The 71,938-nt window shown below is 47.4% G+C and overlaps 1 protein-coding gene across 1 annotated transcript; it reads right to left on the bottom strand.

The window, feature by feature from the left end:
• Positions 1–32,905: 32,905 nt before the first annotated feature.
• Positions 32,906–70,686, bottom strand: SEC16B (SEC16 homolog B, endoplasmic reticulum export factor; the record flags this gene model as incomplete). The annotated part of the gene is made up of 25 exons (XM_080698774.1): positions 32,906–32,977; positions 33,558–33,656; positions 34,789–34,868; positions 34,999–35,077; positions 35,450–35,554; positions 35,688–35,783; positions 37,690–37,757; positions 38,752–39,039; positions 40,603–40,678; positions 41,430–41,543; positions 42,690–42,830; positions 45,463–45,568; positions 46,981–47,092; positions 48,234–48,351; positions 53,350–53,431; positions 55,259–55,356; positions 61,179–61,409; positions 62,125–62,260; positions 63,923–63,984; positions 64,339–64,490; positions 65,144–65,288; positions 67,184–67,253; positions 67,894–68,014; positions 68,932–69,044; positions 70,391–70,686. 25 exons carry the CDS (start codon positions 70,684–70,686, stop codon positions 32,906–32,908), a joined length of 3,060 nt encoding a protein of 1,019 aa, XP_080554900.1.
• Between the last annotated feature and the right edge of the window lie 1,252 nt (positions 70,687–71,938).

The following is a 71,938-nucleotide window of genomic DNA, read 5'->3' as shown; positions in this document are numbered from 1 at the left end:
AAACAATCATCCCTGAGCCCTGGGGTTCTGAGATGCTGAGTTGGACCAAGACATCCATCTCAGGATCCCAGCATCACTCCAACCTGACTCGGCCAGACCTGGAGCACCTGATCGCCAACATGGATGAGAACGTCCCTTCTGGTAAAGAGGAACCCCTGCTCCAGGTGCAGTGGGTCCTGGTGCATCTGTCAGGCTCTGTGTCCAGAGGAAATGAGGAAGTGAAGCCAGATGTGGTGGCGCACACTTGTCATCCCAGCACTTGGGAGGCTGAGACAGGAGGATCACGGTTTGCAGACATCTCAGCTACTTAGTGAGGCCCCTTGCAACTCGGTGAGACCCTGTTTCAAAGTAAAGAATATAAAATAGGAATGGGGGTGTAACTCAGAGGTAAAATTCCTCTGGTTTCCATCCCCAGTACCAGAAGAAAAAGAAGAAGAAGAAGAAGAAGAAGAAGAAGAAGGAGGAGGAGGAGGAGGAGGAGGAGGAGGAGGAGGAGGAGGAGGAGGAGGAGGGTGATCTTGCTGCAGGTGGAGGAGAGCACGTTCCTCTCTCGGCCCTGCTGGAGCACTGAAGTTCACAGCCCTGGGTAGAGCTCTGCCTAAGCTGAGTTTATGAATGCTTGATTATTGCTCTGCTGAGCAGTTACCCTCATGCCAAGCAAGTCAGAACGAGCCTTCTAAGCCACAGTGATGGATGTTTGCAGGGAACCCGCGGGAGTTATTAATATTCATGTTCCCGTCACACTTTTGCAAGTAATGGAAGACTGTTTTCTGCAACACTTCATTAGGTGAGGAAGACAAGTGACCTCCTGGAGTTTTGAAGCACAGAGGATGGTCACCCATAATTTGGAAGGGACTGAGAGTGGAGGAGACAAGGTGAGAGGGTGGTAGGTATTAAACTTCCTCCATCTGAAGACTCTCAAAACAGCCTTTCAGTAAATGCAGAGCTTTGTGGGCTTCTACAAAGTGAGCCCTTGCAGAATCTGGTCTCTTCCCTCACATAGAGGGACAGCGGGATCCAAAGCCCTGTCTGAGATCACAGCTTTGAGAGCGCGGGGTCGGGAATTCAGAAATCTGGGCTGAGCCACCCACCCCACCCCACCCCAGGCTATAGAATGCCAGAGGGGTCTGCAGACCCCAGATCAAAATAGCAGGAGGCCTGGTTATAATAACTATCATCAAGCCAGGCATAGTGGCACACACCTGTAATCCCAGTACTTGGGAAGCTAAGACAGGAGGATTGCAGGTTTGAGGCCAGATCAGAAACTTAGTGAGGCCCTCAGCAACTTAGTGGTACCCTGTTTCAAAATAAAAATAATATAGGGTTTGGGGTGTAGCTCAGAGGTAGAATGCCCCTGGGCTTCAATCCCCGATGCCTACCCAAAAATAATGGCTATCATCAAAACTACAAAAAATAATAAATGCCAAAACAGATGTGGAGAAAGAACTCTCACACACAATTAGTGGGGATGCAAATTAGTGCCGCCATTAAGACAAAACAGTATGGAAGCTTCTCAAACCATTAAAAATAGAACTACCATATGATCTAGCAATCTCACAACTGGGAATATGTCCAAAGGAAATGCAGTCAACATCAAAGTACATCAGTATCAAAGATATATCTCCACTCCCCTGTTTATTCACAAGAGCCAAGACATGGAAACAATCAAGGTGCCTATCGACAGATGAATGGATGAGGAAGAAGTAATGCATGCACACAGTGGAATACTACTCATCCATAAAAAAGAAGGAAATCCCATCATTTATGGCAATGTGGACGGAAGTGGAGGACAGCGTGTTAAGGGAAATAAGCCAGGCACAGAGAGACAAGTACTGCAAGATGTCACTCCTATGTGGAGGTTGACAAAATCCATCTCGTAGTAGGAGAGCAAAGAGCAGAGGTCATCGAAGGCGCGAAGAGGCTGGGAGGAGATGGGGACTGAGAGAGGCGAGGTACTGAGTACCACAACACCGCCAGCCAGGAGGAATAAGTTCTCGTGTATTTCAGCACAGTAGGGTGACAACAGTTAGCAATCAACTGTTTTATTTCAAAATAGCTAGAAGAGAGAATTTTGAATGTTCCCAGCACAAAGAAATGATAAGTGCATGAGGTGATAGAGATGCTAATTATTCTAATTTGATCATTACACATTGTATACGTGTATCAAAATATCACACGGTCCCTGTAAATCTCTATAATTACTAGGCGTCGATTCAGAATGCGGGAGCATTTGCTGAGCTCAGGAGGGGCCAGGACAGGGCAGAAGGACTAGAGGGAGGGTTAGAAGAGGCGCACAGCACCCAGAGGAAGGCTCAGTAGGGCCGAGCAGGAGAGAGGCGCTATTCCAAACCAGGCTCGCTCCCTCTCTCTCGCCCCCCACCTGCAGAATAAAGCACCCAGCTGAAGCCCAAGCTGCCCTCACACTCCCAGAACCGGCCTCACACCAACTGTAATTAGATACGTGTCCTCTCTGGACCTCTGGGCCTATTTCTGGCCTGCAAAACAGGCATACGAGAAATCCGTCGTTTGCTCATACGAGCTGAAAGACTTAACATATATAAACATGCTTTGAACAGCTCCCAGCATACAGTACAAGCCCCGTAAATGCAAGCTATCGGCACTATTAGTAGTAGTACTGATGTCTCATGTTCCTCTGTAGACTGAGTTCTCTGAGAGCAGGAACTGTATGTATTTGTTTCCCCAGAGCGCCAGATCAGGACCACTTAGCTGCACAGTAAACATATGATGAATGAAGAGATCCAGGAGGGAGCAGTATATTCTCTGCCCCCGCCGTGGTGGGAAGGTCTCTCGCCATCCTCAGGCTACACAGAGTTGTGTCTTTGGGTGGGGGTGGAGCGGAGTTTAATTGGGGATCGAACCCAGGGGCTTTCTGCCTCTGAGCCACACCCCCAGCCCTGGGTTACTTTTTGTTTTGAAACAGGATCTCAGTTGCCCACGTGAGGCCACCCCCACATGGTACCTGGTGGTCGGCAATAAGTTGCTGAGGCTGGACTTGAACCTGTGAACCTCCTGCCTCAGCCTCCTAAGAACTGGGATCACAGGCATAATCTATTTTTAAATTATTAATTCATCACGTCTGGAGAGGTGTTTCGTATTAATAGCATCAAGTCATTAATTCGTTTGACAAATACTGGTCACCTGCTCTGAGATAGGAACCGTGTCTGAAAGATGAAGATACATCAGGGACAGAAATGACAAAAGTCTTGGCCTTGGGAATCTTACCTTTCACAGGGGTTAGGAAGAAGAGACAAACAAAAGCAAAATGAAATAAATAGAAGTGAAATGCTTTATCTTAGATAATGACCCATGCCAAGGAGAAAACGTGATCTGGCCAGGATGGTGAGTGGATGGGATGTTCAGTCCTCGTGAGCTGGGGAAGACCTGCCTGGGGAGAGATATCTGCAGGAAGCAGCCATGCAGCTGTAGGGCAAGGGCCTTCCACAGAAGCAGGAAGTACAAAGATCTGCTTATTTTCTTTTTAGTGTGACCAGTGACATCTGTCATGGCCTTGCTAAAATAGAGAGGGTTTCCTTCAGCCTTCGGGTGGTCAAGCTCAGCTTGTCAGCTTGTATGTGTTCTCCCATGAAGTCAAAGCTTATTTGTGAGTGTGTGTGTGTGTGTGTGTGTGTGTGTGTGTGTGTGTGTGTTACTGGGGTTCCTGAGAGCCCTTCTACCCCTCCGGGCTATATCCCAGTCCTATTTTTTTATATTTTTATTTGGAAACAGAGTTCCTTAAGCCATCGCAGCTGGCTTCAAACCTGAGCAATCCTCCTGTCTCCGCCTCCCAAGTGCGGGGATTACAAGCGTGCGCCACCACGCCCGGCTGAAGTCAAAGCCTAAACAGCAACAGCCTTTAATTGACGGGAGTGTATGGAGAGTGGAACTGGTTGTAGTCTGGTCAGGAAGGGTACCCCAAAAACTCCAGATATGGGTATACCTATGTGCCACAGGCCTCTCTTCCTCCTAGATACACTGCTCTCATGAGATATTATATGCAAAACACCTAGGCACGCAGTACGGGGCACTGTGTAACTGCCTTAAGTGGTTATTTCTGTCATTCCAGTCTTGGCCCCTCACTGCGTGAGTCAGCCTTTCATTGCTGTGGCCAAAATGCCTAGAAAACACAACTTAAAGGAAGAAGGAGTTCTCTTGGCTCACAGTTACAGAGGTCAGTCCATGGATGGCTGGCTCCATTGCTCTGGGCCTGAGGAGACAGAACCGTCATGGCAGAGGAGAGCTGCTCAGCTCACAGAACCCAGGAAGCAAAGAGAGAGAGGAAAAGTCTGAGCACAAACAATACTCCTCCAAGCACGCCCCCAACTTCCTCTAACAAGGCCCTGTGTCCTCCAGTTTCCACTACCTCCCAATAATCTATTTTTAAATTATTAATTCATCAAATGGATTAGTCTAGTGCTGAGGTTAAGGCCCTCAGTATCCGATCATTTCCTAAAAGCCCCACCTCTGGCCCCTGTTACACTGGGGACCAAGTCTTCAACACATGAGGCTTTGGGGGACACTTTATATCTAAGCCCTAATATTCACTCACCCTCCCCAACTCCTAACTTTTCAAAATGCTACAGAGAAAGAAAGCCACTGGAAGGGGATGCTGCCCTGTTGCTATTTGGGGAGGCTGGGCAGGGGAGGGAGGAAAAACAATTTACTATTAATGTCTTCTTTCTGTACCAACTGTGAGCAGTAGGACTCTTGAGATCTCCAGCCTTGTGACTGCCCACAGCCCAGCAATGCACCTGGCATGTAGTAGCTATTCAATAAATGCTGGATAGAAAACTAAATTAATGGAGTGCAGTGTGTTCGCTGGGGCCTGTTGCTATCACGTGCTAATTTCCAGGGGTCCTGCCGTGCTTCACAGCAGGCAGGTTCTGCGGACGCCCACAGAGCCAGGCTTGACAGAGACCTAACATCTCAGGAACATAACCCTCCTCCTGTCTCCAGCGCACACCCAGCATCCCTGGGCTCCGGTGAGTGGCAGCCCACTAAGGGGGTCTTGGTGATTTTTCTGCAGGTTCGTTTTGTTGCCATTTAGATCAATCATCCTTTTTTTTATCATGTTAAACTTGGGCTCAGAGTTCTTGGAGAAGATGTAAATTATTAAACAAAGGAAAGCAACTCTGGCTTCAGATTAGATGGCAATTAGCACCACCTAGCACAGAGTGAGGTCCCTTCCTGTGGCCCACCTGTCAGCATCAGGAGCTTAGGACTTGGCACGGACGCTCAAGGTCCAGCTGACTTGAATCTCAGATGTGCCCATTGTCCACAGGACTAATGGAAACAGTTCTGATGTTTATCTACTATGAGAGGAGAGAGGGGGAGAAAGCAAACGTTGGTATAAGAACAGAGGAAACTTGCGCTGACCGCACCTCTTCTGTGTACCACGGGTAGCGCATTGGTGATCTTGTGTGAATTGTATATTGTGAGGTGGGTTCCATCCTCGCTCTTCTACAGAGGATGAAACCGAAGCACAAAAAAATTCAGTAAGCACCCAAAAGCACCCAACAAGCAGGGGAGCTGGAACTGGAGCCTGGGTCTGTGTTGTACTACTGCCCCCTATGTGAAGGCGGCCGGGCGGCCAAGGAGGCCACCCCCCCACACACGATGCATGGCATTACACAGTGGCACCCTGGGAAGAACACAGCAGTGGGCTAACCCCTTAACAATGCCTGGAGAGGGAAGATGGGTCTGCGTACAATCCATCAGCATCAGGATTATTTCCTCCCTTGTGGGGAGAGGAAAGAATCTTTATGACAACTGAGCAAAACCCTTGAGGTTCTAGAGCAGAGTTCCTCAACACTTCCCTCCCAAGGGCCCCCTAAAGCAGCCTTTTTAGATATTTAGTTCCCTAATCACCATGAAATTTTAATACTACAGATACATAGAAATATATATGTATATGCATGCTTTATATATTCTTTAAATAATTCATTTTTTTGCACCCACACCCCAAGCCAGTTTCACTCACAGTGAGAATGTACACCCTAGAGCACAGCAGGGCCAGCTGCTCTTCCATTCATCAGTGACGCTTATTGTGGGCCCTGTGAATGAGCCCCAGGCCAGGACATATCCCACTCATTTTCCCTCTTGAAAAGTGGGAAGGGCTTCCTCTACATTGACACATCAAAGAGGAAATGCTTGATGAAGCTGCCAACTACAGTATGCCAGAAGGGAGGCAGAATGGGAGAGAGAGGGTCTGCCAGATGGATAGGATCCCGTGGGTCAGAGCCCACACAAAGCAGTAGGACCCCTGGTGCCACATGGGTGTCCATAAGGCCCCCACCCTGCCTCACAAGACCCCAGGAGGGCTGGCCACCATGCATGAGCTCATGTGGATGCACCCGTGCTCACAACAAAGGACCCCAGAATATCATACAGGGAAAGTCTTCGATCTCGTCTAACTAACCTGATCTTACAAAAGGGCAGCTGAGACGTAGAGGGCAGTGGCTCACCAAGGTCACCGGTGCCCCATTAGAGACAGAGAAACAAAGACCAAGTGTCCTGAGACCTTGTCCAAGATCTGAAGTCAAATCTAACCCTGAATTATGTCAGCAGAAGATGTGGATGGAGATGAAATCCGAGACTGGTGCCCTGCTCTCCAACTGCCGAAGTCAACTGGTAACACCAGAATCTGCACACCCGTGGCAGTGACCACGGGTGAACAGGGTGGACAGCAACTGCAGGTATGCAGACTGTGGCTCGGAGAAGTGGTGCCCAAGATGCTTGGGCCCAAAGAGAGCCAGACAGAGACCCAACTATGCAAATAAACACCACAGTCCTATTCTGTTCCAAAAACCTGTAGCCAGCATTGCTTACAAGAAAACAAGAAAAAGCACCTATAGGAGTTGAGCTGTTACTTGGGGAATGTCAATATATGATGCACTTTGTTTGGATTAAAGGGAAAAAAATATGCCTGATAAGCTGCAAGAAAACTTTTCCTCTAGTCCCAAATGAAATGCCACCTCCCTGGTACATGAAGGTGAAACAGGAGGATCACAAGTTCAAGGTCAGCCTCCACAACTTAGCCAGGCCCTCAGCAACTTAGTGAGACCCTGGTTCAAAAAAAAAATTAGCCGTGGGCATGGTGGCACACACTTATAATCCCAGTATTTGGGAGGCTGAAACAGGAAGATTGTTGTTTGCAGACAGCCTCAGCTACTTAGTGAGGCTCTCTGCAACTCAGTGAAACCTTGTTTCCAAATAAAGAATAAACAAACAGTAGAGCTGAGGGTATAGCTTGGAGGTAGAATGCCCCTGGGTTAGATTCCCAGTACTGCAAAAAATAAAAATAAATTATAATAAAATAGGCTGGGGGTACAGATCAGAGGTAGAATGTCCCTGGGTTCAATTTCTAGTACCATGAAAGAAAAAAAGAGAAGAGAAGAAGAAAATTAGAAAGAGAAAGAAGGAGGGAAGGAAGGAAGGAAGAGGCACCTCTTCCAGGAAGCTCTCACCAACAACCCCCCCCATTCAGCTGGATGTGATGCTCCCTCCTCTCAAAGCATCCCAGCCGTGTCATTTCTGTGGCTCTTTATTACCTGATGTCATCATCACCTTACTTTCACTTTACATAAGTCTAATCTTCCTTATTAGATTATTTTGTGTCAATAGAGCTGGAGAGATAAATTTTGTATTCCCCTTCAGTGCCTAGAACTAGGCCTTGTCCTCAGTACATACTTGGTAAATATTTGTTGAATGAATATCCTTATGTAAAATCCATCATGGGAAATAAAAGATTATAACAGATCCAATGAAATAGAGTTCAAAGAAGGGGAGGCTCTAAGCATTGATTTGCTTTTCTAATTCCAAAATAAATCCCCCTCTTGGAATTCAGAAAGCAGCAGGAGTTGTTGATGCTAGAATGTGGGAGAAGAGGAATTAATCAGATATTAAAAGGAGAATCTTTATTTACTGGAGAGTCCCTCAGCCTCTGCTAGATGCCTATCAGGATGAATCTCTTTCACTTCTCAGGGATGATCACCAGAGAAATAAGGGGAAATTCAGTGGGAAATCTAAATACGAGAGTTAGAAATATAAATACAATAGTCAGAAGGGCATGCAGGACTCCTGGGTCCAAGTTCTAACTGGTCAGGCATTACAGGATTGAGAAAAGACCAGAAGACTGCATTGCAAACACCCCCGAAGTGCTAATCCCCAAACCAAAATCCCAAACAAGGAAAACCAGGCAAATTGGGAAGGAAATGCTGCTTCAAAAATTCCCAGGGGGCCGGGCATGGTAACACACACCTGTAATCCCAACACTGGAGAGACTGAAACCGGAAGATCACGGTTCACGGTCAACATCAGCAAATCAGTGAGCCCCTTAGAAATGTAGGAAGGCGGACTTCCGGGAAGATGGCGACCGAGAAAAGCGGGGCTTAAGAGTCCCGCTAACAACCAATCTCCATTACCACAAAAAGAGCGCCTTTCATAGCCAGAAAACACCATCACCAGAAAAACAAAAAAACCACCAGGCTCCAGAGAGAAAGCGGACTGAGAACAGAGCTCAGGGCCACAGAGGAGACACACGCGCCCGAGGACGCGGCAGCAGCGCCATACTGCCGGCGGCAGCGGCGAACTCAACGGACGACTACAGCAAGCCAGGTGAGCCGCTGCGGAACAGCCAGGCGGGATCTTTCGGCGCAGACAGCATTTAAAGCTCCCAGTGGCTGAGCTCAGCACACGCTGCAGGGATTCAGAGTGGAAATCAAAACCAGAGAAGAAAAAATACGCCAGCCTCATGGCCGAGGGCGTGGCAGAGGCGCCATATTGCCACCGGCGGCGGCAGCAGCAGTGAATTCACCGAGTCCAGTACAGCTACATCTGCGTACTCAAGAACAGTGAGTCAAATTGCGGGCCACAGAGGAGAAATCCCAGTATTGTGCCTCCTGGGACTTGACCCAGTGAGGGAGTGGTGGTGGCAGAGATATCACACCATAGGAGAGCGTGCAACCTGGCACCCCCCATAGTTTAAAGCAGCCTCTATCGACTCCCTGGGTCGGAGACTCTGTGATACAACCCAGTAAAGGAGTAGTAGGGTCTGAGATAATACAGACTCGAGATCCATAGCACCCTAAGTGAAGCCATAGTGACCCAAGGGAAGAACCCAGAGAAGGCACAAACCTCCGAAATCATGGGAAAGAGGAATAACACTGAAGTAATGAATGTGCACAACCCCGCAACATCAGAACCTGATAAAACAGAAAATCAGAGATTTCTAGAAGATCAAATCAGGAAAATAACTGTAGAAATAATAGAGGTGCTTCGAAAAGAACTCAGAGAGAGCCAAAAAGAGATAAAGGATGCAATTAATGAAGTAAAGGCCTCAATTCAAAGCACAAACAACCGATTAGACCACATGGAGAACAGAATCTCGCTCTTAGAAGATGAGCAATCCAAAAATGAATGCATAGTTTCTAATCTAGAAAAAGATATCCAACAGCAGGAATCTGACATTGAAGAAATATGGGCCCATCTTAAGAGAGCTAACCTAAGAATAATTGGAATAGAGGAGGGAAAAGAAAGTGATACCAAAGGGATCAACAATCTCTTCAAGGAAGTAATAGCAGAAAATTTTCCAAATATAGAGCAAGAGGTTGATACACAGATCCAGGAAACTTATAGAACTCCCTTTAGACAGGATCGGAGAAGAGGATCCCCACGCCACATAATTGTCAAAATGACCAATGTGGAAGCCAAGCAGAGAATCTTAAAGGCAACAAAAACAAAGGGCCAAGTGACATTCAGAGGCAAACCAATTAGAATCACTCCAGACTTCCCAAACCAAGTCATGAGAGCCAGAAGGGCTTGGAGTAACATATTCCAAACTCTGAAAGAAAACAACTTCCAGCCAAAAATTTCCTATCCAGCAAAACTTTCTATCAAATTAGATGGAGAAATAAGAAGCTTCCATGACAAACAGAAACTGAAGGAATTTATGTCTTCAAAACCAGCGCTAGAGAAAATACTCAAAGAGATTAACTACAAAGAAGAAATAGGTAACACTCACCAGAACCAGAGAAACAAGAGTTTCCACCCAACAGACAACTAAGATTGGTTATCTGTGGAGATTCATTATTTATGTTAGTCTTTTACCTATCTCTAAATGGTATTGTTTGCCTTTATTGTTGTTAATTTTTAGGATTTGTAGTTGGAATATTAATATACCTTCAGATATAGCATTTGGAAATATTTTATCCAATTCTATTAGTAACTTTTAACTCTGTTTACATTGTCTTTGGATATACAATATTTTCTTTTATTTTTTAGGGAGTTTGTATATTCTTCTGTTGCCTGTGCCATTGAAATCATATCCAAAAAATCACTGCCAATTTCAATGTTGTGAGGTTTTATGACCCAGATTTTCTCCTAAAAGTTTATAGTCTTAAGATTTATATTTAGGTCTTTTATCTAGTTTGAGTTAATACTTGTATGTGGGATTAGGTAAGGGTCCAATTTTATTCTTTTCCATGTAATTATTATTTTTCAACAATATTTAGTTAAAAGATTATTATTTCCACCACCAAATCTTCGTGGAAACCTTGTCAAAAATAACTTGACAATATAGGGAAGAAGTTAGCTCTAGGCTTGTATTTAACTCCAATAGTCTATATATCTGCCTTTAGAACAGTACTACACTGTTTCAATTATTATAGCTTTATATGGTTTGAAATCAGAAAATATACATCTTCTAGCTTTGTTTTTGCTTCGAGATTGTTTTGGGTATCTAGAGTCCATATTCCATATCAGGATAGATTTTTTTCTGAAAAATAAATATATGATAGTTTCACCTAAAAAAAAGAAAAAAATATTCCCTGGTAAGAAAGAAAGCAAAAAGAAATATTGAAATGTTATCTTTAAGTCATCAAAAGCTTGGTATCAGACAAATGAAACTGTTATGTGAGATTATCATTTTTAATTTTGGATAAATTGCTATAATACTAGATGTCAACCACTAAGCCAAGCATGGGAGGGAGGGATGGGGAGAGAATGGGGTGGGGATCGGGTGGGGGCTGACTGGGTGATGTGTGCATGTATGTCTACAAAAGTTTGTATCCCACTATGATGTATGAATACAGTGCACCAATAAAATAAAATTAAAAAAAAAAAAAAGAAATGTAGGAAGGCCCTGTTTCAAAAATATAAATAAATAAATAAATAAATAAATAAATAAATAAATTTTTTTAAAAAAGGGGGGGACGGTGTTCTAGCTTTGAATGCCCCTGGGTTCGATCTCCAGTGACCAAAAAAAATTTAAAAAGATTCCCAATAAGACTTATCTTTACCCATCTGGAAAGAGCACACACACACACAACTGATGAGAATGTTCTTGGGCCTTGGTAACCTTCCAACAACCACTGTTGCCAACTATTGTGACCTTTGGTCCCAAACCACCTGCTTGGTGTGAGGCAGGCCAGAAATTCCAGCTGAGCATCTCAGAACCATGAAAGTTCACACTCACCAGGTGACCTCTGAGCCCGAGAAATGAGCCAGCTCAAACATTTCACTTGGGATCACGCCAAAAAGCAGCTGCCTAAATAACAAGCCCATAACCAGTTCCCATAAGATTTCCCCTCTGGATGAGATGGGTCATTTACGGTGCCAGGACCCCGTCTGTAAGGCAGAAAGCAAGACTGTGGTAAAAGAAGCTGAGAATGCTATAGATTTCTTTCTTAGGAATTTCAAACCTTCTTGGGTATACAGAGGCTGAAAGGTGTTCCCTGACAGCTTCTCTGTGACTTCAACGCTTTCTCACCTTTATAAAATACCTAGAATTTATCCAACATTCACTATTCACTCGGCACTGTTATAGGCATTTACAAGTATTAACTCATTTAATCAATACTAAAAAATACCATCAGGTAAGAAACATTACTACTTCATGGATAAAGAAATGGGGGCCTCTGGATTTAACTCATTCAAGGTCACGCAGCTTACACAGTATACTATACCATGTGTTTTACTAGGATTCCAGGGAAAACCTCTTAGTTTTAATCTTACTTGTCATTGATACAAAGTAAACTCTGATACTCTTCATTGGGAATGTATGTGTGGGCCTGAGACTTTATCCAGTTCAGTAAATCAAATGAACCCTCATTTGGCATCCCTCAGGCACAAAGCAGCACTAGATACAGGGCAGGCTCTGGCAGGTGGTGGAGGTCAGGGCTTTCCCCACTGTGTTTACCCCCAAGGAGGAGGCACGTGGATGCAGAACATGGCTTGAGCTGCTACTGGGTCAGAATTCTGGGTGGGACATTCTGTGCAAAGAGCAAGAAGTCAGGTCCTCTTGCATCCCCAACCTGCTCTCTACTTGCCTTATTTAATCCCTGGCTTTACTTCCAGATTGTGTTCCCTTGTTTGGTTAGGATGGTAAACGAAGCCCCTGGCTTCCTACGAATGCTACCTCAAACGCCTCGGGAGTATGACTTAGGCTAGCTGGGCTCTCGGCTCTGCTTTCCTCCCGGTTAGCTCCAGCTGTCCTTATACCTTTGTCTCGGTCAACATTCTCACTGCATAATACAAAAAGACTGACCACACAACTTAGAAAAAGAAAGGTTTATTTGCTCAGATATTTTGGATATTTCAGGGTTCAGTCCATATGAAGCTGGGTCTGCAGAGCTCAGATCATGCCAGTTGGAAGCAGAGACAGAAAGGGAAAGGGCTCTGCTCTCACATCATGGGCACCAGAGGCAAGAAAGAGATCAAACAAGCAAAGGGCTTCAAAGACAAAAGCACAGTCCCTAAGGCTACACCCTCAGGAGCCCAACTTCTCCAGCCACATTCCACCTGCCTAGGTGACCGCCCAGTAAACCCATCAGGATGGATTTACACACTGACAGAATTACAGTCCTCTGCTTGATTGCATCAACACTGAACATTAATACATGAGCTCTTGAGGGGACATGTATTACCATCTGAGTCATCAATGCCTAGGTACCAGCCTCAGAACAAAAAGACCAGGGAAGGCAGTGTCTAGTCCAGTCCTTGAGCTCTTGAGGATGCATGATTGGGGTTGCTGTGACCCACATGGTGAAGCCAGCTCACCCAGGCCATGGGTTCCACGTGGTAAGAAACAGTGTACTGTAATCTGGCCTCATCCTCAGGCATCTCCGCCTCAAAAGCAGGAGTAGCAAACAAATTGAGTGGGGATGCTGGGTTTTAGTATCTCACCTAGTCTCTTCTTCCCTTACAGATCAATGAACTGTGGCCTTTTGCTTGCTTTCAGGAACTTACAGTCTAGAGAATATTGACTTATATGCATACTTATATATGGTACTTATTTATGTCAGGTATAAGGTAGTCTGTGATCTAGGAACACAGTGTAGGTTGTATTGGATTTCAGCTAGAGAAATTGAAAGAGGTTTCACAGGTCTTGATGTAGCAGGATTTTGAAGGCAAAGTAGGAGATGCATCCCAGCTCAAGAGAACATGAACAGAGATTGTTGGTGGATTATAGATTAGGACAACCACTATAGAAATTAGTATGGAGTCTCCTCAAAAGTCTATCCAGCTATGCCACTTCATAATATTTATCCAAAAGATTTAAAATCAGCATACTATAGTAATGCATTCATTTTTTCCTTGTGTATCTAATCAGTTTTATAGAATTTTATTAGTATAATATAATTATATATCATAGTGAGGTTCAAAGTGATACATATATATGCACACATCTTTTGGTATGGTTTCCTACTAACCTTATCCTGCTACCCTTGTCCTCAGACATATTAGCAAGGTTGTTAGTAATGCCTTTATTTATGGACATAATATGATTTGGTCTTTTTCCTTCCTTGAGCTCACTTTCTTCCTCTCCTCCCTCCTCACATCCCCTTCCACCATTCTACTAGTCCTACTCATTATCTTGAAGTCCCTTATTTTTTTCTATTTTCTCTTTAGCTTCCACATATGAAAGAAAACATATGACCCTTTACTCTCCAAGACTAGCTGACTTCACTTGTTATAATATTCCCTACTTTCATTCATTTTCCTGCAAATGGCATAATTTATTCTTCTTACCCATATTTATAACAGCACAACTCACAATAGCGAAGTTATGGAACCATCCTAGGTGTCCAGCAACACATGAATGAACAAAGAAAATGTGGTCAAAATGCACAGTGGAATTTTACTCAGCCATAAGAAAAGAATTATGTCATTTGCACGAAAGTGGGTGGAATTGGAGAGCATCATGCTAAGTGAGACCAGCCAGTGTCGGAAAGTCCAGGGTCACATATTTTCTCCCAAATGTGAAGTTAGAGAGAAAAAAGAAAAATATATAATGAATAATAGGAGAATGACTGGTAGACAAGAGGAAGGGGATCAGGGAAGGTAGGAGGGAAGAAAAGCAGGGGTGTGAGAGAATGGAATAGAACAAATTATATACTGTGCATATGTGAATAAATCACTATGAATCCCACTATCATGTATAATTACAATTTACTGATAAAAACTAATGAAAGGAAAACAATATCAACTGAAGTATTAGGTATAGGAGAGACTCAATGAGAAATTAGGCAGAAGCCATCTTACAGACAACCTTAAATATATGAAGTGGCTTGGCCTTTGTCCTCCAACAAGTAAGAAGACAGGTTTTCTGAAGGCTTTCCCTTAATTTCTCTTAAATTAGGATAGCAAATTCAGCTGCATGGCTTGGCATATCTCCACTTGTTACTGCCACACACATTTGAAGCCTAATTGTGATTTGCTCCCCATCTGCTCCTCCTGCAGACTTCCCCGTTTTTCTGCCATGCTCCTAACCAGGTCCGGGCAAGAGCAATGAAAGAGTTATGATAACCCCAGATTCCCTCCAGGCCTGAGAAGAACCACTGTCCCCCAAAACCAGGGCCTTGGGACATCAGTACAAAATCAGGCTTCTGCTAGCAAGGAAAAGGGGGGAAAGGGCTGTTGCATATTTTGACAGGTTGAAAAAATTCCCTGAGAGGTACCCAGTTCCCTAATCCCTGGGACCTATGAGTGTTACTTTAAATGGCAAAAGCGACCTCACAGATGTAATTAAATTATGGATCTGGAGATAGGAAGATTATCCTGAATTATCCAGTGGATCTGCTGTAATTAGAAAGTTCTTTGTAAAAAGGAGATTTGATGGAGAAGTGAAAAAGGCATGTGGCAACAAAAGCAGAAGTCAGAATGGTGAGTGCAAAAGCCACCAGAAGCTGGAGCACAGGATGGATTCTCCTCGGGGCCCTCCAGGAGGAACCAGCCCAAACAATACCTTGATGTTAGCCCCCACCCCAAGACCGCTTTCAGATCGCTGGCCTCCAGAATAAGAGAATATGTGTGTGCTCCGTGGACGTCACTAAGTTTGAAGTAATTTGTTACAGCAGCAACCAGAAACTAATATAGCTACAGAAGAACAGTAACTAGCCCAAGTAGAAAAAAGGCAAGTAGACAAGGAGTATCAGATCTTCCAGAATCCTTGTACTCTTAAAATTTCAACCAAAAAAAAAAAAAAGTTGGAAGCCAGGCATGGTAGCCCATGCTTGTAAAATCCCAGTACTTGGGAGGCTGAGAGAGGAGGATCACAAGTTTGCGGCCAGCTTCATCAACTTGTGAAGCCATCCGCAAGTTAGTGAGACCCTGTTTCATAATTAAACAAAAGAATAAAATAGGGCTGGGAGTATAGCTCAGAGGTATAATACCCCTGGGTTCAGTCCTCATTACTGCAAAAAAAAATAGAACATTAATAAAAACAATCACTATAGGTTCCCCCAGTTTCTGGCTTCTCCCATGGCAAGGTGTCAGAAACTGAGACTAGCCCTGTGCTAGTCCTCTTCGAATGCAATGTGACCTCTTTTGTAGCAATAGCTTTAGGAAATATTATTTTCAGACTGACATATAGAGATCTTCTCATTTCTTAAGAGCATTAACTTCCCTAGCTTTTTCTTTTCTTTTTTCCCCCAGTGGAAGGAGGAGAAAGAGAAGACTTCATGCCCTGGAGTAGAAATAATTACCTTCAGGACTTTCAGACCGCGCTCCCAACACTTATGCCAGTCTGATCAAAGTCAGTCACGAATTAGGAACAAACCATAGCCCTCTATTCACTCTTTCTTTAAATAATCTTTCTGCCTCTCCTCTCAGAGGAAAAAAAATCTTAAGCCGAAGACTAGTATTAACCATAATGATAATGTTTCACATTAAATTCTCAAAGAGCATTAGCATCATTAGACGGTTAATGCACATGCACAAGTCAGTCGTCTCCAGGAGGAGGTCAACACCGGTGCTCCTCTCTCCAACAGGGATCCCAGCGCTGTGAGCTCGGCCCTCACCCCTCAACTTGTCATCCATCCATCAGTCGCACAGCCAAAGCTGGAAATGAGGTGCCTCAGATCTTTCCCACATATGTAGAATCAATATGGGCCAATGGCCTCCGGAAAAGATGGAGTATACAAAAAAATTATCAATTAATAACAAGACTCGAATGGAGTTCTCCCATTCTTTAAGGGAGATCAGATTTGTGAATAATAAGCAGAACAGAAGACAAGGTAAAAGCCAACGCTGTGTGACATAGACGACATGCTGCGAAAATTAAGAAAGAGGCATGTTTGGGGAGGTGTGGGGATGTGAAGTCCCTTCCTCCCTGTCCCACACCCCATTCCATACCAACTCCAATTCTCACGGTTCAGAGAAGCCCTTTGTAGTACACTGTCAGAGCACATGTGTGTTCTGCCTAATGCCAAAATAGCTACTTCGCAGTCAGGTACAGTGGTGTACACCTGCAATCCCAGAACTTGGGGGGCTGAGACAGAAGGATCACGGGTTAGCAGCCAGCCTTGGCAACTTAGTGAGGCCTTCTGCAACTTAGTGGGACTCTGTTTCAAAAATAAAAAGGGTTGATTGCCAGGCATGGTGGCGCACGCTTGTAATCCCCACACTTGGGAAGCAGAGACAGGAGGATCGCGCAGGTTCCGAGCCTGCCGCGCTGGCTTAAGAGACCCTGTTTCCAAATTTAAAAAGTATAAAGTAGGTCTGGGAGTATAGCCCGGAGGCAGAAGAGTTTCCAGGAACCCCAGTACCACCAAAAATAAATAAATAAATAAATAAATAAATAAATAAATAGGGTTAGGCATGTACTCAGAGGTAGAACACCCCTGGGTTCAATCCCCAGTACCACAAAGAAAAAAGAAAAACAGAAGAGAGAGGAAAAAATAGCTACTACACAATCACTGGAGAAGAACTCATTAAACTCCGGTGAATCGGGCCTCCAGGCTCCTCTGTTACTGTGACTGACCTGTAACTAAGACTCCCCTGTGTCTTAGTTAAGGTATTACTACAAGCCTGGGACTCAGCTTGCACTGGGTCAACGCAACAACACACATGAGCCTGTAAGACTCAAATTACAAATACTGCAATTAGCTCATTCTTTTCAGCAGCCCAGTATCCCACTTAAGGCCAACAGGTGATTTCCACACAACTTTTCCAGAAGGACAGACCTGAGTTTAAATCAGTGGCTCCAGACTTTGGGGTTTCATAGACCCAGAAAACATTACCTGCTTTCCCCACCCCCGAGATGTGGGAGACTCCGGAAGCAATACAATTTTAGGGATTCGTTGTATTGCCAAGGAAAGCCATTGGAGGGAGAAAAAAAGAATCTATCATCTACTATTACCATCACTTTATTAAAGAAAGTGCATTCTAATACCAAATAAAGTGAAAGATATAAACTTGAAATTCTGGCAGAAAATACATTTAGCTCTGTGAAAATCTCTCTACATTCTCTCTCTCTCTCTCTCTCTCTTCCATCATTGAAAAATAGTGAAAATTTTTTGCCGGGCGTGGTGGCGCACGCTTGTAATCCCCGCGCTTGGGAGGCGGAGACAGGAGGATCGCGCAGGTTCGAAGCCAGCCACGCTGGCGTAAGAGACCCTGTTTCAAAAATATAAAATACGTCTGGGAGTGTATCCCGGAGGTAGAAGGGCTTCCAGGAACCCCAGTACCACCAAATAAAGAAAAGAAAAATAGTGAAAATTTTGCAACATTCTGGCACCAACTGCAGGCCTGCCTTTGGAAACCAGGCTAGAGGCTTCTCACAGCCTCTAGTGCTCCTAATCCCACCTGCCACGCTAACTTTACATGCAAATGCAAGAAAAGCACCCCCCACCTCGCACACCTGTTTTTTCCTTGAAGCCACAGTGACAGGTAGACCCTGCCTACGGAGGACAGACACACTCTGAGGGCACTTCAACCCACCGACCTATCTCCCCGCTCACTGACACCGCATTTAAGACTTACTGAATGCTCTGGACTGTATTGGAAAATGGGAGCAGAAAGGAGTTTCCAAGCCGTACGGACACACAAATCACAAAACGAGTAAGACGGCAACTGGCAGCCCAGGCCCCATCCGGGTAGGACCCAAAACTGAAAAAGTCTGGGGCACAAGGAAGCCGGGCAGTGTGCACGTGTCGCACCCACCCCAGTGTTCTTCCTTCGCTGTACGTCCCCTGGTGAGGGTGCTGGCAGCAGGCATGTCTGCGGATAAGGCAGACAATGATACATCCCACTGTTCTAATTCTGGAACTGCTATGCCACCTCATTAATATGGGGAAATGTGTTAAAAAGCTGCTGATAAACAGCTGCACAGAGGCAGAAATAGTGGCTCCCATCACATTTGCAGACTTTATTGACTCGCCGACGTGGCACGAGAAACGGAGCTCCGCCTGCCCGTATAAACGGGGTAATTTGCTGTAATGCTCCTCTTTATTGGCAGACATTTTGCCATATCATGTCTCCCCAACCACAGTTTAAGGACACTCCTGATTTACACAGCCCTGGAAACTGCCTCTTTCTTAGAAAGAACTGTCATGTCGGCTGGCTTCGCTGTTTCGGCATTCCAGCATATCAATAAAACAGAAGATTGACTAGATTCCGTGGGTTGTGCGATTTCTCATAATGGAATTTCGACTCGCTCAGAACGCATTTGATTAAGAAATTAGAGACCAGTTTTGTATAAATCAATGCCAGCCCTGAGTCGGCCGAGGCCGCGGGAGGCACGTTTCCTAGGGGAGAGGAGGGAGATTGTATCCTCATCCAAGACCAGACGTGAAATTAGGAAAAGAAGATTGTCTGAACCTTGCAGCCTGAGCAAATTTTCAAATCTCACAGGCACTACTTCTGAATGCCAGGAGCAAGTCCCAGTTTCCCTTACCTTGGGAATGGCTCTGCTCCTGATTCCTCCAGCTACACTTCCGGCTGGAGAACAAGTCCCAGGGAAGTTCAATTCCAATTACCTCTTTCTCCCCGCACCATACCCCTTTCTGCTGACAGATTGATGGTCTCCTCAGGTGCTTCCCAGTGCACCTGGCGACGGGAAAATGCAGCATTGAGTTCACCAAATTGATTTCCACCCTGTCCCCATGTAGACTGGACCCGGGGACCTGACTCCCATCGCTGACCGCCCCCTCGACGGACCCCCAACAGAGGAGTTGCGGCCTGTTGGGGAACCTTTTCTGCTAGATAAATATTAAACTGTTTTCTGTTTGGTACCAGGTAGCAGCTGCTCCCTTCCTTCTGCGTTGGGGATTATGTATTTGTGTAATTTTTATATTATGTTTGTTTTTTTAGCAGATGGCATACAGCTTCTTATTGGGGTGGCATGGCGGGGACTGGAGGGGTGTCACTCTAGGGGTATCTTCTGCTTGATAAAAGGCAGATAATAGAAAGGTATGTTGTTGTTGTTGTTGTTGTTGTTGTTGTTGTTGTTGTTTAACACAAGAAGAGCAAAACTATGCAATTTAGCTAAATTTGAAAAGCCCCAGATCTTATGATTATCCAAGCTTGGAACAGGGTAGCTTAGAGACAGGATTTTCTTTCTAAAAGCATTTAGATGATTCTCCTGGCACCTACATCTCCTTTGGCCCAGGTCTCTGGTCCCCACCCCACCGCCCCCTAGAAGAGTTCCCTAACAAGTTCTGGGTGAGCCTCCCCACCTCTAGAAGAAAATTGGAAGGTGTCCTGGTGATGCTCAGGGTAGGGGCCTTAGAATTGCAAATATGGCATTAAGTTAAAGCCCTCGGTATAAAATTTGACCTAATTAAGACACGGTGGGGCAAAGCATTCCAACAGCAATTACATAGGTTGTAAAGGGGTGAAGTACCTTTTAAAACCAAGGAAGGTTCTGCCAGAAATAAGCGCCCCGAGGGTCAAATGAGGAGTTGTAAATGCGGGACGTCATTTGCTTCGACCTTAAGCAGGGCACGTCCACTGCCTGCTGTGAAGGCTGCAGCCTGGGGAGCCGGTGGTCAGCACAAGGCACCCTCTTCTCAAGATCTTTCTCATCTCTCGTGGACAGTTTCTAGAAAATGCAACAATCCTATCCTCTGTCACCCTGGCTTCCTTCAAAGCTTTTGTCAGCGTTTACTATATTCCAAGACCCACAGTGGCTTCTAACGATGCAGAGAAGGATCAAATTATAACAGGGGATGGCCCCCACAGGACCATCTCTAGACCAAATATAATTTGTGGACACCAGCTACAAAATTCTCATCTGAGGCAATGATTCATTCATGTCTGTTTTGAATACCAAGCCTTTATTAGGCACAGGAACTGTGCAAGGTACTGGAAATAGAAGTCAGGTCACCCCTGTCCCTAAGAAGTCACGAGTCTGCTTGGGGAAGTGTATAGACTTGTAAATACTTGAGACGACGAGCAGTTTCCCTCAGTAGCAGAAGGAAATGGGGTAATAAGGGCAACCATAGCTGAGGCAGTGCAAGTCTGGAGCTGAGGGTCAGTGGTCCTGCCCAGGCCAGTGGAGCAGCTACACCTACTTGAAGTGGACGAGCTCTGAAGGCCAACCGCTGAGCTCAAAGACCACCACCTCCAATTCCTGTGTGATCTTGGGGAAAGTACTTAAAACCTCTGTGCATCCACTTCCTCAGCCATAAAGTGAGCCTTCAACTCTTCCAGTCGTTTGAGGAGTAAGGAACACAACATCTAGAACCCTCCCAGCATCCTGCTCCCCAGCTCCATCATCAGCTGTGTGATGCTGGGCACGTTATTTAAACTCTGGGCCTTAGCTTCTTCAAAAGACTTCCTTCACTGGGTCGTTTAGAGAACTTAATAAATAAACACGTGTCAACTCTGACAACAATACCTGGTACAAATTTTCAATTATTATTATTGATGTTTTTATTACCACACACACATACATCCTCAATATTTATAATTAAAAAGCTTTATATCTTAAATTAGGTTCTCATATTCAAAGGAAAAGACCATCATCCTGGAAATCAAAACTTTAATTAAGAGGATTTAGGGAAATTGATTGACCTCCTTAGACCAATGTATTTTTATTGACAAAGTTGCCTCATCCAGAACCTTCCAGATAGCCTCCCTCCCCAGTAAGCAGAGTTGGAGCCACAGCGATACATCAGTAGCACCTGAAGGACCTTGGGCTGATCTTGGTCACTTACCAATCTCCCATTTCATCTGTAAGCTCTTTGAGAGCTAAGACTTTGTTCTCACTTATCTGTCCCCCGGGAGGTCCTAAAATCATGTTTATTGAATGAGCGAATCCTGAGTATTTAGCTGAGAAGTTAAGGGGAGCTGATAAATTCAATTAACTTAGTTGAAGTCACCAGTCCTGCTACTGGGAGATGTGAGTCTAGAACCGGAGGTCTTCTCGTTCTTCCTCCATCTTCCCAAGACTACAAAGCCAGCTGCTACACCGTGGTACATCAAGAGTTCTGGTTTTCCGTGCCAACAATTCTTTATTGTAAGGATTTAACATCAGTTATCTTTAAATTGCAAGCGATTCAAATGCATTCCAAAATTAATTTGATTTAGCAAATCTGAGTGTATCTGCAACTTGTCAGTGATATATCTGTTGCACAAAGGGAACATGGCCGGGCTCTGACTCGAGGTTTTAAATGATGTGCATTGTAAGGATGACTAATGCCATCTGTAGGCTTGGGGTTGGTTTGTTGTTTTTGTTTGCAAAGAGATGCTGAAAAATTACACAGAGGCCATGACTGTAGGGCTCTGGTTTGTTTTCATTTTGTTTGTTGGGGTTTGGGGGGAGGTGTTTGTTTTGTTTTTCTGCAGTACTGGGGGTTGAACCCATGGGTGTTCTACCTCTAAGCTACACCCTTGGCCCTGTTTTTTATTTTGTATTTTGAAACGGGGTCTCACTAAATTGTGGGCCTAAGTTACTGAGGCTGGCCTCAAACCTGTGATCCTCCTGTCTCAGCTCCCAAGTACTGGGATTACAAGTGTGCACCACCATGTCTGGTTGATGATTCATTTTTAATTCATTCGTATTTATCCAAAACCCAAAGAAGAAAGAATGGAATCTTAAGGTCCAAAACTCAGATTATTTCTACTTTAAGACAGTTTTCCTCAGGATCGCAAACCATGACTGTAGAACACAAAAGCAATGGAGAGCAGCCAGCAGTTATCTCCGCCATTCCTCAAGGACTCTTCCAACTCAGGGGTGAGTTGGAAAATTCAAGGCCTGGAGAAAAGCGGGGCTTAAGAGCCCCGCTAACAACCAATCTCCATTACCACAAAATCAGCGCCTTTCATAGCCAGAAAACACCATCACCAGAGAAACAAAAAAATCACCAGGCTCCAGAGAGAAAGCGGACTGAGAACAGAGCTCAGAGCCACAGAGGAGATACACCGGCCTCACGCCCGAGGACATGGCAGCAGCGCCATACTGCCGGCGGCAGCGGCAAATTCACCAGACGGCTACAGCAAGACGAGGTGAGCCGCTGTGGAACAGCCAGGCGGGATTTCTCGCCGCAAGTAAAATCTAAAGCTCCCAGTGGCTGAGCTCAGCACACACTGCAGGGATTCAGAGTGGAAATCAAAACCAAGAAGAAATACGCCAGCCTCACGGCCGAGGGCGTGGCAGCAGCGCCATATTGCCACCGGCGGCAGCAGCAGAGAATTCACCGAATCCAGTACAGCTACATCTGCGAAGTCAAGAACAGTGAGTCAAATTGCGGGCCACAGAGGAGAAATCCCAGTACTGTACTCCCTGGGACTTGACCCAGTGAGGGAGTGGCAGTGGCAGAGATATCACACCATAGGAGAACATGCAACCTGGCACCCCCCCACAGTCTAAAGCAGCCTCTATCGACTCTCTGGGTCGGAGACTCTGTGATACAACCCAGTAAAGGAGTAGTGGGGTCTGAGATACTACTGACTCGAGATCCAGAACACCTTAAGTGAAGTCATAGTGACCCAAGGGAAGAACCCAGAGAAGGCACAAACTTCCGAAATCATGGGAAAGAGGAATAATACTGGAGCAATGAATGCCCACAACCCCACAACATCAGAACCCGATAAAACAGAAAATCAGAGATTTCTAGAAGATCAAATCAGGAAAATAACTGTAGAAGTAATAGAGGTGCTTCGAAAAGAACTCAGAGAGAGCCAAAAAGAGATAAAGGATGCAGTTAATGAAGTGAAGGCCTCAATTCAAAGCACAAACAACCGATTAGACCACATGGAGAACAGAATCTCGCTCTTAGAAGATGATCATTCCAAAAATGAACGCATAGTTTCTAATCTAGAAAAAAATATCCAACAGCAGGAATCTGATATTGAAGAAATATGGGCCCATTTTAAGAGAGCTAACCTAAGAATAATTGGAATAGAGGAGGGAAAAGAAAGTGAAACCAAAGGGATCAACAATCTCTTCAAAGAAGTAATAGCAGAAAATTTTCCAAACATAGAGCAAGAGGTCGATACAAAGGTCCAGGAAACTTATAGAACTCCCTTTAGACAGGATCAGAGAAGAGGAACCCCACGCCACATAATTGTCAAAATGACCAATGTGGAAGCCAAGCAGAGAATCTTAAAGGCAACAAAAACAAAGGGCCAAGTGACATTCAGAGGCAAACCGATTAGAATCACTCCAGACTTCCCAAACCAAGTCATGAGAGCCAGAAGGGCTTGGAGTAACATATTCCAAACTCTGAAAGAAAACAACTTCCAGCCAAAAATTTCCTACCCAGCAAAACTTTCTATCAAATTAGATGGAGAAATAAGAAGCTTCCATGACAAACAGAAACTGAAGGAATTTATGTCTTCAAAACCAGTGCTAGAGAAAATACTCAAAGAGATTAACTACAAAGAAGAAATAGGTAACACACATCAGAACCAGAGAAACAAGATTCTCCATCCAATAGACAACTAAGATTGGTTATCTGTGGAGATTCATTACTTCTGTTAGTCTTTTACCTATCTCTAAAGGGTATTGTTTGCCTTTATTGTTGTTAATTTTTAGGATTTCTAGTTGGAATATTAATATACCTTCAGATACAGCATTTGGAAATATTTTATCCCATTCTATTAGTAACTGTTAACTCTGTTTGCATTGTCTTTGGATATACAATTTTTTTTTTATTTTTTAGGGAGTTTGTATACTCTTCTGTTGCCTGTGCCATTGAAATCATATCCAAGAAATCACTGCCAATTTCAATGTTGTGAGGTTTTATGACCCAGATTTTCTCCTAAAAGTTTATAGTCTTAAGATTTATATTTAGGTCTTTTATCTATTTTGAGTTAATATTTGTATATGGGATTAGGTAAGGGTCCAACTTTATTCTTTTCCATGTAATTATTATGTTTCAACAATATTTAGTTAAAAGATTATTATTTCCACCACCAAATGTTCGTGGAAACCTTGTCAAAAATAACTTGACAATATAGGTAAGAATTTAACTCTAGGCTTTTATTTAACTCCAGTGGTTTATATATCTGCCTTTAGAATAGTACTACACTGTTTCAATTATTGTAGCTTTATATGGTTTGAAATCAGAAAATATATATCTTCTAGCTTTGTTCTTTTTCAAGATCGTTTTGGGTATCTAGAGTCCATATTCCATATTAGGATAGATTTTTTTTCTGAAAAATAAATATATAAATATATGATAGTTTCACCTAAAAAAAATAGAAAAAAATTCTCTGGTAAGAAAGAAAGTAAAAAGAAATATTGAAATGTTATCTTTAAGTCATCAAAAGCTTGGTATCAGACAAATGAAACTGTTATGTGAGATTATCATTTTTTTTTTAAATTTATTTATTTTTATTGGTGCACTGTATTCATACATCATAGTAGGATACATACTTTTGTAGACATACATGCACACTTTTCCCAGTCAGCCCCCACCCAATCCCCACCCCATTCTCTCCCTATCCCTCCCTCCCATGCTTGGCTTAGTAGTTGACATCTAGTATTACGGCAATTTATCTAAAATTAAAAATGATAATCTCACATAACAGTTTCATTTGTCTGATACCAAGCTTTTGATGACTTAAAGATAACATTTCAATATTTCTTTTTGCTTTCTTTCTTACCAGAGAATATTTTTTTTCTATTTTTAGGTGAAACTATCATATATTTATATATTTATTTTTCAGAAAAAAATCTATCCTAATATGGAATATGGACTCTAGGTACCCAAAACGATCTTGAAAAAGAACAAAGCTAGAAGATATATATTTTCTGATTTCAAACCATATAAAGCTACAATAATTGAAACAGTGTAGTACTATTCTAAAGGCAGACATATAAACCATTGGAGTTAAATAAAAGCCTAGAGCTAAATTCTTCCCTATATTGTCAAGTTATTTTTGACAAGGTTTCCACGAACATTTGGTGGTGGAAATATTAATCTTTTAATTAAATATTGTTAAAAATAATAATTACATGGAAAAGAATAAAATTGGACCCTTACCTAATCCCATATACAAATATTAACTCAAAATAGATAAAAGACCTAAATATAAATCTTAAGACTATAAACTTTTAGGAGAAAATCTGGGTCATTAAACCTCACAACATTGAAATTGGCAGTGATTTCTTGGTTATGATTTCAAAGGCACAGGCAACAGAGGAGTATACAAACTCCCTAAAAAAAAAATTGTATATCCAAAGACAATGTAAACAGAGTTAACAGTTACTAATAGAAAGGGATAAAATATTTCCAAATGCTATATCTGAGGGTGTATTAATATTCCAACTAGGAATCCTAGAAATTAACAACAATAAAGGCAAACAATACCCTTTACAGATAGGTAAAAGACTAACATAAATAATGAATCTCCACAGATAACCAATCTTAGTTGTTTGTTGGATGGAAAATCTTGTTTCTCTAGTTCTGGAGTGTGTTACCTATTTCTTCTTTGTAGTTAATCTCTTTGAGTATTTTCTCTAGTGCTGGTTTTGAAGACATAAATTCCTTCAGTTTCTGTTTGTCATGGAAGCTTCTTATTTCTCCTTCTAATTTGATAGAAAGTTTTGCTGGGTAGGAAATTTTTGGCTGGAAGTTGTTTTCTTTCAGAGTTTGGAATATGTTACTCCAAGCCCTTCTGGCTCTCATAACTTGGTTTGGGAAGTCTGGAGTGATTCTAATTGGTTTGTCTCTGAATGTCACTTGGCCCTTTGCTTTTGTTGCCTTTAAGATTCTCTGCTTGGCTTCCACATTGGTCATTTTGACAATTATGTGGCGTGGGGATCCTCTTCTCCAATCCTGTCTAAAGGGAGTTCTATAAGTTTCCTGAACCTGTGTATCGACCTCTTGCTCTATGTCTGGAAAATTTTCTGCTATTACTTCCTTGAAGAGATTGTTGATCCCTTTGGTTTCACTTTCTTTTCCCTCCTCTATTCCAATTATTCTTAGGTTAGCTCTCTTAAAATGGGCCCATATTTCTTCAATATCAGATTCCTGCTGTCGGATATTTTTTTCTAGATTAGAAACTATGCGTTCATTTTTGGAATGATCATCTTCTAAGAGCGAGATTCTGTTCTCCATGTGTTCTAATCGGTTGTTTGTGCTTTGAATTGAGGCCTTTACTTCATTAATTGCATCCTTTATCTCTTTTTGGCTCTCTCTGAGTTCTTTTCGAAGCACCTCTATTATTTCTGCAGTTATTTTCCTGATTTGATCTTCTAGAAATCTCTGATTTTCTGTTTTATCGGGTTCTGATGTTGTGGGGTTGTGGGCATTTATTGCTCCAGTATTATTCCTCTTTCCCATGATTTCGGATGTTTGTGCCTTCTCTGGATTCTTCCCTTGAGTCACTATGACTCCACTACTCCTTTACTGGGTTGTATCACAGAGTCTCCGACCCAGAGAGTCGATAGAGGCTGCTTTAGACTGTGGGGGGTGCCAGGTTGCACGTTCTCCTATGGTGTGATATCTCTGCCACCGCCCCTCCCCCACTGGGTCAAGTCCCAGGGAGTACAGTACTGGGATTTCTCCTCTGTGGCCCGCAATTTGACTCACTGTTCTTGAGTACGCAGATGTAGCTGTACTGGCCTCGCTGGATTCGGTGCTGCTGCCGCCGGTGGCAATATGGCGCCGCTGCTACGCCCTCGGCTGTGGGGCTGGTGTTTTTCTTCTTGGTTTTGGTTTCCACTCTGAATCCCTGCAGCGTGTGCTGAGCTCGGCCACTGGGAACTTTAGATGCTCTCTGCGCGGAGAAATCCCGCCTGGCTGTACCGCAGTGGCTCACCTGGGCTTGCTGTAGCCGTCCCGTGAATTCGCCGGCAGTATGGCGCTGCTGCCGCCGCGTCTGCCGCGTCCTCGGGCGATAGGCCGGTTATCTCCTCTTTGGCTCTGTTCTCAGTCCGCTTTCTCTCTGGAGCCTGGTGATTTTTTGTTTCACTGGTGATGGTGTTTTCTGGCTATGAAAGGCGCTGATTTTGTGGTAATGGAGGTTTGTTGTTAGCGGGGCTCTTAAGCCCCGCTTTTCTCGGTCGCCATCTTCCCGGCGTCTCTAAATCTCCAGATTATCATTTTTAATTTTGGATAAATTGCTATAATACTAGATGTCAACCACTAAGCCAAGCATGGGAGGGAGGGATGGGGACAGGAAGGGGTGGGGATCGGGTGGGGGCTGACTGGGCGATGTGTGCATGTATGTCTACAAAAGTTTGTATCCCACTATGATGTATGAATACAGTGCACCAATAAAAAATTTAAAAAGAAAAAGAAAAAAGAAAAGTCAAGGCCTTTCACCAGGCATGGTAGCACACACCTGTAATCCCCATACTTGGGAGGCTGAGCCAGGAGGCTCACAGGTTTAAGGCCAGGCTCAGCAATTTAGTGAGACACTGTTTCAAAATAAAATATAAAAAGGATCACACCTGGAAATAAAAACATGCAATCAGGAAGAAAGTGTGGGAAGCAGATTCCTCCACTCAGATCGTGATGACAACATTTTAACACGCCGTTACAATTCATTCAGTGTAACCTTAAATCTCATTTGAAGCCCTTCCTGAAGTCATGAGCGGCAGCCGTATGGACGTACTTTTTGAGAGCAGGCAGGCTGGATGCCACGCTTCGGGGCCACCTCAGCCAAGTACCTACAGCCCATCACTTCTATCACCCTACCGTGGGTGCAATTTGCAGCTTAAGGGGGGAAGCAAAAGAAAAAAAAGTCACATCCCCGCCACTCTCGGGGGAAAGGATCAGAAAAAGCCCACGCGCTTCCTGCCGAGGCCCAGATTGCACACCTGCTTCTTTTCAAAAGGAGGGGTGCTTCGCCTCTTCCCTCGTGGGGAGAAAGGACTCTGATTTTAGTGAAGAGGTGAGAAGAGTCTCCTGCTCCTCTTCTTGGTTGCTCAAAGGATGAGACCAAAAAGCCAGTTGCTTTCTAGGGGAAAATAAAAAGCCAGTGGCGGCTTTGATTTCTGGAAGGCCAAACCCAGAATCAGGACTGAGGGGGAGGATGTGCAGGTGGCTGAGGAGGAATCAAAGCTCATTCTGGTTTGGGTTTGGTGGGAAGGGGGTTAGTAATCCACAGGCATTCTACCTCCAAGCTACTGTTTTATTTCTTTATTTTGAAACGAGATCTTGCAAAGTTGCTGAGGGCCTCGCTAAATTGCTGGGGCTACCTTGAAACCCGTGATCCTCCTGCCTCAGCCTCCCAAGTACCGGGATCGCAGGTGCGCGCCGCTATGCCCAGACAAGGCTCCTGCAGTTTTATAACCACATGAGGGGATTAGACAGAGAGCCGAAGTGGTGATATATGACGACAACACTTAAATGAAATTTAATGGTTTGTTCTCTTTCAAATTATTGAGCATTAAGTTTAAATGTTTTCATATAAATATTAAATTGCACGTAGATAGCAGAATCGTGAATCCACACACCACGGCTCGGGTTTGCAGGAGAACGTGGCCTCTTTATTTCAGTCACTGGTCCGTTCTTCCTCCAGGCTTATACTCTACTGAGGAGTGCAAAACGAACAAACTTGCCAATTAATAATGCCTCGGGCTCTTCTCTTTTAAGCAGTGTCTTCGGGTCACTTCTGTATCGAGAGAGTGAGAATTCTACTCCTCGGCTCTGGCTGGTGGTGACCGGAGGGGCCTGGGACCCGTGCTGTGCACCTGCCATGTCCTGGGACACTGCCTGCCCCTTCTGGCCTTGGGGGACGCTGTGCAGCCTTCCCTTCAGGAGTCCGTGCTGCAGCAGGATGCAGGATGCAGGGGCCCCTGGCCACCCCCCACGACCAGCTGCTATGATCTAGGCACGTTAGATGAGCTGCCAGGCCAAAGACAGCTTCTCCCAGGCTACAGAAGAGGACAGAAAGGAGCCCCTGGCTCCAGGGTTTTCCTATTCCCCCTCTCCAGCCCAAGCTTCTACCTTGTAAAATGAGAAAATACTTTCCTCTTACAGCTGCACTTGCTTTGTTTCACCACAGTTGGTTTTTAGCAGCCGAAGCTGTAAAATGGCCGTGACCTTTAGCAACAGCCACCGGTACCCAGCCCACGCTGATAAACGACCCAGGACCCCGAGTGACCGCGGGTCACCACACCCTCACTGGACCCACCGTCGCTGATCAGTGGGCAATGAGACTTGTTTTAATCAAGCAGATGTGAGGTAATGGACTCGTTCTGAGTTGGCCAGAGAGAAAACATCTCATCTGTCAGGAATTGGCAAAAGCACCCAGTCCTGCTCCTCTCTCCACGCAGAAGGCGCTGCCTCGCCCTCCCGGGCCCTCGCTGCCAGCCTCCTCCCGCCTCAGGTGGGCTCCGTGCCTGCTCCACTGGGCGCCGGAGCAGCCAGTGAATGGTGGGATCCTGCGGTGATCCCATCAGGAGGAGGGAGTGCCGGAGCCAGCCGGCAAAAGTACGGGTTCCGAAGAGCGGAGTGAGGATGAAAGAAATTCTAAGAATTTGATTCAAAGAATTTTAATTTACTTTTCTTGAAGCACTGGAGGGTCACCAATCTCTATTGGGCCGCCCCTGGGTTTATTTTTCTTGAAGTATTTATACCGTTTCAGGTCAATCAATACCCTCATGCTATCACCACCTGAATACAATAAAGACAGATCCAAAGCACATACGTCGCGGGCAGGTCAGTCGATACCCTCGCGCTGTCACCACCTCATCTTCTCCCAGACCTTTTACTTTGAACTTCCCATGACCCCAAACCTTGTTGACTCTGGGCGAAGGACAGTCAGCTGAGTCAGAAATATTCTTTTAGGGGAAAACCTTAATGGCTCCCCACAAGTGAGTGAGAGCATGGGCTTCTGTTGTCTTTGCCCTCCTCTGGTCATCCACTCTCCTCTGAAGTGCTCCTGCCTACTGGGTAGGAGCCCCCGTGTCAGTGTTCCTGGGGAAACGTCACTGCACGACCCAGCTTTGGCGACAGATGGGATGCAAGAGGAGAAACTGCCTTGGCAATAAGGACACATCTTGAGAAATATTTTAAAATTCATATTCCCACTATAAACATATATCAGAGCTGGGCATGGTAGTAGATGCCTATAACCCCAGCTACTCTGGAGGCTGAGGCAGGATGACAGAAAGTTGGAGGCCAGTCTGGACAATCTCAGGAGACCCTGTCTAAAAATAAAAAAAGCATCTACACATGCACGCACACACAACACACACACACACACACACACACACACACACACACGTACATCAAAAATAAAAATCCAAGCCAGGTGTGGTGGCAATTGCTTATAATCCCAGGAGGATCCAGGTTTGTGGCCAGCCTCAGCTACTTAGTAAGGTCTTCTGCAACTCAGTGAGACCCTGTTCAAAAATAAAAGAATAAAAAATAGGGCTGGGGGTGTATCAAAGGTAGAATGCCCCTGGGTTTCATCCCCAGTACTGCAAAAAAATTAATTAATTAATTAATTAATTAAAAAAATAAAAAATTCAGTAAATTCTGGTAGCCAAAAAAAAGTCAAGATTTTACTTGTAAGTTGTACAGCAAACATTTGAAACACTTATAAAGTTCTTAGCACACACCAGGTACTTTCCTAAGACCTTGATTTATTTCTTACAATGTGGCAGATATGATTATTATCAACCTCATTTTCTAGATGAGAAAACTAAAGCATGGGATGATAAGGTCCCTTCTCCAAGGTTACAAGGAGCAGGAGTGGATTCAAGTCAGGGCAGTTTGGCTCCAGTGACACCCCCTCCTGCCCAGTGTCATCACTGCTGGTGTCAGCGTATGAACTGAAGGGCAGGCAGCCCTTTAGGAAGATGGGGAAACCATACTGCACGGGGCGTTCTAGGCACAAAATACTTAAGCATGCATTTTCTAATTTAAGAGGTGACGAAAACCTCCTACAGGACAGAATGCACAACAGTAAATTAGTGAAGTGACCAGTGTATGTCAGGGGAGCTTTTGTCTGTAGTTTGCAAATGGAAAAAAAAAATAATAACATTCGAATAGTCTTGGAAGTTAAGAGGAGCAGTCCCTGGGTTCTTCATTAACAAAAGGCTCTTTCCAGCCAGCTCTTTACACCTGATCACACAATGAAACCATTATTAGAAAGACATCAGGAAAGAGACCATCAATGTATTTTTCTCCCTCTGCCCCCCCAAAAAACTCAGCCAGAGACAAGCATTTGCTATAAAATTATCTGAGTTTAATCGCTATCAACATCAGAACTGTGGTACATTAAAGTACAAAAACCTGTATGTACAATTACACATACAAAAAAAATGTTCTTTGTGAAAAGCAATTTGCAGCAAATCTGACAAACATCAAGAATTATTCCTATTTTGGGTCTGAAAGAAGAAATGGAAATTTCCAGAATCTCCCCCTCCTCTCCTGGACCCAAGGACCCTCAAACATCACTTTGTGAAGGCCTGAGGTAGGAAGGGGGGTATTAACAGCATCAGGCGCTCATTCCTCCCCTCTTAGGGAAAGGATGAATTTTGAGGAAGCGTTTTCCATCACTTATTATACTGATGTTCCGTCCATCCGCATCATTAGGCTCCGTGGTTGCCATGACGATATGATGCCTCCAGCAATCTAACTTGATAGCCAGATGCCAGAATGTGAAAAAATAGGACCAGCGAAAAAAGTGAGAGAAATATAATTAATCTGCACCACATAGAAAATGTGCTCAAAACTAGAAGCAGGAGGGAAATTGCTGAAATGTCACTGAAACAGGAATCACTGAAGGGCAGCGGTAATCGAGTTTCACTAGAGAAACTTGGCTAACTAGAACCTCATACTGGTCTATAACTAAGACCAAGAGGGGGAGTCCAAGTTAGTCCGGAAGATTGCGCTGAACCCTGCCAATGGCCAGTGGTCTCATCACTGATTCTAGCCAGGGAATTGTTGGTGACCTAACCTGACTCTTAAGCCACCGTCTCCAGTGTGCCACCATGACACCCTGCCCATGTGGGGGCTGTGGTCAGACCCCGATTGTAGTCATCTATCTGATAAAATGATTCCCATCATTCGGAAGCAAAACTTAAGACTGGAGTAAGCTGAGTCTTGGACCCCCCACATCCCCTTGCTTTTCTTCTAGGTACCCAGTGGCTGGCGTAGCCATCTCGGGGGCCTGGGTGCAGCAGAAGAGATCGGGAAATCAAGAGCGGGTGAGCAGGACAAAAGTGGTGCTCCCAGAAGACTGGGCTCGTCCGCTCTCAGCAGGGTTGGCTTGGGTAGCGGCGCTGAGCGAGGCGGTTTGCCCGATTCGGGGTGGTGGCCATGGGGAGCTAGAAAAGAAGGAGAGGAGTCACGCTGGAGTGTGGCTACAGCTGGGCCAGGGCTGACCAGCCGGGCTGAGCACGGGGCCCTGAGCACCTGTCCAGAACGCTTCTGCTGCAGGGGGCTTCCCAAGGCTGTGTTCAAATAATCTACCCTCCACTTCCTCAATATGGAGAAGAGAAATCTGATTTTATAAAAGGAGGAGAGAGGGGATGCTAGATTAGCTGCCCCGGTCACTGAGGAGCAGGGAGCTTGGCTTCTTTAGTAGTTTACACTGATCCCCGGACCCCCAGGACGAGGGACAGGGTAACACACCACTGATCCCAACACAGCACTGCCTCTTCCATCTCAAGACCTACTAAAGGACAAGAGCAAAACTTATAAGAGCAGCCACGTTTTCCAGGTGCCAGGCACATCGCATATTATTTTCCAGATGCCAGGCACTTAGAGGATATCTGTGAAGTAGCTGCTAATAGCCACATTCTCCAGTGCAGAACTAGGAAAGTTAAGTCATCACTCCAGAACCCACATGTATTGCCAGGATTGCGAACCCGTGCTCCCAACCTCTGGCCACAAGGGAGTTCTTACCTGAGGGACCTGAGATGGGTTGTAGAGAGGGACGGCTCCTTTCAAGGTGGGCGGAGGAGGCAGGACTCCAGGCGTGGAGTACAGCTCAGAGGAAACGCTCTGATAGAAAACAACAGAAAAGCCAGTGAGCGGCTGCTTCCCGGAATGTCAACGTCTTCCCCAAGCATCTGTAAAACTGTTAAGCTGAGGCTAGCTCCAGCAAAAATGGCCCAAGAGGACACAAGCCACGCCGGGGTCTGGGGGTTCAGCAGAGGCTCGAGAGCAAGAAGGAAGAGCCTCCGTCGACTGTACCGACATCATCAGAAAAGCAAAAGCGCGCTCTTCCGCAGGCCTAGGACAGACGGAGAGCCCCAAGCAGGCTTCGAGAAAGAAAAATGCAGCCAGTACAGAGGTGCCCATCTGGAATCCCAGTTCTTGGAAGGCTGAGACAGGAGGATCGCAGTTGTGATGCCAGCCTCAGCAACTTAGTAAGACCTTGTTTCAAAATTAAAAAATACAAAAGGTTGGAGTTACAGCTCAAAGGTAGAACACCCTTGAGTTCAATTCAGGGAAGGAAGGAGAAGGAAGGAAGGAAGGAAGGAGGGAAGGAGGGAAGAAGGGAGGGAGGGAGGGAGAACCTTTCTTAGAGATGGGCATGGAATCCCCAGCAATGTAAACAATTCAAGGAGACATCATAGCCCCAGCCAAGGGCACCGGTGTACTCCAGCTCCTCCGAAACAGAGAAAGAGATGGCTCTCTAGTGTCATCAAATGTGCGCCTCCAAAAGTTCCTATGGTGAAGCCCTAGCCCCCAGTGTCTCAGAATGTGATTGCATTTGGAGACAGCCTCTATCCAGTGTCTCAGAATGTGATTGCATTTGGAGACAGCCTCTTTGAAGAAGTCATACTGGTACCTGATCCAGTGTGACTGGTGACCTTACAAAAGCAGGGCAGTTGAACACAGGCACAGAGGAAAAATCTCATGAAGATACAGGGAGGAAACGGCCATCCAGGAGCAGAGCAAAGTGGTGGCAGAAGAAACCAGACCTGCTGAGTTTTTCAGCTGGCACCCCTGGCTCCAGAATCGGAGGAAATCCCTTTGTGTCCTCTACACCCTCCAGCTGTGGGACTTCACTCAGCAGCCCAACCAACCCAAAGCAGATGTTTCTTCCATACTGCCGTGAGCCAGCCAGACCGGGCAGCCTCTAGCCCACACTCCAAGTCCCCTCCCCACACGCAGCCACCCCACTCACCTGGAGCCCTGTGAACTCCCCAGTCCCAGCACCCTGGGCTGGGTCCCCGGGGGGCAGGGGTCCCGGGAGGCCACCTCCACCTGGAAGGGAAATAATCAAAGCTGTTTTCTGTGCTCAAGACTGAGGAGTCGCCACTCCCAGAAGGCACCCCACCCCCCAGGAGCGCCGTGAAGACCACAGATGAGCCAGAGGACCTGAGGTGGGCCATACCTGTGCCCCCAGAGAAGGTGCTAGGACCCAGCAGAGGTGGGGACTCAATGGGAGGTGTCGGTGAGAAGCCTAGGCTAGCCTGGGGGGAAGACGATGCTTTGGTGGGCTCCTGCTTCTTGGAGAAAGAAAGGAATCGGCAGTTAAATTCATGCATGCATTCCTGGGACAGTGGCCTCTGCCAGCAACCTACCACAGGGATACTGACCCCAAGACACCATTACCCTCCTGCCGGCCCTCTGATGCTACCTGAAAATCCTGCATCCTGACATTTTTAAGACTTCTCGCTCTGCCCTCCCAGACCCAGCTTATTCCCCCAGGATCTCCCAAGACAAGTCTCTGATGAATTCCAGCAAGGGTAGGGCTGCATGCCAGCCAGGTACTCCACGGTGCCAGGCCAGTGTCCCCAGGAGGCTAAGGAGGGAGCACCCCTTCCCCTCCCCACGGAGGTCACCTCTGAATCGCTGCTGCTGTCGGAGGAGGAGTCGTCCTCATCTCCCGAGGGAGACGCATCCGTGGGCTTTGAGCGGAACCAGCTGAACCAGCCAAATCCTGAGCTCTGGGAGAGAAAGCCTGGTGTGAATGGCCGGTGGGTTGTCCTGCGAGTGAGATGGGGTGGGCGGCCAGGGACACAGTCAGAGTCCAGCCCCAACCCTGAGTAAGGAAGGGCCTGAGGAGCAGGAGCCGCCCACCTTGGTGGACTCTTTCTCGTCTCCCAGCTTTTGTCTCGGCACAGTGTTTCGGAAGGATTCCTGGCCTGCTTCATCCACGGCTGCCTTCTCTTCCCTCTGGGCAGAGACAGTGGAAGTCTCAGAAAAACTCTGTGCCTGGGAGGCCAATGGGGACTGGAACTAAAAGAAAAGAGCACAAACATTCGTGAAGCACTGGACAGGTTACAAAACACACTTCCAACACAGCCACTCACCCGCCCTGCCCAGGAGATCTGAGGATGGTCCCGGGACCCTATCTTGCTGCAGAGGAATAAGGCTGAGCCATGAAAGATGACTTGGGAGGGTCTCAGGGTGAGGCTGGCCACGCCCGGTGTGGTCCTAGCCCTAGGGAGTTTCACGGGTTGGTCAGCTTGCCAAGACTATGCCGAGGCCTAGAACAGGGTGCAGAAGCTCTGCTAGAAATGAAGGAGACCTAGAAACACCCCCACAGAGACACCAAAACCCAACAAACAGCACGCAGCAGCCAGGAAGCCATACTCAGAGCTCATTTCCTAACAGACCCACTCGAGAGCAACTGTGAACGTACGTATCACACAGAGCGGGATGTGTCACAGGGATCTTCTTCCTATCTTTTTCTTCTCTCGTGTGTGTGTGTGTGTGTGTGTGTGTGTGTGTGTGTGTTACTGGGGATTGAACCCAGGAGCATTCTACCTCCAAGCAACACCCCCAGCCCTGTTTTATTTTTTAATTTAAAACAGGATCTTGCTAAGTAGCTGAGGTGCTGAGGGCCTTGCTTGAGTTGCAGACACTGGCTTCAAACCCGCGACCCTCCTGTCCCAGCCTCCTGAGTACTGGGATGCCAGGCATGAGCCACCATGCACGGTTCTGTTCTACCTTTTTTTTTTAATCTATCTATCTTTCTTTCTTTCTTTCTTTCTTTCTTTCTTTCTTTCTTTCTTTCTTTCTTGTGGAAAGATACCCAGAGCATAAATCTTAGCACTTTTTGTTCAAGCTCACAGCTCAGTGGCATTAAGTGTGATCACTGTCCTGCAACACTCATCACGAGTCCACTACAGCCCTCTGCATCCCCCCACAGAAACTCGACCATCCGACTCACTCCCTCGTGCCGCCCCGCCCGGTGCTGGCCGCCTCTGGTGGGCTCTGCCTCTGGTCTCTTGAGCTGGCCTCCTCCAGGTGTCTTGTGCAATGGAATCATGCAACATATCGCCCTTGTGTTATATTTACATGTTGTATTCTCAATAAAGCATAATTGGTACAAACTTTAGAAAATACTTTGGCAAAATACAGATAAAGCATTTTTCATTCTAATGAGCTGAGTATTTCTGATGTTCCAGGCACTGAGTGTTTTATACACAGTGATCCATTTAATCCTTACAACAGTCCTCTGGAGCAGGTCCTATGATTATCGTCTCATCTTTACATGTGAGAACACTGAGGCGCAAAAGGCTAAGCCACCTAAGGTCACACAGCTGGAAACGGCAGAGCAAAGGTTTCCCCTCCGCAGCCTGGCTTTCCTTCTAAGAATGTCTCCTGCTTGAATAGCTCAAGACATGGACAAGAGCTTATATGCCAGGGTGGTCATCATGTGTGTTATATATGAGTAAAAGAAAGAAAAAAGAAGGGGGAAGGGAGAGTGAAGAAGAGAGGAGGAAGAGGCCTTGTTCCCAGCGCTCTTCCCTACAGCCCCTTGATCGGTGATCCCCTTGCTCTTCCGGGGTCGCGCCAACGAAGCAATGGAGGAGAAGACGGTGGCTTAGAGGGCAGAGGTCCAGGAGCCCAACGGTACCAGCTCTGCGCCCAGGGCCCCAGGTGCGGAGGGCTTCCATAAGCAAGAACACAGCACCCCCCCTCCACGGTGGTATAAAAGGAAAGTGAGGGAGAGGCGCCCTTGGAAGAGAGGGATGCCACTGCCCAGGGCGCTACACAGGCTAAGCAGTAAGCAGCGGGCTGTGGGTAGGGAGCGGGGCTGGAGTGAGCACCACCTGCACGCCCGCCCTCTCACCTGAGCTGCGGAAGCGGCCTCGGGATCATCCAGAGGCTGGGAGGTTTCTTGTGACACTGTGGTCTCTCCTGCAGCAGCAAAGAGGAACAAGGACAGACATCTGACTGCTCCCCGCCCAGCACAGAGCTGAGTGAGGCCAACAGGGCCTCTGCCGACCGAGCAGCAGAGTGGGTGGCCAGGGCTCAGAGCCATCGCGGCCAGCAGACAGTGGGTGCGACCCCCCTGCATCCCAGCCACCCCCCACTTACGCTGTCAACCCACTCCAGCCCCTGCACGGTGGGCTCCATCCTGAGGAACCTGGGAAGTGGGTGCCACATGCTGGATCACGGGGAGCCCAGCACCCTTCCCTCCACCTCGGCCAGGGTCTTATCTTGGAAGGTCTAAGACCTACGGGGGTTCTGGCATCTCCGGGCATCGCCTGGTACTGCTCCCCACATCCCGCCCCCGCTGTCCAAGTGCAAAGGGCCAAGAACCAAGGGGCCGGGACAGAAACGCAGGCTCCTGCTACAGCGCCCGACAGGGTGCTCTTAGGTGCAGGCCACTTCAGAAAGAAAGAAGAAGGAAGGTTCAGCCTGTGCTGTGGTCCACGTGAGGCACAGGCGCCATGTCTACCTCTCACTCTGCAGACTCTGCCAGGAAACTGTGCAATCTGAGGAGAGCAGGAAAGGCTACATTTATCCTGCTCTACTGTGTCTATGGATGGGGACTGGCCTGGCAGGCAGCATGCCATGTGTACGAATGCTGTATGCAAAGATCTACATATGCAAAGGGCCACATATGCAAAAGCACACGTATGCAAAGGCCCATGTATACAAAGGCACACGTATGCAAAGGCCCATGTGTTCAAAGAACCACATATTCAAAGACCCACATACGCAAAGGCCCACAGATGCAATGGCCCAGCACAGAGGCTGAGGAGGAGGCGGATCAGCAAGCAATGCACCCACCTGTGTCTTCACCAGCTCCAACCACACTTCCTCCCACTGTCCCAGACTCCCTCACCTGCCTCCTCCCCGCCAGGCCTCTATGCCCACGCTGTCCAGCCTGCCTGGCAGGTCTTACCTGGGCCAACCTGTATCTGTGGTGCTTCCTCCCAGCCCCTGACTCCGGGGGCCCCTGTCACCCATTCGCTGCCACCACTGCCAATGCTGGTCCCTGGGAGACGGGGATCAGGAACGGAGTAAAGAGGCACTGGAGTCTCCACGGGCCCGGTGCCCCCTTCTGCCAAGGAGGGGCCAAGCGGCAGGGGGACAGGCTGAACGGGGCTGGGCTGTGTGGGCCACGCAGCCGAGTGGTACCCAGGGACGTCTGAGGAGCCTTGGTGTCCTGAGAGATCCGGGTAGGAAGTGTCTAAGGATGAAAGACAAAGGGAGCTAAGTCAGAGCAGGAAGGAACGTGGCATTTGCCCACCCCAGACGCCTTCCCGCTCTCGTCATCGGGACGGCTGCTGGATGTGGCTTCCCCTAAGGGGTGACCGGCAGATGGCAACTGTGCCCCTGGCTTCCTCACTAAGTGTCTGCCCTTCACCCATGGGTTGGGAGGGCAAAAATCCCAACCCCTTTAACCCTGCACCTCTTCATTTCTGGATAAACTCTTTCTCCATTAAGGAGTTCTTACTGGACTTGGATATTTGAAACTTAGAGAGCTTCCAGTTAAAAACTCAAATCAGACTTAGCAATAATGGCTTCGCTTGAGAAGAGTGAGCACGCTCGCCCTGGAAGGGACCTTCGGATGAGATCAGCTAGGAGATGGATGTGTGGGATGATTGGTCCGAGGTCACGGAGCGGGTGCTCTGCCAGGCAAAGCAGACGGCTGCGAGGAAGAGGCCACCCAGAGACACCAGCCTGGCCCTCCTCCAGCCTGCCCCGGGCCGAGCCAGAGAGAGACGTGACCACCCCCTTTGCTCATCCACGAAGGAGGTGCAAGAGGATGGGGACCAGCTGGAGGCAGAGGAGAGACCCTCCTGACCCCTCGTGGGTAACTAGAGAAACACATGGAGTCAAAGGTAATAAAGCCTGCAGACCAGCCCCTCGGAGGCCTCCTGGGGAGAGACGGGGTGCCGCATGAACACTCAGAAACTCATCTCAGTTATACAGTGACTGACAACTCAGAAACCCTCAGCCCTTCCAATGGCCCTAGTAGTAGCATACAGTACACATAATCTACAATCTCTCGCCCCAAGAAAGTTATCAGACCAGAGATAAAGTAAATTAACAAAGGTGAGAATTAGGGAGCGCTCAACACAACATGTAAAGTGTTCAGGTTCTTAAAAACCTGGACTGTGCCCGTTTGGTGGCACACGCTCATAATCCCAGCATTTGGGAGGCAGAGACAGGAAAATCCGGATTTGTAGCCAGCCTCAGCTACTTAGTGAGGCCCTTTGCAACTCAATGAGAGCCTGTTTCAAAATAAAAGAATAAAAAATAGGGCTGGGGGTGTAGCTCGGAGGTAGAATGTACCTGGGTTCCATCCCCAGTACTGCATAAAAAATAAATAAATAAAAATAAAAAAATAAGATGGGTGTGGTGGCGCACGCTTGTAATCCCTGCATTTTGGAGGCTGAGACAGGAGGAGGATCGTGATTCACAGACAGCCTCAGCTACTACTTAGTGAGGCTCTTTGCAAACTCAGTGAGATCCTGTTTCAAAATAAAAGAATAAAAAATAGGGCTGGGAAAAAATAGGTAGAATGCTCCTGGGATCCATCCCCAGTACTGCAAAAAAAATAAATAAATATCTGGACCATGAGACAGAAACTGTCACAGTGCAGGGATTTGGGTGCGTCCGGCAGGCGCGGGGCAGGCGGCACCCGGGCCAGCGGTCAGGACACACCCCGGGAGGGGAAGCAGGAGTGTCTCCTTGAGTCATTTTCTCTGCGTAGTCAGATCTCTGGTGTCCCTTCGGCGTGGGGTACCTGTTGTTGTTCCTCTGGCTCCTGAAATATCCGAGTGGGTGGAATGAGGGTCCCCAGTGTCTCCTGCTGCCTTGTGCTAGTTCAAATAAAATAAAATCCTTGTAAGCAGCACAAAGGAAATGGAGATGAGGAAGAAGGTAGTTGGGAAAACAATTCAGTCCAGGAGAGAATGCCGTGGAAGAGAGAGGAGGTAGGGAGCCTCTGCTGTGTGCTCAGGGCCCAGGTCAGGGGCGTGGGGCACCCGGGCCTCCAGCTCTGCCCAGAGCCTGGCAGAGAGGGCTGCAGGCCAGCCTCCCCATCCTCCCAGAGCTGGGGGCAAAGGCCTCAGAACCTGCAACCGAGGGCGGGAGAAAAGACTGGGCGAGCTTTTAAAATATCCACTTTGTCCTTTCCTCTGAGTGGAAGAAGAGGGGGGAGCCCTGCTCCAATACAGCTCTGATTACGGCCAGCAGCTTTTGCGACCGTCGGAACAAAAAGGGAAGGCCGGAAGTCTTTCAAGCAATTGCCCTACATTACATGAAAGTGGCATGGGTCCACTGTGATCCGTTGTTCCTAGCAGAGACAGGACGCTTTGATGGTCATAAAACACATTCTCTGGGTCCTTGGAGCAGGTGGCCAGGGCGGTTTGGAAGAACGCCCCCTTGCGTCGCACACAAACATAGGCGACCGTTTGGGGAGAAGCAGGGAGTCCCACTCTTCCTAGACACTGCCTGAGCTTCCTCGGGCATGGGAGAGCCCGGGGTGAGGAGTGAGGGGTCTTGCAGGGTCTGTCCTATGTCCGGATGCATGAAGAGGGAAGCCCAGGGCCGGCCGCACTCTCTCCTCACCTGCAACTCCGTGAGCCGCCCCCGCAGCTGCACTAGCCAGTCTGGCTCCAGGTCCTGGTCCCCATGGCGTCTCTCTAAGGCCAGAGGATCTGACAGCTTCAGCTTCTCCGCAAGCTGTGCAGGTTTCCAGAAAGATTGGGGGCAGAAAGTAATAGAAAGGCAAGAAGAGAGAAAAACAGGAGACATGGAAGGACATGGGGGAAAGAGAGAAGGAGGAAGGAGAGAGAGAGGAGAGAGAGAGGGAGACATAACTCACTGGTAAGTTAGATTACAAAGAATGAGAAGTAGCAAATTCAGCAGACATCCTGCCATTCAATATAAAGGACCCGTTTGGGTGTGAGATTCTAAATACATTGTGAGGCGAAATTTACCCCTCTACACAGTGTCTTCTCCACGAAAGGCGCCTCAGACCTCAGTGTGCCTGGAAATCACCCAGGACCTCGCTAAACATGCTAATTCTGATTTTGTGAATTCTTCGGATTCTGATTAGCTCTCTGGGTGGAGCCTGAGATGCTCATGTCTACCAGGCCCCAGGAGGCTGATGCCACACTGCGGGTCTTCCATTATGATGCCCCAAAACTAATCCACCATCCTGGGTCCCTGAGCCCCTCGCAATCAGCAACCTGTTGGCAGAACTTCTGGGGTATGGGGGCTCAAGCACCAATTTTATTAGTTACAGAATCCAACACTTGGGCCTCTTCTAAAGCAAAACAAAAAAAAATTAAAGCTAGGCTCTCTCTTTACTCTCTAGCTAATGAGCTAATGGAATTTTCCTCAATTAATTGGGAAAAAAACTATTTGCCTGAGTGTCGTTCTCTTCCCCCCAAGAACTAGGGGTTGATATGTTTTTGTTTTCTTTCTAAATGTATCCCACATGTGATAAAATATTCCATGCATTTAAAAGCATTTTAATAAGGTTCATTTCCTGTTTTAATCACTAAAGTATTTTCTAAGCCCGCTTTCCGTAATTAGAAGTGCTCACCATAGCACGCGGTTTTACTGTACCAGAAAAGCAAATGCACAAATAAATTTCCCCAGGAGCGCGCACCCGGTTCCCAGGCCCGCCCTGGCGCATCCTCCTGTGCGCAGGGCGGGCCTCTGCTTATCACTTCGGGACATGCACATGAGGTCAAAGAGCCGCAGGCTCCGATTTTGTAACGTGTTCAAAGAAGATGCAATGTGGACTCTGCGCTTCTCTCCAATGGCTTCTTCTGAACACTGAAGATAAAACACCTGCGGGGGAGCCTTTGCGGCGCTCACCTTGATGAGCTCCACTAATAGCACGGGGTGACTGCTCTCTTGCTGGCTCAGGACAGCCGCGCCAACGGCTTCACAGTAATGCAGGGCCTGGGATGCCAGGCCATAATCCGCCAGGCGGGAGGCATAGAGGAGCTTATACACCTGCGAAGAGGAGCGGGGCCGGTGAAGAGTCCATCCAGGCAGGGGGAAGAGAGAGAGAAAGAGAAATGGAGATAAGACTTCTTGGAAGTCAGTTGACTGCCAGCTTCTGTTAACTCTGGCATCCAAATATCCAGGGCCCTGTGCCATTTGGGGCATTTTCTCTGTGTGTGGGCACAACTCCAAATCCAGCCTGTGGTTGCTGCCTTTTAGAAGGATGAGGTCCACATTGGCTCATCTGCCCAAGCCCCGGTCATCGTGGAAAGGCCCTGGGGTCCTCACCCAGCAGTCCGTGTCCCCAGAGAGACTGGTGTGTGCGGAGCTCGGCACCTGGACACAGATGAAGGTGCAAGACAGACCGTGGTGCAGAGGGTCAGGGAGTGGACACAGATGCAGACACACCCTCACGGAAGCGTGAGCGGCAGGAGAGACGGGAGTGAGAGCTTTGGTGCTGGACAGACCCAGGTGCATCCAAGCTGGGCAGGGAGCGCCGAGCTGGTTACCTCGCTTCTGTTTCCTTACTACGGCACGGGAGTCGCCCCCCCCCACCCCGGGCTGATGTGATGACTAAATGATCATCCACAGAAAGCACTCAGAACAAAAGGCCCACAAGAGAAGCGAGCCAACGGCGTGCGACCCCGCGGAGCCTCGGGTTTCTCTTTTGTAAAAGGAGTGGGAGGTAGGTAATCATGCCTATCCACAGAATTAGAAATAATACACAAGCGGCCGGCACAGTGGTGCATGCCTGTCTTCCCATGACTTGGGAAGCTGAGATAGGAGGCTCGCTCCAGGCCAGCCTGAGCAACTTAGCGAGACTCTGCTTCAAAATAAAAAATGAGCCGGGCGTGGTGGTGCACACAGGTAATCCCAGCATTCGGGAGGCTGAGACGGGAGGATGGCGGTTAGGGGACAGCCTCAGCGACTTGGTGAGGCCCTTTGCAACTCAGTGAGACCCTGTTTCAAAATAATGAATAAAAAATAGGGTTGGGGGTGTACCTCAGAGGTAGAATGCCCCTGGGTTCCATCCCTAATACTGAAAAAATAAATAAATAAAAGGGACTACTAGGAGCGTAGCTCAGTGGTAGAAAGTCCCTGTGTGTGACCCCTAGTGCAGAAAGAAAGAGAGAAAGGAAGGAAAGGAGGGGAGGGAGGGGACACAGGAAGCACAACACATGCCGAGCATGTAGGACGCATTCAATAAAACCAGCTTTTCTCATTACATTCACCCAAAAGCAGCAGCGATGAACTGAGAAGCGAGATGAATAGCAGAAAAAGAAAAGAGACGGAGGAGCCGCAGAGGAGCTGCGGGAAGGAGCGGTGGGCGAGGCGGAGCTGCAGAGGGTGGATCTCCAACAAAACTCTTCAAGCAGCAGCGACAGCACGGTCCGTTCTTTATCACAATACAGTAACCATTCCCAAGGCTGTGTTTGCTTTGTGTCATGTTGTGTGCGCTGGTGGTGGTGTGCTGCTGTGTGTCTTCTCAACACCCAGCCCGGAGGGCTAGCCAGGCGTCATTAGGAAAGGCCTCTACCTAAAGAAGACAGTTCTAGTCAGGAACACCAGGAGCCTGAGATCCATGTCAAAGGGCCCTGGAGCCAGCTGGGGCTGGAGTGCTGGCACTCCGCTGACTAAAGCCCTCTCCTGCAGCTTTGGCTGCGCCCACAGGCACTGACACCCCTCTGTTCACAGCCAAGAACACCGGGCCGCCCTTCCAGTCCCACTGCAGTGCCAAGGGCCTCGGTTCTGGGTCTAGGAGCACACACCGTTGTCAGGGGGAGGGTGCCGGCACCCTTAGTCCTTAAGAATTTATGAGACAACAGATACCAAGTAGAGAAGGTGAGGGGACAGCACCCGCAGTACACACACACACACACACACACACACACACACACACACACACACACACGAGCCCCTGGGGGAAGATGACTGACAGCAAGGAGGAGTCTCCGGAGGTGGGAGGAGTCTACCGAGAGCCCAGAAGCTGAGTCAGGAGGAGGAAGAAAAGCCAAGCTGGGTGAGGTGGCAGGCACCTGTAATTCCAGTACTTGGGAGGCTGAGACAGGAGGATCGCAGGTTCAAAGCTAGCCTCGGCAATTTAGTGAGGCTATCTGCAACTTACTGAGACCTTGTTTCAAGATTTAAAAAAAAATAAGATAAAACAGAGTTGAAAGAATGCCCCTGGGTTTGAGCCCCAGTGCCACAAAAATAAATAAGTAAATAAATAAGAAAAAGGAAAAGGACGGAGGAGGGAGGGGTGAGAGCCCTGTGTGTCTTGTGTTCCTTGGCCTTCCCTGGAGCAAGAAGACTGTAAAGGAGAAGAGAGGGGAAGGAGGAGGAGGAAAGGGAGGAGGGGGAGTGCTGTTGGGGACAGAAGAGCAGAGGAGCCCAGGGCCAGGGGCATCTGCATGGTTTCGCTTTCATATTATAAAATACAGACCTTTAGGGGACATAAAAAGAAATCCTAAACCTTCCCAGTCTCGCAGTAATGAGGAAAAACACAGTGGATGACTTAGCCCCAGGTAGAACGTGCCAGATCGCAAAGCTGAAAGTCCGCTGCACACGGCTGCCCACAGCCGCCCACAGCCGCCACAGCCGCCCGCCGCAGCTAGGCCGTGGCCAAGCGGGCTCCACTTACCTGGAAAGACGGGATGAAGGACTGGGGGCGGCCCAGCATCTGGCAGTACTCAAAGATCTCCGTCCTCTGGATAGCCTCGGTGGTTGCAAATTTCAAAAACTCTTGGCTAGAACCAGGAAATAACAATAAAAGAGATTGAGTGGGGGAGGGAGAGGCCACACCCAACATATGCCCAATCCCGCTGCTGCCTCTCCCGGCACAGCTCCTGTCCTGGGTTGGTCCTGGGCAGCTCCATGGGCCCAGCGAGGGCACATGGCCTCCTCAGCCTCCACCTTCTCGAGTCCCGGGAAGAAGGGTGCAGGAGGCCTGACTGAGGGAGGGAAGCCCTGGCCTGCTTTGCTGGAGGCTGGGCACAAGGTCCTTCTCTGAAAGGCTCTTAGCCTGGCATACCCTGAAAGGCATCCTGAGCCCACTGACCCAAAAGAGGGAGCCAGGTGGCCTCCAGGAGCACTGAGGAAATACGGCCTGGCAGAGAATGGGGAGGACGGCTGATACAGAAAGCGTGGAAGCCCTCAGCCAACACGGACAGGACTAGGAGAGTGCGCTAAGGGACAGCCAGAGACCACAGGCCCAAGGACTCTGCCCTCCACAGTCGCCAAGGTATTCCTGGGGGTCAGGACATCATCTCCGGAAATCCCCTCGCCACACCATGAACACAGAAGAGGAGACACATCAACCCAGATCCCCTGACCGTCTCCTGTGGCCCAGACGGGCTTCTTTGATAAGCTGGCCGTGCTGCGGGCCCAGGCTCAGGATGGGCAGAGGTGGGTGCACGCTGCCACCATGGTCGGCAGTTTGGGGCTCCCCCTGCAGGAGCCAGACCCCAGGCCCACCCTGGCACACACCAGCTTCCCCGCTTTGTAACCCCTCTGTATGCCTTCCTCACGGGGTAAATCCACAAGAGATAATACAAAGAAAACAGCACCCCCTAAGAGCATCACCAGCCTTAGCTGCTATGGGGAAGGGGCTGAGACCCAGGACAGGGGGCCTGAGGAGCAAGTTGGCCTGTCGATCCACCCATTCCTTCTCCCTGGGCTTCACAGGGTTCTTCTGTGGGGAAGGCCTGATGACAGGGATGGGCTGCTCCCAGAACCAGTTCAGGGACTTTGGTTTCTTGGTGGGGTTCAGTTTTGTTTTATGGAGACAATCTCTGGTTGTGGTGCTAGGGTGCCACCCAGTGGCCAAATGGGTATGATGCAACCCCCAAGGCCACAGCTGCCCAGAGAACACAGGACCCAGGAGACAGGACCCAGGACCCAGGAGATAGGACCCAGGACCCAGGAGATAGGACCTAGGACTTAGGAGACAGGACTCAGTACCCAAGACCCAGGACTCAGGACCCAGGACCCAAGAGACAGGATCCAGGACCCAAGACTCAGGACCCAGGACCCAGGCTGAGGCCCCCAGCTTCCCCTCCAGACCCACGCTGAAAGCAGCCCAGAGGAGGGGACCCGCGGAGCCACAGGGCCCCGCAAGGTTAGGGAAGCCCCGTGCTGGTTTCCCCGCGACGCCGTGTACCTGTGACTGCTGCCCAGCAGGGCCAGATGGTCGGTCTTCACCGTGTAGTGGCCGAAGGGCACGTGCGCCATGAGGTAGCAGAAGTGCGCCGCCTCCACCAGCCCTTTGCCCGCTGCAGGAGGAGCAGAACGAGGTGTCAGGGACGGCCCTGGGGGTCCCTCCGGGGGTGGAAAGAGGGACGGAAGAGTGGACTTGGGTCATGGGAGACGCCTGGGGAGCAAATCAGTGCTCTGGCACGAGTCACAGTCTCCAGCTGCTCCCTGCCGGCCAGCATGGATGACCCCAGGACACTAATTCCCTCAGCCAGAAGAAGGCACTATTTCACATCTCCTGAAAATGGATTTTTCCATTAGAAATTTTCTTTTCTTTTCTTTTCTTTTTTTCTTTTTTTTCTTTATTTTGAAACAGGGTCTCACTAAATTGTGGAAAGCCTAAGTAGCTGAGGCTGTTAGTGAACCTGGAATCTTCCTGTTTCATCTTCCCAAGTACTGGGATTACAAGCGTGCACTGCCACACCTGGCTTCCGTTAGAAATTTGTAAACATCTGAGCCCTTCCCGAGGACGGGAAGTGAGCAGGCGCCTATGTGAAGGACACTGTCAGGAGGAGCAGTTCTTACTCTAAACTGAATTAACTCAAGTAGATTAGGTTCAAACACGGGTTCCCTTTCCTCTTGGGTGCCCAATGACCTCTGTCTTGGGACGGATTTGCATGTGGCTTCTTCAAGTTTGATGGAGCAGGGTGTCACAACTTCTGCAGAAAATTCTCTGACTTCTAGATGTTCTGTTCCTTGATGAAATTCAAGAACGGCTAACTAGCTGGGACACTGACTAGCCCCTAAGTGTTTAAGGCTGTAGATCATAGAAATGAAGCCTACAGCGTCCGCTGGGAGGTTCAGACAAAAAGGGAACCTCCTCTCTGGTTGCGCTGGGTCACTGGCTCACTGATGTCAACGGGAGGCGAGGCGGCCCCTGCGTTAACTCCAGCCTCACACAGGGACAGAAACCCAGCTGTTGAGGGCTGGGCAGCTGGGCTGGTAGAACCTCAAGTGTCACGTCTGGCCTGCTTGGGCTTGAAGTAGAAAACTCTGGAAAGCAGAGGTGCAAGGAGGACCCTCCTTGCCCTGGAGTTTCTCACCCCAAAACTTGGAGGCTCTTGGATCCTAGACGAGCCTGGGGTGTAGACGCTGGCCGTCCACGTCTAAGGATCTGAGGACAGTTTCAAGCAAGCCTGGAGAGGGGCAGCCTCTGCTTACCCAGGGTGTCCCCCATGGTGATGATTGCACGTTGGTGCAGCTCGGGGTCTCCACCCTGATTCGACAGAATCACAGCCAGGTGGGGCCTCCAGTCTCCCCACTGTGTGTCCCCACAACACTGAAAAATAGCAGAAAAATAATGAAGATTTGCAGGGTCCTTTAGTTCTGCCCAGAATACAGGTAAAGAAAGCTGTCGTCTTTTGGTTTGGAGGGAAGGCCCTTCGATAGACTGCCTGTAAGGCTGCCCGGCACTGATTTAGAGTTGTCTTTTAAGAAAAGAAAGACAAGCTGGAGGTGGTGGTACATGCTGTAATTCCAGTACTTGGGAAGCTGAGACAGGAGGATCAAAGGTTCAAGGACAGCCTCAGCAACTTAGTAAAATCCTGTTTCCAAATTTAAAAAAAAAAAAAAAAATGGGGCTGGCAGCATAGCTCAGAGGCAAAAAAGAAAGGAAAGAGGGAAGGAAGAATGGAAGGAGGGAGGGAGGAAGGGCAAATAGACAGATACATATAGACATCTACATACATGCATATATATGTACATAAGGATATTGGATGATAAATAAAATTATATTATCAGTCATTTATTAACCTTCAAATTTCCTGCCAGAGCTCAAATAGCTAGAGATTAAAAAACAAGCCCAAACTCTGATGTTTCAGTGGAAGAAGAAAGATTAAACACCCTTGCCTCCTGAGTAGGGAAGACCGCATTCGCCTCTGTCTCGAAGTCAGGGAATGCTAGGCTCTCCACATCTGCTGGCTAATGTGCTCTAGTTTTACAGAGCTCCTTGACACGAGTCATCCCATTTAACCTTCACAACAATCCTTTGACGTCTAATTCCTATCACCACTTTAGAAATGAGAAAATGGGTCCGAGAGGCCCGGCAGGCACTGGACCCCCATTCATTTCCCTCCTGCCCCAGGCTTCCGGTGAGAATGCAGTGCTGCAGACGCCCCCAGGGCGTAGTAGAGAGTCAGGGGGGCGTGGCCAAGCCCCACTTAAAGGGCGCTCTCCCTGTGAGCCGGCCCTAGGGCTGCCCTTCTCCTAAGTGAAAGAAATTTTCAGGGAAGAAACTGTCAGTAAAGAAACAACAACACAAAATAAGTTTTTTTTTAAAAAAAGTAAGGAGAAAGAAACTTATAGAAAGATGCTCACCCTGGATTCCCCTGGAGTCTCTCCTCGTACTAGCTATGACCCTGGGCAAGGTTTTTAATGAACCTTTGTTTGCTTGTCTCTAAAATGAGATCATAATTTATACCCAACAGAGCTCCTGTTGATAATAAGATAGTTTTGTAAAGCACGTAGATAGTGCTTCACAGTTGGTTTGCACTTTATAAATCCATGGTTTGCACTTTATAAATCCATAGTAGATATGAATGCGCACACACACACACACACACACACACACACACACTCATACGTAAAGTTAATAAGGGCAAGAGGTGATCTGCAGACCAGTCTAACTCCAATTTGTTGGCCAGATGGATAGAGCGGGAGATTGGCATTCATGACTAAGATTTGAAGGTCAAAACTATTCACAATTGTTTGGTGTTTGTAATTACCCCAAGGAGTAGAAGATGCTTCAGCCAACTCCATATTGTACTCACTCCTTGTTTTGTGGAGTAAGAAGGCATAAATGAGGATGAAGAGGCTGGTGGCAAAAATCACAGTAACAACAGTTCTCGCTATCACGCCAGCTCAGACCACGCCGGGCATTTTTCCTGCCAAAGTCGCATGTAATGGGAACCAGTATTACCTAGAGCCAGGCCTCTGCTAACGCTAGAGAATCAGCAGAAGAAAGGGGGAGGAGAAGAAGAGCCCTCGCTTGAAAAAAAAATTTTTGAAAGTCATTCTTCTCTTTCATGCGTGATTTTTAAAAAGGAAGAAAAAATCATGTAAAGCAGATCTATGGGGAAAGAGAGAAACTGATCAGACATTTACCTAACGCCAGTGGGACAAGCGTGGTGGTTGCGAGACTTAGGCATTCTTCAGTCGGCACAATGACTCTACTAGTTAGGCACAAAAATCCCCACAGCTATGAAAAAGTGACGCTCTGGGAGATTCCGTGACAAGGCCACGCTTGACCGCGGTCAGGAAGAGTCCGGGTTAAACCTGGGATGAGCCCACATCTGTGTGTCCGGCACCCTGCGCTTTCCCTACGTGCCCAGCACAGGTCACAGAAGTCTAGCCTTTCGTTACGTTCCAGGACATATGTATCTCTGTAACATTCTGACTTCAGTCCCATGTTTATAGCACCTCAACTCGCAATGGCCAACTCACAGTGGACCCAGCCTCGGTGTCCATCAGCAGGTGAATGGATTATAAAATTATAGGCCATGCTGGAATGATGGCACACAATGGAATTCTACTCCGCCATAAGAAAGAACAAGACCATATCATTTGCAGGAGAAATGAATATTTCTCCTTGAGAATATTTCTACTTGAGAATATTATGCTAAGTGAGATCAGCCGGTCACAGAATGTGATGAATTACGTGTTTTCTCTCATATGTGGTAGCTAGGGAGAAACTGGGATACAAGAGGACTAAAGGAGGAGAAGCCCATGGAGTGATAAGGGGAAGAAGATTCCGTTTGCGTTGTGTACATATGTGAAATCATCACTGCCCATCTCAGTATCGTGGACGGGAAGGGGAGGGGGTGGGTTGAGAGCCGGGTGGGGGAGCTCGCCAAGTGCTGTGTGAAGTATGTCCCTATCACTCTGAACCTCATTTTGATGTATGATGATAAAGCACCCATAAAAGCATATTTTTTAAAAATCCCAGCCCTCTGTAAAGTCCCTCACTCTAAAGTCAAGTACTACACTGGCATATCACCTCCACCTCCTCAATTTACTCACCTGAGTAGGGAAAATTAGCTAAATCTACTGCAGTGAGACCCGATGGACCACAGCTGATTATATCATTTTCTGTATCTCGCGCTGTTGTGGCCTGATACAATTTCATTGCAGAGCACAGGCCGTTCGGCTCAAGTGTGAGGCACACCCTTGTTCCAGAGTAGCCCCTTGGTTTAATGATGAGTCATAAAAGTCATCATTTCTCTTTTCTTTTCTTTTCTTTTTTTTTTTTTTGAATTATCCACAAAACCAAGAAAGACCCAAAAAAAGCAAAAATACAAAGTCCATCTTCATTAAAACTAGTTGCCTGAAAACATTTTTCAAAAATAAAACCACCAAAAGTAATGGAGATGGAATGCAGGTGCACTGGGGGGAAGCAGAGGGAGAGATTGAAACAGCTGCTTCTATGAAACAAGAGCACAAAGCTGAGTTAAAAGAGCTGAGGAAGGAGACGGTGGACAGCAGGAGGCAGTAATGTGTCCTGTGGGTCTCACCAAGGAAGAGGAGGAAAGAGCTAAGAAGTAAAGGCAAAAACAGATACACAGAGCGAGAGAGGCTGGTGGGAACTTGGTGAGGACACAGAGAGTGGAAAGGAGAAAGGAAAGGAGAAAGGAAGGACAGAGGGGAAGAAAAGAAAAAGGAAGGAAGAATGGAAGGCAGAGGACACAGATATGAGGAAGAGAGGACAGAAGAGTGAGAGGGAAGGAGGGAAGAAGGAGAGAGAGAAAGATCAAAAAGGGTTTATTAATTAAAAATAAAATCATATATGCTGGGCATGGTGGGGCTCACTTGTAATCCCAGTACTCGGGAGGCTGAGACAGGAGGATCGCAGGTTGGAGGATAACCTCAGCAAATAGTGAGACTCATCAACCTAGGGAGACCCCGCTTCAAAACAAAGACAAAATAGGGCTGGGGTATATCTTGGAGGTAAAATGCCCCTGGTTTCCATCCCCAGAATCAATTCATTCATTCATTCATTCATTCACTCATTCATTCATTCATTTGTACTATGTAATTCACACGTGAATATATAGCTTATACATATGAAATGTACATACACAGAATTCCTGGGGGGAAATCATACAATGAAATTAGATAATATTGAAGGATATAATTCGAGAAAATTTTCCTGAATTCTAAGATATGAATGTACATATTTAATATACCTCAAGAAAAAACTTATCCACACAGTCAACAACAAGATATAGCCTAGTAAAGTTAATGGACTTCAAAGATAGGAAAAGAAGACAAGCATGGTGGCATATGCCTATAAGCTCAGTACTTAGGAGGCTGAGACAGGAGGATCACAGGTTTGAGGCCAGCCTCAGCAACTTAGCAAGACCCTGTTTCAAAAAATGAAAAATAAAAAAGAGCTGAGGGTATAACAGCTCAGAGGTAGAACAACCCCAGCACCAAAATAAAAAATAAATAAACAAACAAATAAGTAAAAGCAAAGAATACATGGGGCAAAAAGATCAAGTCTGTTATAAAAGGCAGTCTCAAGTGGGCCTTAGACCTTTCCTGAGCCATATTCCACCAAAAGATATGTAGTCTACCGTGTCCAGCTCTGAAGGACCGAAGTGACTGTGGACACTTCCTCCCAGAAAGAAGGGCATTTCTGCCCAGGGAACAGCAGCTCCTGCCATTCCCAGCAAAGCAGGCAGAGTGGGATTGTGGGAAGAGCCAGGAATTCTTTTATTTCCTTTCTTTCTTTCTTTCTTTCTTTCTTTTTTCTTTCTTTTTTGTTGGTGGTGCTAGAGATGGAACCCACGGGACATTCCATCTTCAACCTACAACCCCAGCCCTATTTTATTTTTTGTTTAAAACAGTGTCTCACTAAGTTGCTGAAGTTGTCCTCAAACCTGTGATCCTCCCAAGCACTGGGATTACAAATGTGCACCTCCACGCCCCCGCTGAGCGAGAGCCAGACGCACCTGAGAGCCAGACGCACCTGAGAGCCAGACGCACCTGAGAGCCAGACGCACCTGGGCCAGTCAGGGCCCCTCCTCCCTCACTCTGTGACCTTGAGCCCTGTTGTGGCTGCGCACTGGGTTTTCACATCTGCAAAGCTGAGCTAATACCTCTGTACACAAGATGAGACGAGATGCGCCAGAGCGCTCCGCACGGCACCGGCACACGGCAGGTCAGTACTAAGCCATTACTATTCGTGCGTCGTCTTGGAAGCCATTGCTGCGTCACCAGCCACCCCGCCTGCCCCAGCCTGAGGACCCAGGGTGTGGAAGGGTCCCTGCAGGAGGCTCACCGTGGCTGCTTGTGGAATCCTCCCCGACATGAGCTGGAAGAGGGTCTGCAGGGGGTCGTTGAGGGCCAGCGTGCTGGTGAAGCTGCAGAGAGAAGGGGCCGTGAGCGGGGAGGAGGTTTCTTCTCTGCTGAGGCAGCTTCTTTTCAAACCTGAGCATCGCCTTGCTATCTTGTGCTTTCGTCTCCTTCTGGGGGACATCGCAGCATCTTCCTTCGGAAGGTCACACACCCCAAGTAGACCTCCATGTTTAGGGATATTTTCTGCACGTTGGCCCTGATGCCCCAAGTCTTGGATACCTGTTGCATAATCCTTTTTCTGTGACCCACCCATATCTCAAGGACCCCAGGACTGTCATGACAGTTTACCTGGATCTTCTCTTCCCTGGGGTTTGTAGGGGTCTCTCTTCCCAGCCACCCGCAGGTCCTCCTCCTGCACACCAAGCCCACTGCTCTAGGGGACATTTTTCTGGCTCGTCACAAGCCCAGGTTTGCACAGCTTTTACTCACAAGCACTAAATAACCATTTTCAATAACCAAAGAGGCGTGGAACAGAGACCAGAAATGATCCTGCTTATGACAAACCATGGGCTATGCTTAACAAGGATGTAATAAGCTGTACGGCTGATTTGAGATCCGCGCCTACTCCGTAAGAGAGATTGTTCACAATTCACTGGGCCCCATCAAAAATCAATGGCCCGAGGCAAAGCCCTGTAGCAAAGATGTATGCTACAACTGTGGGGCAGTGGGACGCTCATTTTCAAACCCAAAGGAAAATCGTATCTCCGAAGACTGTCTTTTACTTAATGGCACCCTTGCCACAGAAGCTCGGTCACCACAGGACTCTTCTAGAGCGCTTCACCATACCTGGCGCTGAGTATAATTAAGTGCTCAGCAGCGACGTTTCCCCCCAGAAAGACTGAGGGCAAAGGCAACAGAGACTGGACTAAGACCACCTTGAAGGATGGGCTCCCGGGCAGCATGTCAGCCACGAGGAACACAGGCTGAACTTGGAGGGCTCTCTCCTCCGAAGCTGCCCAGCAGGATTCATGGCCAATTCAAGCCTGAGATAGGCTGAGAGGGAAGCTTTAGAGCCTCAGCCAACATGAGAAGGCACGCACTCAGGGTCAGACCCACACAGGGTCTTAAAGTCGCCCGCCTCGCCCCAGCACTCCTGATGCTAGCCGGAGCCTGCAGGATTGCTCAGAAACCCTTCCTAGCGCCCCTGCGCCAGCACCACCTCTCAAGGCTGATTCCCTTTGCTGCTACCCCACCCTTACTCGGGACTGCGGCTATGCACCTGTTCTTCAGTCCCTAGCTTGTTCTGGTCTGCTGGTTTCTTCCTTCCTGGTCCGCCTGGACGTTTGGGTGCTGGTGTGGTTTCTGACTAAGCACGTCAGTGTATTTTCAGCATCCTACCCCATAGATGCAGGTCACAGGTCTGATGTTCAGTCCCATCAACGCCTCTGCCAGCCACGGCTCAAGGTCCTGCGGCCCCGCACCCCCGCCCGCCCCCTCGGCCCACATCCCCGCAGCAAGACCAGGCGCCAGACACAGCACAACCCCTGAGTGCTAAGGCCTTCTCTCAGTTAAACTTAAGCAACCACCTATTCACTCACTAATGGAACTCTCTAGAATGAGCCCTCCCAAAGACGACTGCGGCAATGTAGAAACTGCTTCGTATTTGGAAACCCTGACCCTGGGAAATATTACTAAAGTGTTTCATCCCACTGCACAGTCAGAAGGTCTCCGTGTAGGTGATCAGAATCTGGAAATTCTCCATCTGGCTCAGAAAAGAGAAATCGGGAAGATGCTTGGAGCAAGGGGCTCATGGGCGTTCCAGTTCTGCCCACACTCACCCCCGGCCTTTGGAGGGGAGGCATCTCTGCTCCATTGGTCTCTTTGGGACTCACCCGCTCATGACCCAGTTGTAGGTCCTCGAGTCCATCTTGCTGGACAGGAACAAGGCGTGACCCCACAAGTGGTTCTTCATAGCCCACTCCAAGGCCTCCTGGAAGCCAAAAAACAGCACACTGGCCACCTACCTCCAACAGAAGCCCCGGATCTCCACACATGGGCACTGCTGCACCCTGCCCCGGAGAGGCTAGGCCTCCTGGACACTCCTGAGCCCACTAATGAACGCGAAAAAAGAGTCACAAGGAGACATCGACACGCTGTCTTTCTCTAAGCTTACGTTTCTCCAGCCATCCACGTGCCAGGATCACAAGGAGACATCGACACGCTGTCTTTCTCTAAGCTTACGCTTCTCCAGCCATCCATGTGGCAGATCCTTAGCTTCCCTTCACACAGGGCCACCCGACGGCCTTATCCCACTAACAAAAGCTACGAGACTTGCAAGAACCTATGTACCAAGCCAGGCATGGTGGCACAAGCCGGGAATCCTTATACTCGGGAGGCAGAGACAAGAGGATCACAGGTTCACAGCCAGCCTCAGCAACTTAGAGGGGCCCTCCACATCTTAGTGAGACCCTGTTTCAAAATTTAAAAAAAGTAAAAGAGGACTGGTGGTGGAGCACAGAGGTCAAATGTCTCTGGGCTCAGTCCCTAGTACCAAAATATAGGAGTAGAGAAAGGATGAAGGCCTGTTAGGAAACAGTGTTCTTTAAACAACCATGGCAGACACTGATGGTTTTTCACCAAAATCCATGCTCTCCTTCCTGGGTGAAGAGCTGGGGTCACTTTCCCACCTCCTGGGTACCTGAGTGAGGCTGAGTCTAGGCCGGGGAATAGAAGAGTGAGTGAGTGCCATGTGTCCTTCCCAGGTTTGGCTCATAAAACAAGCCACACCGAGTCCTCCAAATGCTCTGCCCACTCTGGCTGCGGGAACGGGGAGTCCTGGGATGCCTTAATTGAAGCGGGCAGAGCGTCCAGCATCCTAGGTCTGAGTACATGGAGGAAGGCCGCCCCGTAGTCTTACAGGAATAGAAATAACTGCCACTCAGGTTAAGCCAGTACGCACAGCAGTTAACCTGTCTTTCCAGTGCTAAAACTAATCGCTCCTTCGCTATCAAACACCTTCATAGGCCAAATTAATAACAGCATTAATTGGATCGGATGGGCCAGAGATACAAATTTTAAAACATGCATGCAAGCGCGCAAACACACGCACGCACGCACACACACACACACACGCACGCACGCGCGCACACACACACACACACACACACACACACATTCATCTTTTCATTTTATTTTCAGAATCATTTAGTAAAGATGTTCTTTATATGGGAGGTTTGGAATTTGGTATTAATAACTTCCTTGCTGCCAAAATTGTGATTTTTGGACAGGTAGTCGCTGATGAGGTCATTCTACCCCCAACTGACAAGTTCTTGGATTATGCTAACATCAGCCCAAGTGATGTGATTGACAGAGACAGAGAGAAAAATTAATATAGTCACAGTTACATTCAAGGCAAGTAAAATATATATATATTAAGGAGTGAGGCATGGTGGTGCATGCCTGTAATCCCAGTACTTTGGAGGCTGAGGAAAAAATATTACAGGCTGGAGACCAGCCTTAGCAACTTTACAAGATTCCCAGCAACCTTTTCAAAATAAAAATAGGGCCAGGCGTGGTGGTGCACGCTTGTAATTCCCGCGCTTGGGAGGCAGAGACAGGAGGATCGCGCAGGTTTGAAGCCAGCCGCGCGCGCTGGCTTAGGAGACCATTTCCAAATAAAAATGTAAAAATAGGTCTGGCACTGTAGCCCGGAGGTAGAAGGGCTTCCAGGAACCCCAGTACCACCAAAAAGAAATTAAAAATAAAAAAATAAAATAAAAATAGGGATGGGGGTGAAGCTCAGAGGTAGAATGTCCCTGGGTTCAATACCCAGTACAACAACAACAACAACAACAACAACAACAACAGCAATAATAGTTCCTTTTTGTATGCTCTATGATTTTTTTAAAGAAAGTTGGTTATTAATGCTTGGATGGGGACCACCAGTTTGCTCAAAAAGCTGCCCCACCAAGCCAGACGTAGAGGGACACATCTATAATCCCAGTACTTGGGAGACTGAGAAGAAGGACCCCAGGTTTGAGGACAGCCTCAGCAAGAAGTGGGTCTCTTGGCAAACCTCAGTCCTTTAAAAAATAAAAATAAAAAGGGCTGGGGATGTAGGTTAGAGATAGAATGCCCCTGGGTTCAATCCTCAGAAAAAAAAAATCTGCCCTTCCAAAAATATAATTTAATAAGAAATTGAGAACTTGTATCAAGGTTATCAGTCTCATAGAGTGCCAGAGATAAGACCCCAACCAAATATGAAATAAGACTCCAACCAAATAAATATATTTGGATGTACCTCTCCTCATTCCTCACTCTGAACCCTCACGATGCTCCATCTGTCTCTCTCTTGCTACTTTTGGTCCAGGTGTGAACAGTGACGTGATGGGAAGGTTAGAATCCAAGGTTCAGGCTCAGCAGCCTTGACCTAAGTCCTGGCTCCATCACTTACTAACTCTCCTAATCTGTAAATACATAAAACAAAACTAGAACCTAGCTTACAAGGTTTCTATGGAGATAAATGAGATAATGCATGTTCGATGTTAAACAAGTGCCTGGCAGGTAAAAAACCGTATTAAAATTTCTGCTTTTGTTATTGTTGTTCTTATGACTATGATTTGTCTTTCTTACAAGAAGAGTTCATAATTGATTTATATCTGTATGCCCCACTGGGCTCAATGCCTTAGGAGCAGTAGCTGCTAATAAATGTTTATTGAATAGATGAATCATCTGTGGAATTGCAATTCCCTGCTATCCAGTGGACATATAAGGAATGGGTTGCAATTTGATCCCAATAACTTTCTCTGGATTATGTCAAGCACTCACTTAACTATCACATACCAAAAAAGCCCAAAAGAGGCCATATTTTTATGTATGTGTGTGGTGCTGGGGATTGAATCCACACCCCAGCCAATTTGTGTGTGTGTGTGTGTGTGTGGTACTGGGGTTCCTGGAAGCCCTTCTACCTCCGGGCTATACTCCCAGACCTATTTTTATATTTTATTTGGAAACAGGGTCTCTTAAGCCAGCGCGGCTGGCTTCCAACCTGCCCGATCCTCCTGTCTCCACCTCCCAAGCACGGAGATTACAAGCATGCGCCCCTGGGTTCCATCCCCAGTACCACCAAAATATAAAAAATAAAAAATAAATACATGAATAAATGTTCATCTAGAGGGGTTTTGGTTAAATTAGTTATAGCTTCTCCATAGAAAACTATGCAGCCACAAAAAAGCAATGAAGACGGTATGCTGTGGAAGGTGGTCCACGGGCTGAGCCAGCGCAGGCCAAAGGATGCGGAGAGCCTGAGAAAGATCAAGAGGAAGCAAAGTGCTCCCGGAGGACTGATTTAGGGGACCGCCTGTTTGGGTTCATCCCACAAGTTCAGAGTAATTTTTATTTTTTTAATTATTCGAAAATATACAAAGAACATTGTATTACACATAAAAATTGTGTGTAATTCAGATTTCTATGTCCATCAATAAGTTTTGATGGCAATGCAGCCACATCCGTTCATTTCTGTGTTGTTCATGACTGTTTTCACACAACAAGGGAAAATTGAAAGATGCAACAAGACCCGATCAGTGACAGCAAAGCTTAGAGTATTTACTATTTGTCCTTTATGCTATTTGTCCCGACTCCAAAGTTAGTCTTCTAAGATATTTTGTTAAGTGAAAAAAGGAAATTCAGTCATGATATACAGTATGCTATTTTTTTAAGAAAGGGGGAAGTAATTACAGATAGAAAAAATATCTCTGGGTATTTCAGAGAGAGGAACTGGGAGGCTGGGGGTTGGGGACACCATTTCTCCATTATAATCTTTTTATTGTTTGATTTTGTCAATTAAACTGATTTGGGTTAATTTTAATCATATATTCAAATATTTAAATTGACTCTTTGATTTTTATAAAGCATAAGCACAACTTCAGAATTAAACAAGATATCCCTCTCCATCTTCTGAATTAAAATATTCAACATTAGTAAGCTCGCCTGATACAGTGGCAGGAGTATTATTGCAAACAACCTTTCTGGAAAGCAATTTGATGCGCTTATGAAAATGCTTTAGGAATACATACTCTTTAACTCAGCAATCCCGCTTCTAGGAAATTATCGAAAAAAAACACATAATGATAGATAGATAGATAGATAGATAGATAGATAGATAGAGACAGATGATAATGATCAGCCAAGCCAGTATGATGGCCCACACCTGTAATCCCAGCTACTGGGATTATGCTTTAGGAATACATACTCTTTAACCCAGCAATCCCACTTCTAGGAAATTATCGAAAAAAACACACATAATGATAGATAGATAGATAGATAGATAGATAGATAGATAGATATTAGAAATACATACTCTTGAAACCAGCAATCCCACTTCTAGGAATTTATCAAAAATATGTGCATATAGATAGATGATAGATAGATAGATAGATAGATGATAGATAGATAGATAATGGCACACATTATAATTCCAGCTACGAGTTCAAGACCATCCTTGGCAATTTAGTCAAATTCTGTCCCAAAATAAGAAGCAAAAAGGGCTGAGGATTAATTCAGAGACAGAACACTCCTGAATTCAATCCCTAGTCTCACACACACAAAAAAAAAAAAACATGAAAAAAGGTCTGCCAATGGCATGCAACAAAAGTCATATGATTTAATTTATAATGGACAGAAAAATTATAAATAGCTTATATATTCAAAAATAGTGGAATGATGAAATAAATATGATTTTAAGCAATGCTATTGGTCAGTGGTAGAACACTTGCCTGGCATGCTTGAGGCCCTGAGTTCAATCTCCAGTACCACAAAAATAAATAAACAAAATAAAGTAATATTCTGTTATTGGAAGATATTTAATGCCATAGTCATATTTTAACATATAAAAATAAGTGAAAAAGAGAGAAATAAACAACTATATGTGTAATTTAATTTGCTTTTAATGTATACATGGGGAAATGCTAGAAGTAAACATCAAAATGGTAATGTAAGCTTAGTGTAGGGGGGGTACTGGAGATGGAACCCAGGGGAGCTCTACCTCTGAGCTATACCTCCAGCCATATATATATATAGTATGTGTGTGTGTGGTACTGGGGAGGGAACCCAGGGGCATTCTACCTCTGAGCAACACCCCCACCCCTATTTTTTATTCTATATTTTGGTGGTACTGGGGTTCCTGGAAGCCCTTCTATCTCCGGGCTACACTCCCAGACCTATTTTTATACTTTTTTATTTTTGGAAACACGGTTTCTTAAACCAGCACGGCTGGCTTCAAACCTGCGGGATCCTCCTATCTCTGCCTCCCAAGCACAGGGATTACAAGTGTGCGCCACCACGCCCAGCTATTCTATATTTTGAAACAGGGTCTCACTGAGTTGCAAAGAGCCTCACTAAGTAGTAGCGGAGGCTGTCCACAAACCGCGATCCTCCTGTCTCAGCCTCCCAAATTCTGGGATTACAAGCATGTGACACCACTCCCGGCTCTTATTTTCTTATTTTGAAACAGAGTCTCACTAAGTTACCATACACTGGCCTTAAACCTGCAATCCTCCTGTCTCAGCCTCCCAAGTACTGAGATAAGAAACGTGCACCACCACACCCAGCGGGAACTATCATTTAATGGTAAGACTACCCCCAACACTGTAGATGTTAATAGTAAAAACACCTCCTTCCCACTGTAGGTATTTTTATTTTCTTTGCTGTACCTTCCTGAGATGAGTGTACACTATTCCTGTAACTGGAGGAGGACCAGAGGTGGGGAGGGACCGTGGAGGCTTTTCTCAACAGAGCCTGGGAGGACAGACTTGCCTTCTTCCTTCCATAGTAGAGCAGTTTGGTGAACTTCTCCACCACCTGCGCGGGCGTCTCCACGGTGGGGGGTACCTCCCCCGTGAGCAGGTTGCGGGTCCCCGAGGTGGGCATGGGCCAGTCGTCGTCGGTCAGGTTGATGAGGTTGGCCACCGGGGTCTGCCTCTTGTACTTCTCCAGCTTCTTGCAGTCTTGCATCAGCAGCTCCGCGATGTCAGAGCCCACCATGGACTGCAAGGCAAAGAGGTGAGCCGGGGGGACACTCCCGCCAGTCCTCTTGCTGGCAGCTCAGGCTGAAAAAGGAAGGCGCCGGCGCCTATGTCTTCTCCCTAAGGAGGCCAGCCGTGTAAACGCAGGCCGACCTCTCTTGGATCACTCTATCTCAAACATCAGCTTCACTCTCCTGGTTATTTTCTGGCTGATGGGAGCCATGGAGCTTCCTGGAACCATTCACAATCTCACACGTGTCTTATCTGGCCAGAGCAATAACCCAGGAACAGTACAATGATCCCCGGCCAGGGAGAGGAACATCAGAGGAAAGGTTGGCGCGCTCACATTGGTACTGATGTTTGAGCAATGTTTTCTCTAGAGTTCATGCAGTCTTTGTTTTGTTTTTGTTTTTGTTTTGTGGTTCTGGGGGTGGAACCCAGGGGCTTTCTACCTCTGCGCTACACTCCCAGACCTATTTTATTTTTTATTTGGAAACAGGGTCTCACTGAGTTGCTGAGAGCCTCACTAAGTAGCTGAGGCTGGCTTCGAACCTGCACGATCCTCCTGTCTCAGCCTCCGAAGTGCGGGGATTACAAGCATGTGCCACCACACCCGGCCATTGCTTTGTTTTAATACTGCTTTTCATAAGCACCCCATGAACCAAATCTTGTCTACCCCATGAAGACTTAAATTTCAGCGTGGCCTGCACCTGCCCCCCAGCAAAGCTCTAACTTACCCCGTTCTGGCGACACAGGAGAACCAGCAGTTGCCACAGCAGAGCTGAGTCCCTGCTCCCTGGCGTCTCAGACTTGCGGCTCTGAGCTGCTTTCTGCTGGCAGAACGCCATGACATCCACCTTGTGTACGTCTTGCCTGTGAGGTGGGGGGATTTCAGGGACACAGAGGGAGCAGGCAGACCCTTCCCCTGTTCAGGACCCCTCGCTCTCCCTCCACGCTGCCTGCTGGGCTGGGTTGATAGAGAAGCCCAACAGTCCAGGGCTGATTAATAATAAGTAATAATAAGTATGTGGCCATGAGGTAGATAAAACAGAAAGGGACTTTGGAGAGTCTCTTTGGCACCCCTGCCATTTTATAGATGAGGAAACTGAGGCCAGAGACCCGAAGGGACTGTACAGAAGGGCCCAGAAGAACACAGACTCTGAAGTCAGACGGCCTTGGGTCTAAATCTGGTCTGCTGCTTCTCTCAAGTTTCTTACCTCTTCTGAGCCTCGGTGTTCTCCCCTACCCCTAAACTAGGGCTAATAAAACTGTCTTCGTGAGGAAAGGAATGAGCAAATTGTTCACAAATGGGCATTGCTATTTGCTCAAGATCATTTAATAAATCAAAACCAGGTGAGACCAGTACCCTGGTGTTTAATACTTAGCTGTTGTCTACCTGCATCTGTACACCTGTGTGTAAGACGCAGAGGCAATACTCATTTTTACTTGGAAGAGCTGTCAAACATAATATAAGACTTTTCCTGGAGGGGGAGCTTCAGGATAAGAATCCATCTGCACGCTATGATGATAAATAAAGGGCTTCACATGCATAATCTCACAGCCACCACCTAGAGCAGGCAGGGTGAGTGTTACCTACTCCTCAGAGGGAAAAACGAGTCAGAGAGGGTTTATGGGCCTGTTAACCATGGCACCACTACTTAGTAACGTGAGGATATAATTAGATCTTTTCTAGCAAAGGAATAGATAAGGTTTATTTTTATATTGTAAGTGCCAGCCCCTGGCACTTACAACCCCCTTCAACCAGTGGTATAAAGAGTGTGCAGATAAGGCTTCCATCAATAGGAGCACAGCACAGCCCCCCCCCCCAGAGCAGCCATTTTTCTGCCATGATTCTGGTGGAAGGATCCCTTTTTGAAAAAAGTAAAATATGCCTTGCTGAGACACCTTAGGACATGTGTAGTTTCTTACAACACCATGGAAATGTATTTCTAACAATAGGGTGCCTAGGCCTGGGACCCAGGTCCCCTGACATCCATCCAACCAGGACACTTAGGCACAAGAAAAAGCATGAGGAATAGCAGAGACAGGATTGGGAATTTTTCAAGTAGTTCCAATCTAGTCCTACAGAGGGCAGGCTTGCACAGGGTCCAGTAACTGGAAAGCTAAAGTGTTATTGCAGGGGGGGAAAGGCAGTTTGAGAGAGGTATTCCCCTAGTGACCTGCTAATCGATGACTTCCCAGGCTCTGCCCTACTTTTCTTTTTTTTTTTTTTTACCAATATCTGTTAAGTACATGGAATGCTAAGACTTCCTACCATGTAACCTATAAACCTATCTAAACTGCTCTTTAGGGTCCCAAACTGTTTCGCTCACTTTTCTGTCCTTTGACTACAGAATAGCTTCTCCAGAATGACCCAGGCCAAGGCCGGCTACTTTCTAGCAGCAAGGAGAATTCTATTCCAACTGCGATACACATTTTCTCCCAAGGAAACATGAAATAAAGTTTCAAAATGATGACCAGGGAAGGAAGAAACTTTTCAGGGTTCAAAACTCCATAGCTCTTAGAGTAACTTACCTGATCAGGGGTCCCGAGAAACTTCTCATCTCCTCTTGGTCCTCAGAATCATTTAGAATAACCTAGAATCAAGAAAAATCAAATTTGGTCTTCAATACTATTCCAACCAGTGGCCCGGTCAGGTAAGTCCAGTATTAGATGCTGGTGCTGTGACCCTCGGGTGTGGCTCGGTCAGTGTGTTATGGGGAAAATGGAGGGACCAAAGTGAGTTGTCTTGTTGAAACGGAACTGTGAGTACCTCCAGGAAAACATCACTCTAGTTGAACCTCTTGCAAAGAGTAACCCACCGAATCCTGACCCAAGGGGGGGGGTGGCTCAGTTTCCCACCAGAGGCCCCTCTTGGGAATGCCCAGGTTCGGGCAAAGGGAAGTGGTGACGTATGTCAAGAGCATCCCAGGACCATAATTCTAACTTACCTCCATGCTGTGCAGCTCAACAAGGGCCGTCTGCCCATCAGTGGGCGCGCTGGGGCACACATACACCAGCTGACCTCCTGGCCCAAAACTCACAGCCACGTGAGGGATGTAGAACTTCATGGGCGCCTTGGGAGCAGCTGCGGAGACGTCCCCTGGCCGATGGACAGATGGACAGTTAGCAAGATGCTCACTCTTTCCTTCGGTTTAGAAATACACCACAGACATGGTTCAGTCCAAATTCCACCTGGCACCAGGAGAAGATTCTAGGTGGGCTACATAATTAGAAGAAGCCCCTCATCCATAATCCAGTCCAAGGTGAGCCTTTGAGGACAGGGCAGGATAAAATGCAAGGATTTGGAAATTTGGTCCAAGTGGCAATGTACCCAGGCCACATTCTCAGTGATGGTCAGAGTCTCTCTGCTCCTGTACCTTCAATCCCATGGCAAGACTCCTACACCAGACAAAGCAATTATGCGTTGGGTTCTGCCTTGCTTTACCCAGTCCTTTCTGGTCTCCGTATCCTTCAGCTGTTACTTAAAAGCACGCCTACGTGCCTCCCAGCCCAGTCTGGTGATGGCTAGGGGCAGCGTTCCCTTCTAAGAGCCATGGTGCGATCTCCATTACAAGGGAGAAGGCGGGAAGTGGAGCCAACGTGGCTTCTGCGCCTAAAAGATTTGCATAAGCGAGTGAGGCAGGCTGCAATTCCTTTCTGGAAATATAGGATAAAACCATGACTTTCCAAGAAGAGTCACCCAGCCTGTCCTCATCAGACTCAACCAGCAACGGAGACGGCCTCGGTACCCACCAGCCCGCACTGGAATCCACACTGCTGAAGCCGCAGAATCGTACTGATCAGGGGCATCTGCCATGTACTGACTCAGCTCATAGCTGCTGGAGCTGAGGCCGGACTCGTGCTGCTGGAGAAGGTTGGACTTGCTGGTCGATGGAGGCTGGAAGTTAGAAATAATGAAAACACATGGGAAGGAGTTTTTCCTTCAAAGAAGCAAAATCAAGCCTTCCAATAAATACAGAGGATGTTGGTATGAGCCGGGCATGGTGGCGCACGCTTGTAATCCCAGCATTTAGGAGACTAGGACAGGAGGATCATGATTCGAGGACAGCCTCAGATACTTAGGCCCTTTGCAACTCAGTAAGACCCTGTTTCAAAATAAAGAATAAAAAAATAGGACTGAGGGTGTAGTTCGGAGGTAGAATGCCCCTGGGTTCTATCACCAGTACTGCCAAAAAAATAAAGAATGTGGGTATGTCGAACAGAGATGGGATCATTCTATTGACAGGTGTTTGGATGCATTATGCCCAATGGAAAGAGTGCAGGCCCCCGGCTTAGGATCCTTGAAGTCAAGCTTCAGCTTGGATTCCAGTATCCTGCTACGGAGATCTGGAACAAGTAGCTTAGGGTCTCTGAACTCAGCGCCCCAGCTGTAATATACATAAGCATATCTGCCCTATATGCTCAAATACTTGCCTATGCATTTATTCTCCAACTATTAAATGAAGCCCCGCTCTGCTCCAAGTGCTGTGCCCTCTCCGGGGATACAGGTGTCCAGGACACTTGTAGAACTTAAGTCTGGGGGATGAGTGAGACAAGATATTCAAAAGCCCTGTGTACACGGGACAGTGCTGTACACAGGTGTGGCTGCTGTTATTGAGTCATTAGCATTAGTCACAATAATATGGGCCCTGCTCTGCTAAGCACTAGGTGTACAGAAAAACGATACTCAGAAATCACACAAAGCAGCCCAGCGTGGTGGTGCACGCTTGTCATCCCAGTACTTGGGAGGCTGAGACAGGAGGATCTGGGTTCCCAGCCAGCCTCAGATACTTAGTGAGGCCTCTGAAACTTAGTGAGACCCTGTTTCAAAATAAAGGATAAAAAATAGGGCTGAGGGTATAGCTCAAAGGTAGAATGCCCCTGGGTTCAATCCCCAGTACTGCAAAAAAAAAAAAAAAATATACAAAGGTTCAATCCCCAGTACTGCAAAAAAAAAAAAATTATACAAAGCTAATCAGTGAGACAAAATTAAAGTAAGACTATCAAAAATGTAAGAGCTCAGCTTGTAATCCCAGCTCTTGGGAGGCTGAGACAGGAGGATTGCACAGTGAGACCGTTTCCAAATAAAATATAAAATAAGTCTGGGTGTATAGCCCGGAGGTAGAAAGCCTCTGGGTTCCACCCCCAGTACCACCAAAAAAAAAAAAAAGTCAGAGCTCATCTCTATAGTACCTTTGCAAGTTTTCCACAAATCTAAAACTATGTGAAAATGTCTTTTTAAATTTTTAAATTAGAAAAACTTTGTTCTATGGCCCAGGTGGTACACAGTTTAAGATTTTAGAGAGCTGGGTGTGGCAGTGTATGCTCGTAATCCCAGCAATTTAGTGAGACATTGGAGCTGGGGGTGTTTCACGGAGGTAAAATGCCCCTGGGTTCAATCCCCAGTACCAAAAAAAAAGGAAAGAAATGAGTCAGGAAAGATTTCAAGCCCTGCTTTTCAAATCTGAATTAAAAGATTCTAGCAACTTCCCATTTCCTGGGTAACCCACATCGCCAGTGCCCTGAGGTCCCTAACGCTAACACTTACTGGCAGCCTCAGAGTGACTTGGAGCCTGCCAACCAGACAAAAATTAAAACGGACCAGCTCAGGGCCTCGCACTGAAGTGGGAAGGCGGGAGGGAGGGGGCCAGATGGAGGCTCTACTCGGATCGGAGGCTCAGGCCCTGCAGATGGCTGGCCAGAAAGCCCCTGCCTGTGGCCCTGCCCCCACGGCTGAGAGGCTCCTTTGTGGTCCACAGCCCAGGCCTCCAGCCCCACGTCACTTCAAGTTACCTGGTCCCCGGGCCGCTCCTGTCCAGAGCTGGATGTGAGGCTGTCCTTATAAGAGTTCCAGCTAGCAGATCTGCAGCAAAATGATGGCAGAGGTGAGACAGGTCCTTCTCCCCCCACCCCCACCTGATGTACTGATCCCAGGAAAGACAGGAATGTGTGGGTTCTGCTCAGTTACCCGAAGTGACCTCACACCCTACAGAGAAGGGCTGGACTCTGCCGCCTGCCACGGTCAAACAGCTTAAATCAGAGCACATGGTGGGTGAAATCCAGGGCTCAGGGTACCAGGACAGAGGCTTGGGCAAAAGTCTCCTCCCTGTTCTGCCCCATGCCGGGGGAGCATCCCACCTCTCAGGGCCCAGGAGTGGGCGGAGGAGAAGCACTCCAGCCCCGGGCAGGACCTGGTCATAAGAACTTCTGCAAGCCTACATTGGTCCCGAGGCCCAAGGAAGATTAAGGCCCTCCTCTGGGCCAGGCCTCCAGGAACCTCACTGGACTCAGACCAGCCCCCGCTGAGGGAAGCTTTCAGACGTGAGAATCTCTCCTCCCATGGACAGCTGTCTCGGGTCATTCTGAGCTTCTCCCATGTCCCTGCAGCTGGAACAAAAGCAGATGGGCTTCCAGAGGAGAGGGACCACCAACAGGCGCCAGGAGATGGGCGCCACCGTCTGATCTGACCGACTCATCGGGTTGGCCTCTCCTTCCACACTTACTGGTACGGGGTCTCACTATGCGCTCCAAAGGGACTGTGCCGGGTTTCATGATCATGTCCACCGAGGTACTTCAGGTCTCGATAATCTTCGTGCCAAGTATAAGGACTGCCTTGCCTTGGCACTGCACCCTCAGAGGAAACAAGAGACAGGTCACTTGCTGTTTCTAAAAGAGCTTTAAGAAAGACACGCAGCCGCCATGAGCTTCAGGAGTAGAGCGCGGTGGGTAGAAGACACGCTTGCTCCAGAGGCTGGGAACGCAGCCCAGTGGTAGAGCACTCGCCCGGCACGCGCCATGCCTTGGGGTCCACTCCCAGCAAACAACGCACAAACACATCTGTATTTGCCAAAGTGAACTAAATTGATGAGTCAGAGCTAACAATGACAGTGCCTGAGATTCCTCCCTGAACCAGACAGTGTGGCTCTATAAGGCTACACAATGGTAGGGACCAGGGTGTGCGTGCGTGTGTGCGTGCGTGTGTGCGTGTGTGTGCGTGCATGTGTGTGTGCGTGTGTGCGTGTTGAACACTGAAATAGATGGCACTTGGCTAGCTGGTCAGAGCTGGCTCTAGTACATGCCCTGTGGATATTGGATATAAACTCCTATAGAGGACTGTCCACCACTCTCAGAGGAAGGTGATGGCCACACTCATTCCAGCCCAGCACACACGAGGTGTCCTTAAGAACTGACTTCCTCGTTACTTGGTCAGTCACTGCAACCTTGGCTACAAGCAGGAGTAAGGAGGAGAAGAAAAACTGTGCAGTGCAAACTATCTGCAGTACTAGGAACACAGTGATTGTTTTAGTACTATTATCAGACAGGGGGATGTTTCTCTCTCTCTCTCTCTCTCTCTCTCTCTCTCTCTCTCTCTCTCTCTCTCTCTCTCCCTCCCTCCCTCCCTCCCTCCCTCCGCCCTGCTCAAGATAGGTGCAGGTTCTCTGCCCTGGTCTCACCCAATGGCACCAAATGGCTTCTGTCCAGCCCCTCAGGCCAGCTGCAACACGCCCAACCCCAGAGGCTTCTGGGAGATTGTTCCATACCTCTTTCTTCCTGCAGCCGCTGTGAGTGTCCACGGTAGTAATAGGTTCCATAAGCGTACTCTCCCCTCAGTGTCGGAGAGTGGTATCTCTGATAGGGATCCTCGTAGCCCGGCCTGGAATGTCACAAAGAGGCTCAGTCACCCAGGGATGGCATGGTGACGGAACACCGGACAAACTGAACAACTTCAGAGGACAGAACGGTCTCCCCAGCCTAGACTCTGCCTGAAAGTCAGTTCATTTTAGACCCTATAAACAGAAAATAAGGGCATGCAAGAGTGGGAGCTTATTGCATAAAAGGCAATGATTTTTGTAGTAAAATTTAAAAAAAAAATTTAACTATTTAATTTAGCTGGGTGTGGTGGTGCACATTTGTAATCCCAGTACTTGGGAGGCTGAGACAGGAGGATCCCAGTTCACACCCAGCCTCAGCTACTTAGTGAGGCCCTTTGCAACTCAGTGGGACCCTGTTTCAAAAATAAAGAATAAAAAATAGGGCTGGGGGTATAGATTGGAGGTAGAATGCCCCTGGGTTTCATCCCTGCAAAAAAAAAAAAAAACACTTTGGGACTTCATAGAGGCAAACTTATTTACAATAATTGTCATAGTTTCAACCTTAAATCTGATCAATAAATATCATCCTAGCCGAAAAAGGTGACATAGAATATGGATGGCTTCCAACATCCCACAAACATTTAGTCCAATGCTATCGATTCCCACCCTAGAATCACCTCCCTGCAGCCTCTTCCTCTGGGCAGAGAGCGTGGAGGTCTAGACCCTCCCTGAGAGGTTGATTAGTCCTAAAGTTTCCTTTCATTTATTCAGTACAGTTGCATTGGTGTACCCAGCATATCTGGGGCATGTTGGAGGCCCTAGGACTCTTCCTGGTGCTGATGGCACCATGTTAACCCCAGGCTGGGATGGTCCAAAGATGATGAAGACCATCTCAGAGGGTCTTCAGGAAAGCTTTCCATATTCTACATTGCTTTTTGTGATCCAGAGCAAAAGTGTCCCATCTCCTGTCCCTTTCCCCTCCCCCAGCCACAGCTAATGGCTGTTTTAAGGAGGAGGCTTGAGGAAGAAAACAGAGCAGACAGTATTATGTCTGTGTATGAAGGTGTCACTAACAACTTCACCAGCACATCCGAGGAGTCAGGAGGGGGACAGTGGGTTAGGTTAGGAAGGAATCACGCCAAGAGATACTGGGTGCGTACGTGAATGTATCACTTGGAATCCCACTATGATGTCTAATCATATGGCACCAATAGAATTCTAAAGAAGGAGCTGTGCTCAGGGATGAAGAGGAGGGAGGGAAGTACTGTCTTGGGCCATTTAAAACCCATTTGAGAGGGGCCATTAGAATAGAGAAAGAAAACAAAGGGAAAGAGAGAGAAAAGGAAAAGGACAATCTGTCCCCAAGCATTTTGAAGAGCTGGCTCTGTCCCAAGCCCAAAGACCGTACCTCGAGTACAGCTGCCCGGGGTTGCCCCCTTCGTAGAACTTGGCCCTGGGCGTAGGCGGAGGCCACTCCCCGGGCCTGGGTGTGAAGTGGGGCTGTTGGTGATCTGTCCTGGGGTCCTGCTGTGGCTGGGGGCTCCCACGAGCATTTTGCCACTGATGGAACCTCTCTCCATTGTGCTGAGGGCCAGGCCGATGTCCACCATGGTGTCCACTCCGGGGGCCTCGGTCAGGGTCCTGTGGGGGTGCCACAGGCCTTCCCCGTGGCTGAGACTGCCACTGGGGACCCCAAGGCTCCATCCCTGGCCCTCTGGGTTTCTCTTGGGTTCGGGGACGGTTATTTTGTTGTTTTATTTTCCTGCACACAAAACAAAACGGGTGGGGGGGAGTAGAGGAATGTTCACGTTAAACCTGTACTCAAACATGGTGGGTGATTAGGTTTCATAAAAAGAGCAAGTATGGGCCTCTAAACCCCATCTAAAATGAACCATATGGGCGCAGACACACAGAGATCCGGGGCGGGGAGGATCTCAAGCAGATACATGAAATAGATTAACAGGCTAGACAATTATATTGATGTTGCTTAAAAAATTAAAAAGTACATATGGAACAACAGATGTGGGAGGCCTGGGAGACAGATCAGTAGTGAACGCAGCCACAAAACGCTATCAGGGAGTCCCAATTAACGCGAATTCATCTATCACACCAGCAAATATTTACACAGCACTTGGTATGGCTGTGTGGAGGTATCAGAGAAATAGAGCTGGCCTTGCAGAGAGATCCAGCCAAGTTCACATCCTGACTGTGCCCCTTACACCTACTAGCTGGTTGGGGGGTTTTGTGGCTTTTGGAGTTTGGGGGGGACATTGAATCCAGATTCTACCTCTTAGCTACACCCCCGGCCCTTTTCTAGTTTTTGAAATAGAGTCTCACTAAGTTGCTGAGGGCCTCGCTAAATTGTTGAGGCTGGCTGTGAACCCGCAAGTCTCCTGTCTCAGCCTCCCAAGTACTGGGATTAGAAAAGCGTGCCATCGCATCCAGCTTCGGATGGTTAGTTTGGTTGTTTTTGTGGGGGGGGGGAAGGGGGGGGTACTAGAAATGGGACCCAGAGGCATTCTACTTCCAAGATACACCCCCAGTCCTATTTTTATTCTTTACTTTGACACAGGGTCTCACTGAGTTGCAAAGGGCCTCACTAAGTAGCTTAGGCTGGCCATGAACCACAATCCTCCTGTCTCAGCCTCCCAAATGCTGGGATTACAAGCGCCCGTGCACCACCACGCCCAGCTCAGATGGTTAGTTTTTAAGCCTCGATTTCCTTACCCTTCAAATAGAGGCTACAGTAACTACTTTGCAGGGATATTTTCAGAGTTAGAGATAGCACATGGAAGCCAAGTGCAGAGGCGCACACTTGTAATACCATAACTTGGGAAATTGAGACAAGAAGATTGCAGGTTCGAGACCAGCTTCGGCAACTTAGCAACACTTTCAGCAACCTAATGAGATCATTTCAAAACAAAACATTTTTTATTAAATGCTGAGGGGTGGACAG

Source organism: Muscardinus avellanarius (genome assembly GCF_963383645.1).
Source record: "Muscardinus avellanarius genome assembly, chromosome: 7".
NCBI classification, from domain to species: Eukaryota; Metazoa; Chordata; class Mammalia; order Rodentia; family Gliridae; genus Muscardinus; species Muscardinus avellanarius.
Note: the sequence above shows the minus strand (reverse complement) of the source record. Positions and strands in the feature narration are given on the sequence as shown.